This window comes from Sesamum indicum, linkage group LG4 (assembly GCF_026168435.1).
Source record: "Sesamum indicum cultivar Baizhima isolate 11 linkage group LG4, ASM2616843v1, whole genome shotgun sequence".
Lineage (NCBI taxonomy): Eukaryota > Viridiplantae > Streptophyta > Magnoliopsida > Lamiales > Pedaliaceae > Sesamum > Sesamum indicum.
Genome location: NC_142660.1, coordinates 15,020,855 through 15,091,651, shown reverse-complemented (window position 1 = coordinate 15,091,651; position 70,797 = coordinate 15,020,855). Strand labels below are relative to the sequence as shown.

The 70,797-nt window shown below is 31.7% G+C and overlaps 8 protein-coding genes, 1 long non-coding RNA gene and 1 other non-coding gene across 21 annotated transcripts in view; 6 read left to right on the top strand and 4 right to left on the bottom strand.

The window, feature by feature from the left end:
- Window positions 1–2,173, bottom strand: part of LOC105160826 (alpha-soluble NSF attachment protein 2) — a 4,686-nt gene extending 2,513 nt beyond the window's left edge. Inside the window, exons 1-5 of one of the 2 annotated variants that reach the window (XM_088879296.1) lie at window positions 1,909–2,173; window positions 1,348–1,397; window positions 1,165–1,237; window positions 642–721; window positions 235–386 (exon numbers count right to left, since the gene is read on the bottom strand). In XM_088879296.1, coding sequence (XP_088735422.1) covers window positions 235–386; window positions 642–721; window positions 1,165–1,237; window positions 1,348–1,397; window positions 1,909–2,053 — 500 coding nt within the window. In that variant the 5' untranslated portion in view covers window positions 2,054–2,173. The remainder of the gene's footprint in view (window positions 1–234; window positions 387–641; window positions 722–1,164; window positions 1,238–1,347; window positions 1,398–1,908) is intronic. The other variant, XM_011078324.3, reaches the window with a different exon arrangement.
- Window positions 2,174–4,889: 2,716 nt separating this feature from the next.
- Window positions 4,890–9,093, top strand: LOC105160825 (amino acid transporter AVT6C). 8 transcript variants are annotated; one of them, XM_020693318.2, is made up of 7 exons: window positions 4,890–5,159; window positions 5,496–5,546; window positions 6,070–6,460; window positions 6,889–7,041; window positions 7,581–7,784; window positions 8,074–8,539; window positions 8,632–9,093. In XM_020693318.2, the coding sequence occupies exons 3-7, from the start codon at window positions 6,076–6,078 to the stop codon at window positions 8,753–8,755; spliced, it is 1,332 nt and encodes a 443-aa protein (XP_020548977.1). In that variant the 5' UTR covers window positions 4,890–5,159; window positions 5,496–5,546; window positions 6,070–6,075; the 3' UTR covers window positions 8,756–9,093. The 8 variants fall into 8 exon arrangements, with proteins under 8 accessions (XP_020548977.1, XP_011076622.1, XP_011076621.1 ...); XM_011078320.3 differs by having other exon boundaries at window positions 6,067–6,460; XM_011078319.3 differs by having other exon boundaries at window positions 5,648–6,460.
- Window positions 9,094–12,993: 3,900 nt separating this feature from the next.
- LOC105160823 (amino acid transporter AVT6C) lies at window positions 12,994–15,301 on the top strand. Its single transcript, XM_088880149.1, has 5 exons — window positions 12,994–13,431; window positions 13,556–13,699; window positions 14,073–14,276; window positions 14,486–14,951; window positions 15,070–15,301. Exons 1-5 carry the CDS (start codon window positions 13,050–13,052, stop codon window positions 15,188–15,190), a joined length of 1,317 nt encoding a protein of 438 aa, XP_088736275.1. The 5' UTR covers window positions 12,994–13,049; the 3' UTR covers window positions 15,191–15,301.
- A 2,107-nt stretch (window positions 15,302–17,408) lies between these two features.
- LOC105160822 (putative pentatricopeptide repeat-containing protein At3g47840) lies at window positions 17,409–24,667 on the top strand. Of its 3 annotated transcripts, XM_020693560.2 has the most exons (5): window positions 17,409–17,585; window positions 19,410–19,615; window positions 19,845–22,431; window positions 23,931–23,998; window positions 24,102–24,667. In XM_020693560.2, the coding sequence occupies exons 2-3, from the start codon at window positions 19,526–19,528 to the stop codon at window positions 22,068–22,070; spliced, it is 2,316 nt and encodes a 771-aa protein (XP_020549219.1). In that variant the 5' UTR covers window positions 17,409–17,585; window positions 19,410–19,525; the 3' UTR covers window positions 22,071–22,431; window positions 23,931–23,998; window positions 24,102–24,667. The 3 variants fall into 3 exon arrangements, with proteins under 3 accessions (XP_020549219.1, XP_011076617.1, XP_088736182.1); XM_011078315.3 differs by lacking the exon at window positions 23,931–23,998; XM_088880056.1 differs by lacking the exons at window positions 23,931–23,998; window positions 24,102–24,667 and adding an exon at window positions 23,117–23,522.
- A 10,420-nt stretch (window positions 24,668–35,087) lies between these two features.
- On the top strand, window positions 35,088–36,864 carry LOC105160821 (transcription factor bHLH61). Its single transcript, XM_011078314.3, has 4 exons — window positions 35,088–35,335; window positions 35,833–35,958; window positions 36,095–36,268; window positions 36,381–36,864. Exons 1-4 carry the CDS (start codon window positions 35,255–35,257, stop codon window positions 36,468–36,470), a joined length of 471 nt encoding a protein of 156 aa, XP_011076616.1. The 5' UTR covers window positions 35,088–35,254; the 3' UTR covers window positions 36,471–36,864.
- A 2,715-nt stretch (window positions 36,865–39,579) lies between these two features.
- On the bottom strand, window positions 39,580–41,371 carry LOC105160820 (BTB/POZ domain-containing protein At3g56230). The gene is made up of 3 exons (XM_011078313.3): window positions 41,044–41,371; window positions 40,797–40,973; window positions 39,580–40,211 (listed from the first exon to the last, which is right to left on the bottom strand). Exons 1-3 carry the CDS (start codon window positions 41,209–41,211, stop codon window positions 39,753–39,755), a joined length of 804 nt encoding a protein of 267 aa, XP_011076615.1. The 5' UTR covers window positions 41,212–41,371; the 3' UTR covers window positions 39,580–39,752.
- Window positions 41,372–43,388: 2,017 nt separating this feature from the next.
- LOC105160819 (uncharacterized) lies at window positions 43,389–44,261 on the bottom strand. The gene is made up of 3 exons (XR_016065271.1): window positions 44,118–44,261; window positions 43,763–43,853; window positions 43,389–43,667 (listed from the first exon to the last, which is right to left on the bottom strand). It is a non-coding gene; the product is annotated as an uncharacterized LOC105160819 (long non-coding RNA).
- Window positions 44,262–50,324: 6,063 nt separating this feature from the next.
- LOC105160818 (Major facilitator superfamily protein) lies at window positions 50,325–57,373 on the bottom strand. 2 transcript variants are annotated; one of them, XM_011078312.3, is made up of 4 exons: window positions 57,116–57,373; window positions 56,663–56,880; window positions 55,126–55,682; window positions 50,325–51,363 (listed from the first exon to the last, which is right to left on the bottom strand). In XM_011078312.3, exons 1-4 carry the CDS (start codon window positions 57,216–57,218, stop codon window positions 50,472–50,474), a joined length of 1,770 nt encoding a protein of 589 aa, XP_011076614.1. In that variant the 5' UTR covers window positions 57,219–57,373; the 3' UTR covers window positions 50,325–50,471. The 2 variants fall into 2 exon arrangements, with proteins under 2 accessions (XP_011076614.1, XP_088735993.1); XM_088879867.1 differs by lacking the exon at window positions 57,116–57,373 and having other exon boundaries at window positions 56,659–56,799.
- A 3,566-nt stretch (window positions 57,374–60,939) lies between these two features.
- TRNAL-CAA (transfer RNA leucine (anticodon CAA)) lies at window positions 60,940–61,020 on the top strand. The gene has a single exon. It is a non-coding gene; the product is annotated as a tRNA-Leu (tRNA).
- A 6,001-nt stretch (window positions 61,021–67,021) lies between these two features.
- On the top strand, window positions 67,022–69,141 carry LOC105160817 (peroxidase P7). The gene is made up of 4 exons (XM_011078311.3): window positions 67,022–67,279; window positions 68,014–68,205; window positions 68,303–68,468; window positions 68,587–69,141. The coding sequence occupies exons 1-4, from the start codon at window positions 67,064–67,066 to the stop codon at window positions 68,976–68,978; spliced, it is 966 nt and encodes a 321-aa protein (XP_011076613.1). The 5' UTR covers window positions 67,022–67,063; the 3' UTR covers window positions 68,979–69,141.
- The last annotated feature ends 1,656 nt before the right edge of the window (window positions 69,142–70,797 follow it).

Here is a 70,797-nt window from a genome sequence, read left to right as displayed (position 1 = left end):
TGATACCATTGATTAGAAGTCATGCCTAAACTAGATGAAATCGTAAGACATTATGATAGCCAATCATGGAAATCACATCGCTATTAACGAGAAATGGACAGAAATACCAAAGTCCTAAAAGTATTGAATGGGGCATAAAAAATAAAAGAATTTGAAGAAACTAAAGATTCTCTTATGAAAATATCAAACAGTACGATATTGGGCACAATCATGTCGAGAGCAGACAAACTTAACTGTTCCAATTGAGCGGCAAATTGTGCAATTTTCTGCTTGCACTGATTTGCAGATGTTGTTACTTCTTCACTTTGGAAGAGATCAGCAGCTTTCTCATAATAAGCAATAGCCTGTTCCAAGTTTTGTTCTTGCTCACACAGCTCAGCTATTTCCTGCAAAGTAACAATCTCAAATTACTGTCCTTCAATTTACCTATCAAATTAGTACTATTACTCTTCAAAAACCCAGATTACACCATCATGATGATTAATATAGTCAAAAACATTATTCACAGAATACGTGTTTCATAAGGCAGACCAATTAAGTATTTGTTGTATCATCTAATAATATGGAATAGAACCCAGTTGCTAAGATGAAAGTTTCATGACTAGAGGCTACATTCCTCAATTATAGTTTAATGTTTTTACCTTGTAATATCTGGCGGACATATTAAACCTTCCAATATCCAAAAACATATTTACAGATTGCTCCAGGCATGATATAGACTCTGCAAAGCATCCAATGGGAGTTAATAGCAGGTTGTTCCTATATTAGATTTGAAAAGAACAATACAAGACACAGATAATTATAAGATTAAAGAAACAGAAACGACAAAAAACTATAAGATAGAGCAAATTAGAAATGGGATTGACCAAGTGTGAAATTTTTTTTTCACATGTTATACATAGAAATATAAAAAGCTCAAATGGAACCAAGATCTGGAGGACAACAAAATAAGAAAAAAACTACCAAGCTAAAAGGTAGGTCACTGCACCACAATAATCAAGCTGCTTTTTGTTTAACTCACAAATACAAAGTAACATGCAACCTTTTTATCAGAATTTTTACTGTTAATACACAAAATTCTCTCCATTACAAACATATATATAAATGCCAACCATAAAGACACCCAGGACTAGAAATACAGAGCTACACCAGAAATAATCGCACCTTTTGTGTTAGTCTTTTTGTAGCAGTGAGCGGCATCAGCGTAAGCATTAGCAGCTTCATGCTTGCTATCTAACTGCAAAACACAAAAATGTAGAAGCATAGGACTCCAAGAACCTGTAGGCAAGAGGTTGATGGAAAAAGGATGCAGTCTAGCACAAGCCAAATGCTCAAGCAAAGACTCACCTTTAGGTGACACTCAGCCAACTTAACATACACCGCTCCAGCCTGGTCCCCTGATAAAACCATTATTCAAGTTTTAGACCACCCACAACCAACATTATTATCTGAATAATTCCTCAGAAATAAGTATTTGTAAATTCTGGTTCTTTCTCCACATGATAAGGTCTTCAATAAATATCAACTATCCAAAGTTAATGCAATTCAGCTGCATATGACAATGCGCATTTGCTAAAAAGTAGCAGATGAAAGAATGGACTTCTTATTCTATACTAGTCAAAAGCTCCACACTTGCAAAATACGATGCAAAAGTCATCAATTTCAGCCATCTCAAACAAAATCCACAATGCAAGCTTAGGCCAAAAACCACGTCGGGTACAAATTGACGCCAAACATTAACACCAATTTGTTATCCATGAAGCTAATGATAGACAACAACCATTACAAATTTCCATTAATCAGTCCTCCAAGATCACACCAAACAAAACACACGCAAAAATCACAGAATCAATTACCAACAACGGAAGAACGAAAAAGAATCACACACAATCAACCTACAATCCTTACATGATTTGGCTAGTTTGTATGAATTGGCGGCTTTATCGAACAAATCCGCTGCGTCTTCGTATTTGGAACCGAATAAGCCCCATCCGGAGAGCTTCTTCTCGGCCTTCTTCTCGAAGTCATCCGCCCTCGCTAAATGATCGCCCATTGTCTCTTCTTCTTCACGCAATGCAATGCAATGCAATGCGGTGGTCTATCTCGCTGCTCTTCCAATGAAGGAAGGAAAGATTGAGAGAAAAATCAAAGGAAGACTTGGAATTGTATTTGCTATTTGCCATAAAGACAAAGGTGTTCATGATACAAAGAGTGAAGCCCAACATTTTGGGCTTCAGTATATTAGTAATTGGGTTTAAAAGGGCCTTAAACCTTTTGGGCTCTCAAGATCCATTCATTTAGGTAAGAAGAAAACTTAAAAATATAATATATATATATATATATATATATTTTATTGGGATAATTACACTCCACTCCCCTAAAATTTGGTGTAATTACATGTAAATCCTCTGTGATTTGAGAAAATACATCTAGCACCCTTGAGATTTGCTTCCATCTAACAAATAAGTCCCTTCGTTAATCAAAATTCACCAGATCTGCTGATATTAACAAAAAAAATCTATATTTACCATCGATTGACTTATTACTGATTTATTGTAGGTCAAATAAATCTTTTTATGACTAAATTACCTTCATACGTCTTCACGTGTTAATGTATGTAAGAAGATTTATTTTCACCGTTATAAGGGTAGTTTGATCGGAAGAAATTTATTTGACTTGCAATAAGTTAGTAATAAGTCAATTGAAGTTAAATAACATTTTTCATTCACTTTTTTCCATTAATATCAACAAATTCAGTGAATTTTGACTAATAAATGGACTTACTTGTTAGACGGTAGTAAACCACAGGATGCCAGATGTAATTTTACAAACTATAGGGGGTCTATGTGTAATTATATTGAATTTCAGGGAAGGAGAGTGTATAATACTTTTTTTATAATATGTGATTCAGTATATCATTAGTATACTTAAATTTAAAAATTGATTCAATGCACAAATAGTTTAAATCAATACATAAATTAAAAAATAATGATAATAATAAACTACTATAAAAGTAGGCATACCGCATACATATACTCGATTACATTCGTGGGATTCGAACTCACAACCTGAGCTTTTCGAGAAGCAATGTCTAATTGTAAAAAACATAAAAGTTATTCACCTATACAATTTTTTTACGAATAGTTTATAAGATCTTAAATTAAGATATTTTGAATCTTATAATTTTTTTAAATAAAGTTAACTTTACCCATTTTTTTATGATTTTTCAGTCATTATTATAATATAAAAAAATTATTATGCCAAACACTCTAATAATCTATACTATTATAAAATAAGAGGTTTTGTCCTACCAAATTTATCCTTAGTTCATTTATTCCTTTGAAAAAAAATTGGCCAGTACAATAATTTTAATATTTTTTAACAATCTTATAATGATAATTTATTTTTTTTCTCAATCCACTACTCCACGTTCCACTCACCTCACTCCACGTTTTTCTTGTCACAAATTTCTTTTTATCTCATTCGCTCACAAATTTCTTTTTTCTTTTTTATCTCACACCATAATTTTTTTTTAAATGCTCATGAAAACCTGGTGTGACAATGAATAGTCTTATAAATTATGTCATCTTATTTATCCGACTAACACGCATTTTACTCCTTATCTTTTGTTGAAAAAACTAAAATCCCCCTTTGTTTTCGACGTAAGCTAAAAATTCCGCTGTGTTTTGTAAATTTCAACACTCATTCCGTTAGTGATTAGCGGAAGGTGCAATACACGTACTCTTTGTGCGTTTGATGATTTTTTTAATGTTTTTTTATATAAAAAACCCTCATGGTATTTATATATTTCATATGTATGCCTTTTTTATTTATTTTGAGTGATGTTGTTGTATTTTCATCTATTAAAAAATATTTTTTAATTATATTTACTTAAAAATATAAAAGCCATTAAATAAATTTTTAAACTTTTATAATTTGAATTCTATATTAAATTAAATTAATTTTTATAATTGTTAGAAGTGAAATTTAAAAATTATAATTGTTAAATTTAAAATTATTTTTAATTAATTAAAAATATATTTTTAATTATTATAATATTTTTAATTAGCTAAATATATTTAATTAATATAACTAAAATTAATTAAAAAATTTTAAAAAAACTGAGGCGATGGCGATGGTCGTTGCAGGGCGATAGCGGCGGCGGCGCCCAGACCACAAGGTCTGAGCATTCGCCATGGTTGCCCAGACCATTGAGGTTTGGGTGTCACCCACAAAAGGGCGACTACGTTGCCATCTTTGTTGTTCTGGGCTACACTCGTCGACCGAGCAGAGGCAGGGGAGGGGGAAACTGGCGGGGGGTGCACAAGGGGCTAGGGGGAGGCTACGAGGGTGGGGGTGGCAGTGATTGGGGGGTAGCCAACTGGGTGGGTTGGGGGATTAATTTTGCTTCTTTTTTTTAAAAAAATAATTTATTTTAGTAATATATATTTTTAATCAATAAAATATCAATCTTTTATTTTTTTTATAAATTCAAGATCCATTTGTTAAAATCAATTGATTAGATCTGACGATTTTGGAATAATTAATACAAATTCAATAGTTATTACAATAAAAAATAATATGTATTAATTAAGAGTATAATGGTTATTTTTGTGAAAAATTAATGTCGTTATTTAGATTTAACGAAAATGGACAATTGAGCTAAATTTAATAAAATAAAAAACAAATTTTTTATCTATTTTTAAAATAGAAGAATTTTTTAACGAACTTTTCAAACATAGAGTTGTATAAATTTTAACCTCCACAACACCTTTATTCTTAAAATAAGATTAAATATTTTTAAACTTCAAAATATTTATAAGATATAAAAACTTACAAAATACTTCAAAAACAAGTCTAACCAAACACCCTGTGACTTGGTGTTAGCCATCAACATTGAATAGTGGGAAATGGAAAAGCATATGTCAATCTTGGACCAATCTCATATTATGGTTTATTACTTCATCTGCAATCCCAAGATAGGACAGAAAATACCAAATACTATGTTTAGAGGTACTGCTGTTTTGTCAGCCGCCCAGAAATTAAGAAAAAGTGAAGGCACCGCAGGAGTCAGATCTGACCAAATCTTGGATTCACAGTGAAGGGTCCAACCACAACGATTTCAGTCTGAAATCGGTCCAAAGCAAGTAAATATAAAGGTAAACGGTGATTCCCAAATATAAAATGAGCAGTTAAATTTCTATATTATTTGATTTTAGCCCGAAAAAATTTCCAAGAAAATGAGGAAGATGTATGAATAAGAAAAAGATGAGACTTTGAAAAGGAAAGACTTCTTCGTGGGAAACGTGGATTCATAAATTCTTGAGGTTTCGTAATCTTTGTTTGGTTGATGGGTTGTCATATCTCCTGGAAGGTAAAGTTTTCTGGCAATGGAGGGTTCTTTTTTCTTTTCTTTTTGTGGAAAGTTAAATTAATTAAATATGTTTGAATTAACTGCGACAACTGAATTTACCGCCTGTCCTTTTTCTTTACAGAACCCTCAAAATTTAGGAAATTTTGATTGGGGGGAGTTACGTTGGGAGAAGGTAAGAAAATCCCTGAATTTTATCCGTGTCTGTGGGTTTGCATTTGATGAGCTTGAATAAAAGCCTCTGAGACGAAGGTTTCCATGCAATTCTTGATGCAGAAGCTGAGCCATTCATTTTTCTTTCAAGGATGGAAGTGTTGTTGCAACTAATTCTAGAAACCCTCATTTTTTTTGCATTCAAAGCTACAATGGAGATAAAATGCTGTTAATGACCTGTTTTCGGTGATGGGATTCGGATCTTGACAAGGGATTGGACCGTCGTCTGGGCGGTATTAGTTAGACCCAGCCAAGTGTGTATATCATTTCAGGATAACATAGTCTATGTCAGATAGTCCGTATAATCCAAAGTTCACCACGTCATAAGTTCTCCACCACTTATTATCAAATTATTGAATGCATCATGTGGGCTGCAGTGTAATTCATGTCAGAACTATTGTCATTTTGCATATAAGTAGAGTATGTTCTAAGGGGGATCACACCAGAGGATTGGCAAGTTTAGCAAAGTGTTTTTCTTGCAGCAGCAGACCATGAAATTGGAAAACCAAGATTTTGGGAGCCATGCTCCTTTGCTCCCAGAAGTCCGGTCGAGTAATGATAAAAGACGGTATGAGGGCGCGTCGATTTCGGGGGCAATATTCAACATCTCAACCGGGATGGTGGGAGCTGGGATTATGTCGATCCCAGCAACCTTCAAGGTGCTAGGCGTGATTCCTAGCTTTGTAGTCATCTTAATTATTGCTTATTTGGTGGAAGTCACGGTGGAGTTCCTGTTGAAGTACACACATTCCGTTGAGTTGAATACTTACGGAAAATTGATGGCGGAATCGTTTGGGAAGTTTGGATCCATTGCCCTTCAAGTTTGTGTTATGATCACCAATCTTGGTGCTCTGATCATCTATTTGATTATAATTGGTGAGTTGTTTCAGATTGGGATATGTATGAAGTAATGTGTCGGTGTATTTACCGTGTCTCTGATTTTGCCTGATTGAAGGAAGTTTTTCATTTATGACTGCTGCCCTTAATCTTTGGTAGTATGTATGTGTTGAGGCTGTCATTGTATGTCCTAACATGCTTGAAATGTGTCTGAATCAAATAATTTGTATCATTATATTGTTCCTAATGTTCTTAAGATGACTTAGCTTTGATGAAGGAAAAAATGCTTTTCCTAATCGAGTTCAGGACAATGTGACAGGGATACAAAATTTGCAACGTCGTCTTGACCTCGGATTTGTATATTTCAGAATTCAGATCTAAACCATGGAAGGACTACTTTAGATCAAATGAGGCAAAAAGAGTTCTCTTTTTGATATGATCACGTTCTGATGAGTTGAATTTTACAGGAGATGTTCTCTCGGGAAATACATCGGAAGAAACAGTGCATTTGGGTATTCTGCAAGAATGGTTTGGCATCCACTGGTGGAACTCACGTGCATGCTCGCTCCTTTTCGTTGTGCTCTTTGTCTTGCTTCCTTTACTTCTTTTACGGCGAATAGGTTAGTCATTACAGTTTTTAAGGAATATATACTCTGAACACTTGCTCTTGTATACACTTCTATTAAAACAGATATTGAGGTTTTAGCAACCATCTATGCTGTGATTACATGTTAAGGAAACTAAAGAAAGTTAGTGATACTATACGCCCCATACAAGTTGGTTACATTCAATAATATATAACTTAAAAATCCTCTCCAGCTTCTAAGGAATACGTCCAACTGTGACTACTGATTAAATATGCTGCCTATACTCTGCAACATTGTTATGCTCCTCTGTTGACGAGTTCATCTCTGATACTTTTATGATTATTCTAAGATGATTTTGCCAACATCGAAACACGAGTCCTTGATTTCATATACCCTTGCAACAAAGGAAATTGTTGATATTAAACACCTGGCAAATGTATTGATGGCACACTAAATATTTGCACAGTGATTTGTAGATGCCGCTTGTTGTGAGTAATAAAGCAGAATTTGTTTGGAATTGACAGCTAATCATACAAGAATGATGAATAATTTTAACAGCTTGTGACTTGCAGATTCATTGAGGCATGCCTCGGCGTTGTCTGTGCTGCTAGCTGGTTTTTTTGTTGCCATATGCACAGCAATGGCTATTCATGCCATGTGGATCGGGAAAACACAAAGACCGAGACTCGTTCCAGACTTTGCAAATGGTGTCTCTGCCCTTGACCTCTTTACTACTATTCCAGTGTTTGCGACTGCTTTTGGATGCCATGTAAATGGTGAGAATGTGAATACGATGAATTTATTATAAATGCTTTGAGAAAGAACCAAACTAACGCAAAAATGAACTCAACATCAACACTTTCGAAAAACTTGGCTGTGCCTGAATATATATCTGTAGATCATTGTAACCTTTATGGATCTCTCATCTGTGTGAAAACATAGTAAAAGAGGAAGATAAAGGATAACCATTCACGAAATTTATTGTGAATTCCTGTGTCCTGATTGTCCACAATTAATCAAGAAATGCATAGGAATATCTGATTGACAATGGCAATGTGCTTACAGTTCATCCAGTCAGAGCAGAGCTTGGCCGACCTTCTGATATGAGCTCAGCAGTTCGAATCTCACTGGTATTATGTGTAGCAATATACCTTGCCGTTGGCTTCTTTGGCTACCTTCTCTTTGGGGACTCTATCATGGCCGATATGCTTGTCAACTTTGACACAACTTCGGATTCTCTTATCACTACAATTCTCAACGACACTGTGAGATTGAGCTACGCGATTCACCTCATGCTGGTGTTTCCCGTTATGAACTACTCATTAAGGGTCAACGTTGATGAATTGTTTTTCTCGAAAAGGCCTCTTTTGGATGCAGAAAAGTTCAGATTTTATTGTCTTACGGGTGTTTTACTTATATTCATATATTTGGCAGCAATAGCCATTCCAAATATATGGTACTTCTTTCAATTTATGGGAACGACGACTGTCATGTGCCTCATGTTCATATTCCCCAGCTCAATCATTCTTAGGTATGGGCATCGTCATGATCCATATACTATTTTTCCAGCGATTATCATAGGTATAGTTGTCTGATTGTAAATTCTTGAAAACTTGTTTGTAGGGATGTCCGGTGCATATCCACTAGTCGGGACAAGGTGTTGGCGTGGTTGGTGATCTTGCTGGCAGTCGGGACGAGTTTCATCGCCATTTTCTCAAACTTGTCTGATTACTTTGGCTGGAAATAACATAAGAAAGCCAATTTTTTCAAGAGTGTTTGCCCGGCCTGTCTCGTCCCGACGAGTTCAACAGCCATTTTCTCAGCCTGTCCAACGGATTATACTTAAAATACATGAAATATTTCTTGGGGGCAATTTTCACCAAAACTCACTGCAGTTCTTGCAAGTCAAAGTTATTAGATAGTTGGTTACATATTTTAAGGATATTAGCATGGGAATGTTGGTCGAACATGTTCTTCTGTATTAAATTTACATTGTTGAACCAACTCAAGGAGGTGGACAATCTACATATGTTGCTTGTAATAGAAAGGGCACAACCTCTGCTCTCTGCTTCAATTTCTTTGTTCTATTGCTGTCATTTTCTCTTTTTACTTTTATTTATGTTGCAACGATGCTTTAACATTTTCAAACTTACTTTTTTTAATCAATTTGGAACCTAAATTTTTAAGTGGTTGAATTTAATATTTTACAATTTTCCACCCACATTCACCCTAGCAAAGTAAGAAACGAGTGGATTGCATTGTCACCCGACAACAATCTTATCCAACTCAGGAGTCCGAGTCATCACATAAGTCCCCTCCACGTGTGACTCGCTCATTCGTGCTGTCTTTTTCCTCACCCAATTTTTCAACTCCTCCTTCGCTTTCTCGACAACGACGTCGTTCCATTCAATGAACTTGGCAGTTTTACTTCGTATTCATATTACTGAAGTGGCTCAATTTTTAAATAAATTATAAGGTAATTTGCTAAAATTTATCATAATTATAAATATTTTTTATTATTTAAAAAATTATAAATATTTTTTCCAATAGACTCTCATGAAAATATATTTGTTAGACGATTGTTAGTTCTAGGGGGTATTTATAATTTTTGAAACAATAATGAGATATTTATAATTAATATAAATTTCAGGAGAGTCCCATTGTAATTTATCATAAATTGTAAATTGTCAAAAATCTTGTACTGTGTTTGGATGGGTGAATTTAAGTTTGATGAAAGAATTGGAACAAAATATTCAAATAACTCCATATGAACAGAATTTTAAATCCATCGATATATTACAAAATATAGTTTCAAATCAAAGTAGAATAATTTGAACACTTTATAACATAGAGTTATCCGAACGAGTCCAAACAATTTACGACTAAGAATTTGGTGTTTTAACTTTACGTAACGATGTCAATTACACTTTTAGATCTTTGTATCAAATACCCCAAAAAAGTGTTTTAGCATATTTAAATTACTATAGCTTTATTTTGTTTTATAGGGGTAGTTTGCAAATAATTTTTGATTTGATGTTCCATCCACCAGTAAATCAAATCATACTGATTTAAGATGTTTGAGTGATTTTATGAACTTTTTTAAATAAATTATAAAATATTTGTGAGCTTATAAAATATTAAAAACTTATAAACTATATAGTAAAATTTTAAGAGCACGAGTTTATAAAATAAAAAATTAAGATGCCATGTATGAACTTATAAATTCTTTTGAAAATTAGTAAGGAATTCCAGACAAAAGTTTTAAGATTTTATCAATCCTCCAACTTTAATATATTAGTTATAAAATTGTGATTCCTAATATTTTATAAACTTCATAATTTAATTTTATTTAAATATTTTAAAATTTTATTTAAAATAAAATTAAATATTTTATAAAATATATGAATTTAAAGGAGGTTTTTAAATAAATACTAATTAAACTTTAGAATATGTGACGTGGAGTCCAGACCTCTTCGCTGGTCCATCCAAAAGTTGCAAGTCCTTTCCGTATGGGATTTCTAATTCTTGAATTCCACGACAAGGCAAGTCTTAGGTAAAATGCTACCACTTTTGCTTAAAAATTTGTGTTTCCCAAGGATTTAAGGCGTATATTTTGGCCATCACGATTCATGATTATTATTAGATTGAACTCCTTATGACTCAAAATATGTGGTCTAGTTTCACTTAATATGAAATTTTGAATAACTAAAAAAATAAATTGTTATATAATTTCATATTAATCTCTTCCGTCGTGAGTTAACGATATTAATGTTCATAAAAAAATCTGTCCAAAGAAGTTCAAATAATTCAAAAGAAAGAAAAAAATTGCTAGAACCCAAAAAAGGACTCGAAGCGCCCCCAAAAGGCCTGGTTCGGGTAAGGGACCAGAGTTTTCACAAGAAGTCCAATTCGGGTAGAGCCCCTAGCAATTCCAGCTCGAGCTGCCACTAAGAAATAAATTGGCCAAAAGAAGCTCAAACGATCCAAATATGAGAGTGTCTCACAGGCCTATAAGTAAGCTTAGAGATTTGGAATCTCCCAACCAAATTCAAAGTCTATCATATAGCATCCACGGATGGCCCACTTAAGTGCCATCTATGTAGGATCTTTGAGAGCACCACCCACAGAATTAGATAAGAACTAGCCACTTCAGTGAAGATACGTGGAGGCCATAGTCGAAAGTAACCTCTAGACCCTGAAAACTTGGAGTCTAGTTGGAGGAAAAGCATTTCCTCAACAACCTCGTTGAAAATTCGAGAAGACATTCTTATCCTTGAAAGATGACGTCATTCGCGGTAGACTCCAACCACCAAGGATCGTGGGTCTTCAACCACCAAGAGATAACCTTCTATCGAATTTGGGGGATCCTCCAATCACTGGGAGATGACCTTCCAATGAATCCATGGGGATTTATCTTTATTGAACCACTTTGAGATAATGCTTCATAAAATTCGAGAGAATCCTTCATAAATTCATGCAGATTCAATTTTATCCAATTAATTGAGGGTTGTCTATAATTGAGGGCTTCCCCATTGGAAAAAAAATCTACTTTAATTGAAAAGGACCATTTTAATTTTGTATTTAAAGTTTTACAGATTGAACTAGGATTCATTCTCTCCCTTATACACAAAAAACAAGAAATAACACTTTCAGTTTCACTTATTTATTTTCTTACATTTTATTTTATTACTTTCTACTTCAAGTAGAACCGAGCCGCATTTTTTGTTTGTATCACATATCATATCATTATTTTATTGGATACTGCGGCCTAATGATAGATCCTTTGGTTCGAATACGTGCTAGATCTAAATTAATCATATATTTGTCATTTTGATTGGTTTAGTCCCCCCAAAACCTTATAAAAGAATTCTTCTTATTGGTAAAGGTTGAACATTGCCATACTAATATGCAGGTTGGATATGTTATCAAGATATTTGGTGGGACTAAATATATGTTCTAAACTCTTATCTATGTTTATGCAATCCTTGACTTATCGATACTAATTATATAACTAATTGGTAACTACTATGACCAATAACTACTGTTAGATTATTCTAATGCTCATACTTTGATGAAACTCGAACCATGACCTTAACTTTATCAACTAAATGAAGCCTCGTCAAAATTATATTTTTTAGTAAACCAAATATATCGAGTTCGCTGAGTTCTGAGTTGGTCAGGTCCGATCTTATATTAAAAAATTTCTTGACAAATCGGATCTTAAATTCTGACAAACTCGGCATGCTGTCATCCCTGAGGAGGTGTACAATTTGTTATCAACCCTACCTCCTCGATCTTTTTTTCACCAAAATCAAGATTATTACTAATTGATAAGATCATCTGAAAACCCCTCCCCCCACACACAAAAAAAAAAAGTTTATTTCAACAAATAACATATTACTGAGGAATGCTTGAAGAAAGATATGATTAGTAATAAATTTAGGTCACTGGGATCATTTTATTGAAAAAACATCACCTATAGTGCATATGTGATATTTAAGGTAATATGAAATAATTTTTTTACATGTTCACTGTATGTAATGTTTTTTCCTCGAAAAACTAATAAAAAGTCGATTACATATAGCAAAGCCTAAATTTAGAGAATTAAAATAAAAAGCTGACAAAAGAAAATTAAATGACAAAATACAAAATAGAGTATAATTTTGATGTCAAAATGTAATTTAACTGTAAATTAATTATAAAGCTGATGGAACCATCATGAATGAATCCTACTAAGCTGAAACATGTCTGCTGTAACACATTGAGACCCAATCACATGATTCACATTTCCCTCATTTCCGTCCCCATACATCTCAAACTTCTTTACGACTGATCCCCCCTCCATATGCCTCCAACCTGTCCCAACCTGAAATTCCTAAAATGCCCTTCATTCCATCTCCTTAATTTAGCTCCCTAACCTCCTCCAAAAATGGCAACCCCGTCATTTGACGCCTTTCAATAATTGCATGACCACTATATGTTTCATTCAACCAAGAATCCAAAGACAAACGCGCACACAATTTCAACTTCATCCCCCCGGCATGGCTCCGGCGAGAAGCGCCACCGGAGCTGAGGCTCCTCTCCTCCCCCACCGCGGTGGCGAAACCGAAGCCGATGTGAAACCGGCGTCGGTGCCGGGGGCCGTGTTCAACGTGTCGACGAGCATAATCGGCGCCGGGATCATGTCCATTCCGGCGACTCTTAAGGTCCTGGGAGTTGTCCCAGCTTTTCTAATGATTGTTCTGATAGCAGTGGTGGTGGATATATCGGTTGAGTTCATGCTGCGGTTCACGTACTCCGGCGAGTCGAGGACGTACGCCGGACTAATGAGGGAGTCGTTTGGACGATGGGGATCCGTTGCTGTGCAGATATGTGTGATGATCACGAATCTCGGTTGCCTCATCATGTACCTGATTATAATCGGTGAGCAGTTGATGGTTTCTGTTTTCTGACATTTGGGGACTCATGTCACATGTTGTTTGCCACTTGTCGTAGATTTAACGTTGACAATCAGAAATTGAGGGTGATTGTTGTTTGTCTGTGTCAGGGGATGTGCTTTCTGGGACAGGGGAAGAACACTTGGGTGTTTTGCAAGAATGGTTTGGTGTTCATTGGTGGAATTTGCGTGCTGTTGCGCTCCTCTTCATTGTCGTTTTCGTCATGCTTCCCCTGGTCTTGTTTCGTCGTGTAGGTATGTTTCAACTCCTTCATTTTATGTTATACCTTATGCCCGAACTTAGACATAAGATTTATGTGGTTCTGTCAAATTCAGACATAAAATTCGCCTGCGAAAAGCAGAGAAGTTCACTATATTGTAAACTTAGACAATGGTCAATGCCCTTATGCCAAGTATTGTCTGTTCTTGCTGAAACAACATGGTTTGCCATAGTAATAGAAGAGAATTTTGGAGTTTATATACTAGTAGTAAATGCTCATTATTAGTTCTGAACAAAGTATGTGACCAAACATATGCAGAATTGTAGTATTTAGACCAATCCCCTGTTTAACAGAGAAGAGGGAGATTTGTGATTTAGATAAGTTAATTGTTTTTGTTGATTTTGCAGAGTCATTATGGTTCAGTTCAGCAGTATCAGTACTCCTAGCAATTGTGTTTGTTGGTATATGCTCAGTGATGGCTATAAGTGCCCTCATAGAGGGGCAAACTAAGACACCAAGAATCCTACCGGAACTGGACGGTGGCGTCTCCTTCTTCAATCTCTTCACGGCTATTCCTGTCATTGTCACGGCCTTCACGTTCCACTTCAATGGTAAGAAACAACAACCTCAATCATGTCGCCTGTACTGAAGATTTTGTACATTTTGGTGCAAGCCTCGTAGTTTGGTCTTAAAAAAACACGTCATATAGCTTGAGGTTTATATGTTGCTCAAGTCCTTCTGATTCCATCCGGTGTTGATTGGCAGCTCACTCAAACCAGTACTTGATTTTGTCTTAACGCATTGTCAATGTTTTGTGCAGTTCATGCAATTGGAGTTGAGCTAGGAAAACCTTCCGCAATGATCTCTGCCGTGAGAATAGCTCTAGTACTCTGTGCTGCTATCTACTTTGCTATTGGCATATTCGGTTACCTTCTATTTGGGGATTCAACAATGGATGACATCCTCGTGAACTTCGACCAGAGTTCAGGATCGAGGATAAGCTCGTTCCTCAACGACATAGTTCGTCTGAGCTACGCTCTCCATCTGATGCTGGTGTTTCCGCTCTTGAACTTCTCCCTGAGGACTAACATCGACGAGTTCCTCTTCTCCAAGAAGCCTCTCCTGGCAGTCGACACGAAAAGATTCGTCATCCTCACCCTTGTTTTGCTTGTTCTGGCCTATGTTTTAGCCATAGCCATTCCAAGTATTTGGTACTTGTTCCAGTTCATGGGCTCGACTTCCGCCGTCTGCCTCGCCTTCATTTTTCCTGGCTCCGTCGTATTAAGGTACTCATCTCGCTCCACCACCTTATCTAAAAGTTTAAAAAGAATCCTGTAATATTAATATTCGCTCATAGAAGCAACCATAACGACGCCCGTCTAATCCTTCTCTTTCACATGACAGAGATATTCATGGTATTTCTACCGCAAGGGACAAGATCATAGCAGCAGTGATGATAACTCTTGCAGTCATCACAAGCACCATAGCCATTTCCACCAATATATATAAGATGGTTGCCAAATAGCCCTCTTTTTTTCTCTTGTTCAGTGTTTGTACATGTGTGCGCATGGATTTGTTGTAGTCTTTGTTGTGTAGTATATTGAGTGACCTCATCGAATCACGGAAAATTCTTACACATATTCCTAAAGTAATTAATATATTATTACAATGTTTAATACACAACACACAATAATACTTTTAATCAATAATTTCAAAACAAACATCTGCCATCTATAAGATTTAAATTTACGACCTCTTAATTTTGAGTCCTTAACCTCACTATTCAGACAAACGATCATTGGTATATTATTGTGCATATTAAACGTGTGAAAGTATTTCAAAATATGAATTACCTAAAATACCTTTTACTATATATTCCACATTTCTAGCCATCTGATTAATTATTTATTTTATCTTTATTTTTTTCCATTTAGTTAAGGAAATGTAATGAAAAATTAAATTGCATACGTATATCGAGTGTGTTTTAATTACTGATATATATGAGGCCCTTTGAGTGGTTGATTTGTTTAAAATGTGGATTGACTGAAATGTTCTAAAACATCTTTATTTCACAAAGAAACGCCTTTTTTGTCAATTAGTTCTGGCAATAATTTATATTCATGTTTATTTAAAAATATTTCATTGCATTAGCTTTTATCATTCATTCGTTCATTTTATTTTACTATTCCTTTTTTTATTAAATAAATATAATAAAAATTTATATTATCTACACGAATCGAATATGTTTCCGTTGGTAGTATACGAAAAAAAGTTTAGATTACTAATAAAAGATAGTTGGAAATTAGATTAGATTTTTTAGAAACTACAAACTCAATATTAAAACGCAACCTCCAAAGTGCGATTTTAATGACGATCAAGTCGATGATCCTTGGCAAGCAAAACTCAGAATCGCATATATTATTTGGGTAACTTTTTTTACGCAAAACTCATACAACCAAGATGGTAACCGCGATTTTCTATCACAGTTTGATGTCACACCAATATTTGATTAGTATGTGATTTTTTAGATTAAAAAATATAATTAAATTATATTATAATTTGAAAATAGAACTTATATAATGCACACGACCGTGTGTGACGTCAGTATGTTATTTATGTGTGTGATAGCAGATTTTTATCAAATACGGACACCCCTAACTACTCTCAAGATGTAATGACATCTTCGTAACTTTTATTTTTTATTAACTTATTAGAAATATTTATATATAATAAAATAAAACATCGGGACTATCCGAGTAAATATCATATAAGTACATATTTGGATATCCTCTTTCACTTTTATTTTGACACGTAAAAAAAATATTTTTATTCTATATAAATTTAGATAAATATATGATTAGTTAGGGGTGCAAGATGAGTCGAGTTGGTTCGCATTCAAACTCGACTCGAGCCTGCTCGAGCTTGAACTATATTCTTTGAGCTCGCGAGCTCACAACTTTTTTTATATTTTTGTATTTTTTATTTATAAATATTATTTAAGTACACATTTAATATTATAGCAAATTTATATTCAAAATTCACCATATATTAAAATTATTTGTCAACATATCACTTATTTTATTTTATATAATAATAAAATAATGTTTTTTATTTATATTGTTTAAAAACAAGCTTAAGAAACAATTTAATAAGTTTTGATACTTTTTATAAATAAATATTTAAAATTCATCATAAATTAGAGTTATTAGTTAATATCACATATTTTAGTTTTGGAAGATATTAAATATGGTATTTTTGTTGATATTATCTAAACACCAATCTTAATCAATAATTTAATAATTTTTATAATTTTTCCAATAAGTATTTAATATAATGAATATGAATTTTATCGTTATAATTTAAATATCCACTACAACAAAATATATTTATTTCTAAATTCATCATATATTAGAATTGTTAGTCAATATATCATACATTAAATGATACTAAAATATGGTATTTGATTTGTATCATTTAAAAATAAGCTTAATCAATAATTTAGTATGTTTTGATAATTTTTACGTAAAGAAATATTTAATATAATATATATGAATCTTAGTGTTATATTTAATATCCACTGCAACAAAGTACATGTGTTATTAGTTTTTTCTTAATCCTATATTTATTTAATGTATATAAATAAATATATTAGTTATCTCTATATTTATTAAATAAATAAATCAATTAAGTAACTCATTAAAATTAAAATTAGAAGTAAAAAAGAAAAGCTAAAAAGGTAGTAAATATGCAATGTGAGAAATTGAGAATTGCCTATTCACTATTGAGAAGTGAAAACTCTCTCTCTCTCTCTCTCGTGCGCGCGCGAAGTGAAGAAAAAATTGCAGAACTTCATAACTAGCTTCACGTCCACGAATCCATCGGCATATGGCACACATTCGCTCCAACTCCGCCATTAACAGGTGATTTTGTTTTTTGGTAAATTTCTTTTACAGTTTGTAAAAGAAATTTTCTGAGCAAGTTTTGCTTTCAAATGTTTGATGAAATGCCAGATTGAATTTTATTGACTTTGTTGGGTTGTGCTTGGACTTTGGCTGGATTTTTGCTATCATTCTTGTGAGTATCTACGTTTTTACACAATCCTTTGATTAGAGATGATCTTTTGCTCTTTCCTTTCTGATTATAGAACCCAATGGATCCTTCTAAGCCTCTTCCACTCGTTCGCGTGGAGCTCGAGCATATTTTTTGGAGCTTGCCGAGCTCGAGCTCAGAGTTTTGGCTGAGCTTGGCTCGTTTGCACCCCTAGCCATAACTGAATAGGTGAATAAGCGGGTTGATTAATAAAACTCCATCATAGGAGGGAGGATGGTTGATGAAAATGAATGCGTCTTTGTTTAACTAATTTAAATGATATGTCTAATTAAAAACACAAATTTAATGGGAAATTGTGAAATACATTGAAAATAGAACCACAAATTATATAAATAAGTATATAGACCTTTTGAATCCCTCCCATCCATTCAATAGAAATATTTAATCAAGAAGGATGTCAAGGAGTAAATATGATGAATGAGATTGAGCTACTGAAAGAAAGAAAGAAACTCAAATAGAAACAGAAACTTGGTAATAACTAATTTTTAAACATGATACATTAGCAACAATATATGAAAGGGAAGGAAGAAAAGGACATAACTATCTGATCATTTAGAAGTAAAGTGTCTATATTATAAAAGAGACTGGATAACATGGTCATACAAAATATTTCAGCAAAATTTAGTACTGAGATTGCTGGGGAAACAATGCCATTCAATTGCATGAAGACATTTGGAATCGAAGCTTGGTACTTGAGATGGTTTTGACAGGTATTATGGATTTATGGCAATAGTTTATCCCGATTTAGGAATTTCATTGTGTTAATTTTCTTGAATTAAAGCTGACGTTTGACTCGTTTCAAATATCTTTTGTGTTCAATAAGTTTTAATCATCCTCCTAATTTGTGTGGCTGAAGTGGGCAACAGATATTATCTTTTCTTTAAGATCTTAACAATCATAGTTTGGGGGCGGATGAAACTCCACTCCGTTACATATTCTTTCAATATTGTCTTTATTACAGACTTGAATCAGAATAAGAAAACTGCCCTCAAGTTTTGGAAACAGTAACAATAAAATGTTCAATTTTTTGAAACATATTTGATCCATTTAGAAAATAAGAAACAGACTTGTCTAAAATTTCTTTCTCTATCCATCAATCTCTTGATTCTCTTCTGGATCCATATGTTGGGTATAGAAAACTCAATTTGCCGAAGAAAACAATTCCTGCAAAAGATAGAAACTGAAGAGAATAGAGAGTTTGCAGCCTTCTGAGGTCTTTACCTGATTCTATCATCAACCACATCTTCTGTCAAGGCAATAGATAATTTCCTGCATGATTACATTGAAAGCATGATAAGGATTCAATCAAAGATCGACGTACTGCCCAGTTTGCATCATTAGTATAGATCATTAAATCTCTTCTAAGTCGGGAAAACCAGGAGAAGCTGAGGATTGCTTTGTCTCATACATTTGAATTTCCAAAGTCCTGGTTGCTCAAAATCTTTCTTTTATGGGTTTGAGTCGTTTGACATTTTTTATTCTTTGGAGATAGACGTTGATAGGATTTGTTGAGAAAATTTAGATGCAGATACTCTATATATATGAACTGAATTTAAGGAGATTGATGCTTAATTCGGGGTGAGGTTATTGAATGTGCGAGAAAAGATTACTCAAATACTTCAAAAATGACACAGGTTGCTGCCGTTCTTTAACTGAGATAAATCAAGTGTTTGCTGAAAGCTTCCTGTGAAGGCTCTAATGAAGTGACACTGAAGCGATGATGGTGTAGCAATTCTCTGCTGGGTAGGTCATGGCCATAAATTTTCCTTCTAAACTTCAGCTTCTGGGGTCTGTTCATGATCGTGAGTTATTCAAGCCCAAGGTTTCAAATAGAAAAGAAGTAAGCCGTGTTTCATTATTCTTAAACTTGTGAAAGTTATGCATCTACTATGTTATAGAGTGATGCAAATTGTGAAATTGTAAAGTACCTGCTGGGTTTTAGTTGCTTGTTGAACTCTTCTAACTCCTGGTTTCATTTTGAATGCATAAGAGAATCTGAGATTAACTGTTTGAAATTATTGGTGGAACAAATCAGTCAATTCAATGACTATTTGCACAATTTTCATCAGGCTAAAAAATCATCAGCAGCGATTGCTTTTCAGTCCATCAATGAAAGAACTAGAGTTGTTGGAAGCAAATTATTTGAGTTTGGTGCAAATTATGAGTATTCTCAAAAGGCTCAGGTGCAGAAACTGGTTGATCAGCTCCATTCTTGTGCTGAGAAGGGGTTACTGACAGAAACAAGAGAAATCCATGGCTATCTGTTGAAGTCAGATTTTCATGATGATAACTTGTTGAAGTTACTCAATCATGTAATTTATGCATATTTGAAATGCTCAGATTTTGAGTCTGCTAATTTAGTGTTTGACTATTTGCCGAGGAAAAATGTATTCTCTTGGAGTGTCATGATTACTGGATTTAATCAGCAAGCGTCTTTCAGAGATGGGTTAAAATATTTTTGCAAGATGACGACTCATGGAATATTACCTGATGGATTTACATATTCTGCCATCCTGCAATCATGTATTGGTATGGGTTCTGTTGATTTAGGGGATGTGGTGCATGGCCAGATAATGGTTAGAGGCTTCGGTTCTCATGTGGTTGTTGGCACTGCACTTCTTAACATGTATGCAAAATTGGGTAAGGTTGAGGAGGCTTATAGAGTTTTCAATTCTATGGCTGTAATTAATGATGTCTCTTGGAATGCAATGATATCAGGACTTACTGCCAACGGTCTGCACTTGGAGGCTTTTGACCATTTTATGCAGATGAAGGAGCAAGGTTTTGTTCCCAATATGTATACTCTAGTTAGTGTTCTGAAGGCAGTTGCGATGCTAGGCCATGTTGATAAAGGAAAGAGGGTTCATGAATGTGTATCAGAATTGGGAATGCAGGAAAACATTCTTGTTGGGACTGCTCTAATAGATATGTACTCGAGATGTGGTCATTTATTGGAGGCAAGGTCTGTTTTTGATATGAACTTTGCTGAATGTGGAGTAAATGGACCATGGAATGCAATGATAACTGGTTACGCACTGTGCAATTGTAGTCAACAAGCTTTGGAATTGTATGTCAAAATGTGTCAAAATAACATAATACCTGATCTTTACACTTACTGTAGTGTATTTGATGTGATTGCTAGTTTGAAGTGCTTATGGTTAGTGAAGGAAGTGCATGGCAGAGTTTTGAAGTCTGGGCCTGATTTAATGAATCTAAGTGTTGAAAATGCCATTGCTGATGCATACTCCAAATGTGGGTCTCTTGAAGAAGTTCAGAAGATCCTCGACAGGATGAAATGCAGAGACATTGTCTCCTGGACAACATTAGTTACATGTTATTCTCAGTGTTCTAGATGGGAGGAAGCACTTCTTGTTTTTTCTCAGATGAGGGAAGAAGGGTTCACACCTAATGACTTTACTCTTGCCAGTGTCCTTACTGCATGTGCTAATCTTTGTTATCTTGAATATGGTCGTCAAATCCATGGCCTTCTGTGCAAATTAGGCTTTGAAACTGTAAGATACATTGAAAGTGCTCTGATTGATATGTATGCTAAGGGAGGCAGTATAAAAGACGCAGATGAGGTTTACAATCGGATATCTAATCCTGATGTTGTCTCAATGACTGCTATATTGTCAGGTCACGCCTATCATGGTTCTGTTGCTGATGCACTTTGGCACTTCAAAAGAATGGAACAGATGCATATTAAACCAAATTCTGTTACCTTACTATGTGTTCTATCTGCGTGCAGCCATGCTGGTCTCGTCGAGGAAGGCCTTCAGTACTTTTGGTCAATGGAGAAATCCTATGGTTTGGTGCCAGAAATGGAGCACTATGCCTCTGTTGTTGATCTCCTAGGTCGTGTGGGGCGCCTCAATGAAGCATTTGAGTTTATAATGAAAATGCCTATTGAACCAGATGAGATGGTATGGCAGACCTTATTGGCTGCATGCAGGATTCATGGCAATATTGAGTTTGGTGAAATAGCGGCCAAGAAGATTCTCTCTCTTTGTCCGGAATATTCTTCTACATATGTGCTGTTATCTAACACATACATGGAAACAGGTAGTTATAAAGACGGGCTTGACCTGCGGAAAGTGATGAAAGAGCAAGGTGTTAGAAAGGAGCCAGGATACAGTTGGATATCTGTAAAAGGTAAAGTCCATAGATTTTATGCTGGAGATACTAATCACCCTCAAAAGGATGCTATCTATGCCAAGTTGGAAGAGCTTAGAAGAAAAGTGAAGGATTTGGGTTATGTTCCAGACCTGAAATATGCATTGCAAGGTGAAGATTGAAAATGAGGGTTTTCGGAACATGGGATAACTAGCTTGTATCTTAATATTTGATGCACTTAGAAAAGCAAGGATAGATGCATTATGAGCTGAATGTCATTCTAAAGGCATCAATTTCTCCTGAGGGTTTATAAATACCCCTAGGCGACGGGAAGGCTTTTGAAATGCCATAGTTGATCTATCCCACATTCAACACTATTGTTATGATTGAGAAAAACCAATTCATGTAGCTCCGTGGATCTGAAGTTTAATGAAAGATTAGAATGGATTCCATGAGCTTGAACAACAAATGAGTTGATATTACTGGGTAAAAGTTTGTCCGTGGAGGTCTGTAGAGCAAATTTCCAATGAAAGTAAACAACAGGTAAAAAAACATTTGAAGTTACTATTTGATATGAATATCTTCTGAGGACTTATTCTTAATATCTTACAAGTTGGTCGATGCTGTATGAATGGGGGTTCACTTAATATAGTAACAGTTTTTTGTAATTGTTATCATTTCTGTATTGCCTTTGTTTCCTGTACGCTCCTAGAGTCCTAGTCTGTAAGATCTTTTAGTGGTTGCACCGACTTATGTGGTTGTGCTTACTTGATTGCAATCAAGTCTTCCCTGCACTTGAAGGAGTAAAAGATGCAGCCGAATTCACTGATCTAGGATATAACGTTGAGCTTCTTAGAGCATAATATAAGAGCATATAACTTGTTGCATTTACTGACCTCTGAGATATTAAGTATCTTTCATGTGGTGAGCTTGTGTTGGCTATTGTCCATTTACTCATATAGTGTTTTAATTGATGCTTCTGACATTTTATGTATCATCATGATGACTAATTTTGTATTTGGGAGTATTGAATATTAGGTTGATTGGATTACAACTTTAAAACACTTTATCCAACTTTAAAGACTTGGATAAAGGTACATTTAGTTCTGCAAATACCATGTCGCTGTCTTGTTCTGTAGTACTGAGTAGTTTAGAGAAAATCTGATTACAGTGTGCACTCCAACCAGGGGAAGGCTTCAAAGCTATGTTTGTATTCTTTTCCCTGTAGGACCCTCGTGATTAAAGTTGCTACAGAAATACTGCTAAAGAAATTTTTTCTGGAGGTTGATTTCCAGTAAGTACGTGATGGTGGTGACTCTTTTTAGAGAGCTAGGAGGATATGATGAATTGGTGATGACCATCCAACAATGAAATTGAGCTTGGTTATATATTTTTCTGGATTTCTTCTAGTGGTAGTTTATGAACAGTGGCACTCGTGCAGTTTGTTTTTCATGCTCTGTACCAAGACATATATACTTGGATGCATGAGCGGCCTCATCTAATGATTCACCTCATTATCATTTCTCACCTTCATTTCTTAGATTGGATTCTAAAGAATTGCAAAGTTCTGCTGACATTTGTGTATTTTTCTGTACCTTCTAAATTTAATTGAAAGAAATCACATCAGAAAACAACCTGAAAGCTCTTGTTGAGTTGGCCTTGGTGGGCACCAAGTTTTTGTGTGGTTCAATTGTTTTAGCTTGTCGTTCTATGCATGTGAAGATAGGTGAAAAAGGACACCGATATATTGTAATACTCCGTGCTTATCTTTATCTTGTGTTTCAATTCCAGAAAGGATTTAGTTTTGGACACAAATAAGACTGACCCCGTGACCTGAACAACCCCCACTCCCCCATCCTTGCTTAATTCAAGTTTGCAGTTATTCGAATGGAAAGATTTGATGTCTCTTCCAAATAAAGCCAGATGTATTGCTGTTTGGAAAATTATGTCTGTGATTCTAAGTTGATCTATTAGCAATGCCAAAACATTCTATCCCATTGAATGTGAAATAACTAGTGGCTATGAAAAATTTGAAATTTCAGCAAAACGTTTCAAGAAGTATGTGCTTATTGGTCCAATGATGGAGACTGATATTTGTCCAATATTCCAGGTGCAATAGCTGCAGCGTTAAGCTTATATTCTTGGTGGTAATATGAGAGTAGTGATCTATTTTCATAATCATATTGACCTGATTGAAAATTTCAATTTTTCAGGAAACCTTATGGTCCGATGCAAAAATTAGGATCCTGTCACGGGGAAAGTTGGCCTAAATACTTGGAGGATATTGGCAAATTGTGGTATTTACTGAGGAACCTGTATCCTTTAGCATCTAAATGAAAGCATTGATGTATGTGGCTGAAGTTTGGAGTGATGTTCAAATCTGCCAATACATGATATCAGAGCTGAAATTTCAAGTAAAATGGTAGAGACAAAAATACATAGCTGTCATAGTTGCCTGATTCTTTGCACGCACGGGTAGGCTTCTCCACGAATAGCATGCTTTTAGAGGAATGATTTTGTAGGCTTGTATGCTAGAAATTTCACGTGCCATTGAAAACTGAAAGGGACCTCTCTCCTTCATTGGTTTGCAGAAGAACCCTCGTCTCTTGATGAAAGTGACCTGAAATTCTCTCTTTTACATTATTAAATATGTTGTTGAATTACAGTCTTGATGGCGGCAGAATTTGTTATCATCTTGTCAATTCTCAGCTATTTCCTCTGAACACCAAATTACCTAGTATAATACTGTGTGATTGATTGAATTTGAATTTGAATTTGAGACGAAGAAGTTTGTGGGATGATATTAGTTGGGGGGGCTGAAAATGTGTCCAACTGGATTTTTGTCTTAGCTGTTAAATCATATATCTTCACTATGCAAAGATACAGTGAGTGTGTTCTCCGTGGCCATCTGCAATATAAACATTATTTTCTTTCAACTTTATGGTTTTAAGTTCATTTTGTTTTGATTTGTAACATTTGCATGTGAATGTACTTTCCCGAAGTGCGAGTCACGTGATCAATTAACTTGCCATCCAATATACCATCACCACTTGTTTACAACAACATTTTGTAAGTTCAATGAGACTTTAATAGATACAGTGCTCTGAATATTCTGATGCATGTCTCAGCAAACTATTTACATTAAGGTAAATTAGGATGGTTATTTTTAGATTTGTCATAATTGTAAATATTTATTTTTGTTATTTGAAAAAATTATAAATACTTGTTAAAAATAAGATCTTAATAAATATTTCTTATAATGATATGTTATGAGTGAGTATTTGTTAGACTACGTTAGTCTCAAGAGGATATTTGGTAATTTTTTTTAATAATAAAAAGGTATTTATAATTATAATAAAACTCAAAAAAACCCTTTTGTAATTTACTCTTTCAAATTATAAAAAATGAGGGAGCAAGCCCCCTCTCTTAATTAATTGAATGATTTCTAGTCATTGGAAAAAAGAAATTAGGGTTAATTACGGGAATTTTAGACGAGAATTTTTTTTTTTTGGGTAGGTTAATTGCATAAATACAAAAAAAAGGTACGACAATAGCCCTAAGAAATTATTACATGAATTCCAGGCAATTACGTTGAATTTTATTATAGGGTTAATTACAAGAATTAATTATACCTTCCTTCTAAATTATAAAAATCTTCTCCAAATTCTTTTTACTATTCTCTCCAATTTAGAGGCTGTTTGGCTGAACTTATTTAACAAATTTTATAAGTTTGTAAATTTTAGAAAATATTTTAAATTAATAAAATGTTATATTTTATTTTTAAAACAGGTTTGGATAAAATAAGGTATATTAGTAACGACATTTTGTAGTTAAATTGAAAGAGTTTGTTAAAATTTAAAAAATAAATATGAATTTTTTTTACCTTTTTCAAAAGAACTTATAAGTTTATACCTTATTATATTTGGAACTTGCAATCTCTTTTATACAAATCCAAATAATTCATAATATTTTATGAGACATTTCAAAAAATTATAAATTCAGTCTAATACCTTTTTAATTTGAATCGTTAATAGAGGTCATCGTCAATTTAGAGGTAAAAATATAACTAGAAAACGGGCTTATTTATACTCTGTTATTATTGAAGAACACCCTTTTGATGTTTCCCTTTTCTAGTCTATTAATTTTTTTTTTAGGTAAATGTAATTGTCATTTAATAAATAGTACAATCGTACAGTACAATAATGCCTATTAATTTTTTTTCATTTATCAAATTTTTTTTATCAAAATTTATTTCTCTCTCCAAACCTTTTTTTCTCTCTCTCATTAACTTCCACGTTATTTTATTCTCTCATCCCCCCCCCCCCCCATGTTTAAAATTTTCACTTATCCCTTTCATCCGAGCTTCCACATTCTATTTTTTCAACCCTTTTTTCAGTAATCCATATTTATATTAATATAAGAAAAGGCCCTCCACAATTATAAATCACAATTAACAATATCGGTGCATCAATTTTTTGTGAATTCAAAATTGGACTTAAACTGATAAGAGTTATTCAATTTTTCAAAATTTTACAGTAATTGATAATTTTTTTTAATATAATGTATTGAGTTTTATATTTTATTCATATTTATAATATATTTTAAATATGAAAGATCATTTATTATATATGCAAGCAGTGAAAATTAAAATAATAACTATTTTTTTAATTAATTGTGCTCACACACCCCAGTAAACGTAATGTGGAAGAGTCCAGAATCGAATTTTGCTGACAGAAAGACCATAATTATTCGAAGTGAAATATTCTGGCATAGGAGTGTATGGGTCACAAAATTGCAAAATTAGTCCAACATTATGAAATTGTTTCAAATTTGAACCCGTATTCCGTTAAGAGCTGCAAAAAGAGGCCAAAACATTGAAAAAAAAAGCCCCCTCAACTCACAAACGTTAAAACTAATGACTGAATATTTTTTTCATTCATGTGCACGTGACTTTCATGTGGGTTTTCTCAAATTAATAATATAACAGATAAATTACACGTACATTCATTGATGTTATCTACATACCCTTTATTTTTTGCGTACACCTCTTCAAACTGTAATTGCGATTAACATCGACACTCTCTAAGGGGTAAAAATTTACATCAACGCACCCCATGAGGTAAATAACATCAAAACTCAATCTTAAAGGTGTTCGTGTAATTAGACCTAATATCAAAAAGCATTAACGTAATTTGCCCTTATAAAATTATTACCGGTAACATCTTATAAGTTCCAAAATCTTATTATATCCAAAACTTTCAAGAACTTATAATTAAGTTTATAAATCTTAAAAGTGTTGGGTAAAATAAGATAACATTGCTTATAAGATGTTAGCAACGAGGAGTTTGTAATTAGTTTCAAGAAACTACATGAGCTTAAGGGTTTAAAAATTCAGTGAACTCCCTATTTCTTCCTTCCTTTTTTTTTAAAGAAAAATAACTTATAAGCTTCTAATATTTTAATTTTTGTGTAATCGATTTTTTTTTCAATTTTATAAACGTATTTCTTGAAAAAAAATTCACCAAACATTTTATAGCTTCTTATAAACTCCCATAATATCTTATAAGATATTTTAAAAAATTTACAAGCTCACCTAAATATTCTCAAATAAGTTTTCAAAATATTTTATAAAATAATGAGGTAATTATAAAATCTTTAAAAATATAAACATAGCATAAACAAGTGTAATTATGTTTATAATATCACTAGTAGGGCCTGTCTAGATTGATTTTGGACAAAATAAATAGGATTAGTTTGCTGTTGAAATCTCCTAGATATTTGTCATGGGAATAAAGTAGGTAAGCAAAAAGTTGTCTTTCTCCAACAATTTCGTAAACTCCAGGAAAATTCTTTCCCAAATTAATAACATAACAAGTATGATATATTTGTTATTTGATTAATTAATTTTCTTAAATTATGTGTAAATCACATCACACGTATATTGCATTTATCATAGAATTGATTCAAATTCAGCGAAACCCAATTAAAATTACAATTTGTATAAACTCCTTTATCAAAGTAGCTCGGAGATCCTCCAACACAAGTTGGGTCGAAAATCCAAAACAAGGTCGTTGGAAGTAAATTTGTGTGGTTGGTATCGTTAATAAATGAGATACAACTAATTTCTCTCATCTGTAAGCCTACAAATTGATCATTATTAAAACCGCATGGAGAAGGCCCCTAAGCAAGTATGTTGTAATAAGAGAAGTAATTAATAAAGAAGGTCGTAAGAACATAAAGGTAGTAAAAAAGAGTTATACTTATTGTATATGGAGGGTGGCTATTTATAAATTTTTCCTTATTATGGAATTTTATTTGAACTACAGACACAAAAAGTATCCATACTTAGGATGAGACATGCATAGAAGCTGGAATGTAAAGATCTTGGATTAATAAAATAGATCAAGAATTTGTCTGAAAATCATCAATATTGTGGGAGGTCGTAATGCGACCTTCATCAAATATATCCCACATCATATATTTAAATATATATATATAGAGAGAGAGAGAGAGACATATTAAAAATGAATAGTAATTGAGAAGTAATAGTTACTCAAAATTATTTTACCTAATTATAAGTAATAATTAAAATCCCAAATAATGAATAGAGGGCATGCATTATACAGAAGGCAAGAGACAAGTTCGAGGTAAGTGTGTGTATATGTGAATGTATGGAGTGAGTTGTTTTGTTGTAATGATGAAGGGCACATGTGAATAAGTGGGTACGTGATTTGTCCTTGAGGCATCGAGACAATGTTGTAAGCCAGAACCACTATATATATATATATATATATATATGCATATATATATATGAATACTGATAACATCTCGTGATATAATCACTGGGCATAGGATATCATAAAAATATGTTGTCACTGACTGAGGTTTATTTGATGGGCATTTGGAGCCAAAATAGTTCCTGCTTTCTGCCACTTCTCTTCACACAGATTTTTCTTACCCTTCACAACTTGCTCAAAGATATTTTTACCATTTCTTAGGACCAAAAAATAAAATAAAATAAAATATTTTAATTTCCTTGAATTAATTCTCTTAATTTCTATTATTTCTAATGTGTAGACATGTTTCGGATAATACTTAAAAACAAGAAATGATACGCCTATCGTGTTCGTTCTTGTACATCATATATAGTCTTTTTATTGCGATCTTGTAATAACATAAACATGTAATATTCTTATATATTATTCTATTTTGTACATCATGACCTGAATTCTTATTTTCCAGACACATGCATGTATCCTGAATTACAAAAAAAAAAAAAAAAAAAAAAGAAATAGATTGAATAAATTATGAGACTCAAAAACAGTTTGATCTATAATTCATTCTTGTCATAATGCACATATTGGTGGATAGACGACGAAACTCGATTCCTTATTATCGTCCTAATGAAATGACTTTTTGTTAAAGATTATTTTCTTACACTCGAAAAAATCAAGATTATCTGTTCTGAAACGACATTTAGTTAAAATTGTTTTTTTACTCTTATAAAATATCGAGCGCGTTTCTGGCGTCAGTAATAATACTTGAAAAGTAATGGAATTGACATGACTCATGAGAACTGTTGTTGGAATTTTTGAATTAATTTTCAGTCAAAAGAAAAATGATAAGAATGTGTAGGACAAGGTGATTGTTGTCCCTTTTGCTTGAATGATTGTCCCTTTTCATCAACCTGCAGGATGATGAGAATTCCTACCACCATTATCATCATCTTTTCTCTGCACTGCATAAATATCCTGCTCTGTACTTCACATATATACATTTCTTATTACCAATATTTTGGGATATTTTCACTCCCAATTAACTGCTATTTTTGGCATAAATGCATTTTTGGTCCTGTAACTTAAGTTATTTGATGTTTTGTTCTTATTTTTAGATAGTATTTGGTCTTATATTTTTTTTAATTTTTGCGATTTCAATCCTTTTAAAGTTTGAGTTACTGTTTCTATTGGCTCATCTTTTTTCAGCGTTTTGGTCGTTTAATTTTCTAGTGTAGCATTTTGGTCTTGAATCTTTTTAGTTTCTGACATTTCAGTTTTTTTTTTGCTAGAGTTTACCCCTCTCGCCGGCGGAGCTGAATTCCAATAAAAAAAAAAGATTGAAATAAAACTATAAAATGCAGGACAAAAAATGCTACCTTGAAAAGTTAAAGGACAAAAATATCAAATAACCTAAATTACAAGACTAAAAATATATTAAATATGGAGATTGAAAAAAACATAATAATGAAGTGTATAGAGATTGAATATAAACCCTAATTCTTGTTGGCATGATTCTTGCCCTATATATGTAAGTTCATCACATAATAAGGAAAAAATGCAATTTTAATTTTATATCTTTAAAGACGACACTTTTGATTCTCTTCGATTTTTGAATTTGTAATTGAAGGATTATAATCGAAAAAACTTAGCAAATTGCCGGAAATTGTGAAATTCTTTGAAAATTAACACATGTTACGCGACTCATTTAATTTCGGAATTTTTCGTTTTTCGGCCGATTTTGCTGAGTGACAAATTACATTTTTTCCCTTATGTCCCTCATGCCATGTTAGCTAAAGTGGCTAGAAAAATTGAAAAGCCCAACTTAACTAAGATAAGTGTAAGGCATGTGAAAATTTCTAAATAATTTAACTTTTTCGATGAGATTTGGGCTAAATATATCATTTTTTAATTACGTTCAATCTTGAATTGCAATTTTCAAATCGAATAAGACTGAAAATATTACTACCCGATAGTTAATGGACCTAATTTGCATTTTTCCCTAGATAATAAACACGACCAATAGTTAGTGGACCTAATTTGTATTTTTTTGAGATAATAAACATGATTAAAAATAAAAATAACTTTTTAGTACTATTTTTCTTATATTAATCCCAAGTGATACATTTGTAGTTAATTTCTCACATGATATTATTAATACTTTATTTATGTTCATCCCCCTATTGGAATTTATTTCTTAGATGCATGCATGATTCGGGTTGTCGTTACATGTACTTGATATTGATGGAAATTGCCATGTTTATAAAATGTTTAATTAATTACATAAAACCGACTCGACGTATCTGAATATCATTAAAAAATAATTAAATAATTCCATTTCAACTTTCATTAATTAATCTAGTACTATGAAATAAAAATATAACAAAAATTCATATGATCTTATACATATATAGGAACATAATTGAGCATCGTTACAAAGGGTGAAACAATCAAAATAATCGCATTTCAAATTAGCATACCACAAAATATTGTCGTTTTATTAGAGCATTGGATCAAAATTATTATCGTTCAAAACCCGTCTCAATATTTATAAGGTTTAATTTTGATATTTTGGCGTTTCTTTTGGTCTAGAGTAGAAAAATAATCTTTTAACTTTTTGACGTTTAGTGATTTTGGTCCTTCTGTTGCTGGATTTTGCAAGAGTCGGAATAAATCATGTCCCACTCACGATTTTGGTATTGTTATCCTTTATCCTTCTAGAGGTTGCAAAATAGTTTTATAACATGTTGATATTTCGCAATTTTGGTTCTTCCGATACCGAATTTTGCAAAAGTTGTTGGAATAAATCATGTTTCATGTTATTTTTTCATTCATGTTTGCAAAAGTGAATCAATCAGAACAAAAATCCCAATTTAAATGAACACGTAAGGCACACCTGATATATTCCGGCGACTTTTGTAAAGTCCGACGTCGAAAGGATTAAAATTATAAAATATAAAATAATTACAGATCTCTTTTACAATCCTCAAAAGAAAAAATATTAAAGTGCCAAATTACAAGATAAAAAATATATTTAAATTTATTTATAATTAATAGCAATATATCATATATATGAAATTTGGGAAATTGTGGGTTGGATGATGAAATAGGGGTGGCACGTGTAGAAAGAGAGAGTGGAGAGAAGACAAAGGTGACGGCTGTTTTTGAGAGGGAGCTCCAAATTCCCCGTGAGGAGGCTTTGGACCTATCCATAATTCCCAAATAAACAACATCCATTTTTTGATGCACTTTTTTCGATAATTTTCTTACATACATACATACATACAAACAAATACATATATATATATATATATATATATATATGCTTCCTGCATGCAGCCATAATAATTCATGTGTTTCACTCTCTCCCAATCCAACCCATGATCACGAGCTCATCATTCCTCTCTCCCTTCCTCAATTACTCACTTTCACTCTTACATATGTACATATATATATATATATATATGATTTTACCAATCTATCCAACACCCTATATATATATTTATTTATTTTATTTTATTCTTGTCCCGCAATTACATTGCTAGTTTTAATATTACAAGAAAATCGCTCAATAATTATGAAAGAAATTAATGCTAAAATCAGTGAATTAACAATGAGAATTTTACTTACTAATTAACTCGATGCTAATTTTTTTTTTATTGTAATTGAATTATTTTCCTGTAATGTAATGATACCATGGATATTGAGTTTATTAATTGTAATAACATAAAGCAAACATGGCTCCTGGCCCTTCTCCCGGACAAAAAAAATACTTATGCGTTAATTAATTAGATTACTAATTCAATACAAAATTTTAAAATGAAAGTCCAAATAAATATAGTTTTGTGTATATATGTATGTGACATTATATTTCTGTAAAGAATAATGGTTAAATGTCGGTAAAATCACATCATTACTTAATTAATTAAAAAGATATGAAAAAAAGTTCGTTTTAGGAAATAAACATTAATTTTTCTAGGACACCAATTCAAGAAAATGGAATCAAAATCAATACATTTAGGACATGACATATAATCATGTAAGAAGTCCACATGATATTACTATATATATATATTTAATGTACTGTTGGAGCCTATAAGAATAATTAACTTGAATGATAATTTTAACAGGATTTGATATAAATAACTATTTCACTCTTGTGCTAGTTTCGGTTGCATGCTTCGTGGCTGTTGTCATTTTCTTAAAGCTGTAATTAAATTATTATAATATTTTAATAAGTTAGTAGTATTTTAATTCAACTACTATATTAATATAATTAAAATAACGAAATAAATTACAATAAATTCATATACAGTGAGATGATTTAAATATTCAGAAATTCGATAGGACTTAACCCCATGATATCAAATTTATTCATGGGATCTTAGCTTTACTGTTGTGAGTTTCTAATACTAATTGATGATAATTAATTAGCTGGAATTCAATTGGAAATGACACGTATCCGACATTGATTTGTCTCATTAAAAATTGGTGCAGGAAACAATCTTAGAAGATGCCTGATTATCACTTGAGTGCTCAATTAATTATCATCTTTTGCTTGGAGAGGGACCCTTTTGTTCTTACTAATAAGTAGAGAACTTTAGAATTTATTGCAGAAATATATACTCATATTAATCTCGTACTATAGCCCTATATATAAATATGGAGAGAGATAAATAGACATATATATAGGACATTACGGCAAAATATTTTTTTAATCCTATAAAATAAAGGTAGAATTTTTTTTTTATACTAGAATTATGACAGGTGACGCTTTTAATTTCGCAAGATTCAAAATCACGCTTTTCTAGTTTAAAAAAAATATGATTTTGAGGCTTTTTAGTCCCAAACAACGCATTTTTAGTTTCAAAATCACAAGGCACATGACTTTATAAGACTAAAAATGCGTGATTATGAGTTTTATGAGACTAAAAGCGACATCTTACATAATTATGGTACCAAAACAAATTCTGCCCTTATTTTAGAGAAATATTTTACCCAGAATATTACAAGCAAAAATGGAAATTAAAATGTATATATGTACATATTTAGTTAATAGTGGACCAACATTTAATTAAATATTAATCAATCATTTTTAGGTAAGTTTCTTGGGAAATAAAAGTGAAATATTCAAATTTCAGGAATAATTAATGAATCCAATTATTTAACTTTTAGTAATCTATGATAGTGTGTTGTTTCTTTGTCTCATTTGCACGCATTTATTAATTTAAATTATTGATGTATTTAACCAGTCTTTAAATTTGAATATATTGAATAATATAAAGAACCGTATATTATAAATATATGTCCGATTATTGTATTGCTTCCGTACAATTCTTTTATATAGCTCGATCGATCCTTTTCCTCGCTCCTTGTAAAAACAAGATGCTAATTGCTACATATGTACATTATTGTGGAAAATTCTTACTCAAAATTAAATTTAATCGAACCAAATCAATTACAAAATAAGTGTAATACACTTGGCATGTGATTGGGCATTTTTTCTGAACTATACACCAGTTATATGGTAAGTGCAATGGGCTTACCATATAATTGATTTAGGTTCGATCAAACTTAACATGAATAAAAAAATTTCCATTATTATTGATTAATTGTCCAATCACCATTATTTTCTTGTTACCCTAATTAAGTATACATTCTGATCAAATGAATTCATTTAATTCATCAACAACATTCTTTTTAAAAAAAAATTAAATTGATAGTTCTAAATCAACGACAGAATATTATTACAAACCCTTTATAAATTGAATTAAGCTCATCTCTGTGCGTGATCTAAAATCCGTTCTCTTCTCACAAAAGTGACAGTAGATTTCTCAAATACATACATCGGTATCACATGTGTACAAATTGGACCAATGCAAGTACACAAAATCATCAGTGTATAAGTGTTGCAGCTGGTGGCCGGGAAAACATTTTCCTTAAACACGAAACAACGAAAATAATACCACATCAGCATAACTCGTATTTTTTTTCTTCAATAAAACAGTTAATTATCAATAATCAATATATTAATCATAATTATCAATATCTAATAAATATTTATATTTAATTAAAAAATTACTATTACAGTATATCAATACTCACACATTAATGAGACTAGAACCCATACACTATAAGTCATAGGGCCTGAACTTCTCCAACTAAACTAGACCTAGTTTTCAACACGATTTAATTGTATTATATTAAACATTATCTATAAATGCTTCTAATATAAAGAAAAGTAATTAATAATCAAGTGGGATTTTCTCATATATATATATAGGGCAATATGGTAGTTTCACATTGCATTATTCATATATAATTTGATTTTTTTTTTATTTTTGGTTTTGAGTTTTTGAGAGAGAGAGTCATGTGGGAAGCAAACAAAAGATGACATTGATTTGAGAGGGCATCCACCTCTTTAAAGGGCTCCAAGCAGCCTTGAGCACTTGCAGAGAGTGATATATAGAGACAGAGAGAAAGGCAAAAACTTAAGAGAAAGAAATCAATTATAGAGAAAAGCTGAAAGCTGTAAGGTGTGAAGGAGTGGACGACGTACTAATTAATCAGCAGCAGGTACTAGGTAGGTAGCAATGGTTTCCAGGGAGCACAAGAGAGAAGCACTTCTTCATGATAAGCTGCAACTTCTTCGCTCAATCACCCACTCTCATGCAGTAATTACCCTCCCAAACACCCTCTCCCTCTTTCATTTTTTCTCTTGCTATAGGGTACAGCTAATTGATTTTTCAAAGTTTTAATTTACTTATATTTTCGGTGTTCATTAATATTTTGAATTTCTAGTTTAATTTTCAGCTTTTTGTTTTTTTTTTTTTTAATTTGTTATGATTCATTTCCAAAATCAATAATATGGAGCATTATTTTATCAGCTGATATATATACATATATAAGATTAACATATTAGTTGTTTTAGAAACTCTGATTATGTATTATACTTATGTCGATAAACTGACAGAATACATCGATTTGTTAATTCTAATTTTTGATTTTTCGACAAGAGAATATATATATATATATATACACACACACAAATACAAAATTAAAATCCATCGATCATATTTCTGTAATAATTTATTCCAAATAGTAATTTCAAGAAAACATGTTCGCGTTCTAACCTTTTTTTTTTTTTTTTTGGGGCGCTATATTTGGGCAGATGAATGAACCGTCGATCGTATTAGACGCGTCGAACTACATAAAAGAGTTGAAGCAGAAAGTAGAGAGGCTGAGTGAAGAAATAGCAACTGCTGAAAGTTCAATCCATCAGAATAATCTGCGGCCTGTAATATACTCTAATTATTAATATATAAACCTTATTATATATTCTCACAAATATATATATAGCAAATTAATAATTAAATTAATTAAAAGTGGATGTGAATTGTCAGTAATGCCACTACTGTCTGATTGTTTCGCAGCGTGTGACAGTAGAAACCCTAGAAAAGGGTTTCTTAGTAAATGTACATTCAGGCAAAAGTTGCCCTGGATTGCTGGTTTCCATATTGGCAACGTTTGAGGAGCTGGGACTGAATGTGCTGGAAGCTAGGGTTTCTTGTGCTGACACCTTCGATTTACAAGCACTTGGAGGAGAAGTATGAAACCCCCCCTTTTTTTTTTAATTTTTTTCGTCGATCTCTAATTAATTAATGATATGTTTTCGCATTAATTTTATTTGAACCGATGATATATATAAGTTCTTGACAGAACGAAGAAGATGAAGAAACGATCAACGCCCACACGGTGAAACGAGCGATTTGGAATACTATCAAGAATTGGAGTGAGAGCATTGAGTAAGAATCATGCAAGCCAACGCCGAGTTTCCTACTATATATATCTATTTTCTTTTAGTTTTCTGGTGCGCATTAGAGTGAAATTTGCACCGGATTTTCGTTCAATTACGGCTACATTGGGAAGTTGGTCAGTCTTGGGAATTAATCGGAGGGCTGGAGCCGGGGTCTTTAAAATCTTTATAAATAGGGTGATCAAAGATCACTTATAATTTTGATGGAAATTAATTCCAATTTCCAGCAGAGAATTAATTGAGAAGATGAGTGTGATTAAAGTTGTTGTCATGTAACATGGGGAAAATCCTAAGAATTTGGTCTGTAGTAATTAAGGTATTATTATTGTATTAATTCCACTACTTGTTTATAGTATAATACTGTAATAACACTTTTTTTTAACATCATATCGATTCAATCACTACACCAATATTTACTAATAACAATAAACAACAAATAATAACTTTTGACTCAATCAATACATCAATGTAAAGTAAGACAAATATCCATATACTATGAAAAGGGCTCGAATGCATAATTTCGAACTTGTTAATTTATAGAATCTCAACTTTAACTTCAACTATTACACTAAGACATTATTGGTAGTATTGTAATAACACTTAGCCACGAAGAAGTGTGGTTTAATTACCTGTCAAACTTTGTCTGATGCGCGAGACATTAATTAATTAGCGGAAATATTGTGTGTGGTGGTCAAAAACTAACTTGTGATTACCCTAAAAACTCCAAGAAAGTGGGAATTTCCATGCATCATATCCATAATTGTGGTACCTTCAAGGGGAAGTTACAGTACTGTTCCAACGTTTGCTTTTTCATGGTTTGGGTGTGTGACTACAGAGCTTTATTTATTATTGCAGCTAGCACTGTATGTGTGTGTCATGTGTTTTCTACGATAAGGTTAATGAAGCAGCTAGTAACACTCTGATATTCTTGTTTTATGTCTAAGACATTTGGAGCTAATTATTATAAGATGTTGAATTTTGAAGAGAAAGAGCTTGTGACATTCAAAAAAGATATATTGCAATTTTAGTCCTGTAAATATACAGAGTGAGAATTTTTATCCTGTTGAAATTAATGTTGACAATTTAGTGTTACAATAAAAAAAAAAAAAGTTAATTACACTTAAATTCCTTTTAAAAATATGAAATTATACTTTTCCCTAAAGAAATTTTAAAATTACACTTATACTCCCTTCGAAAATCCATTGTTTATACTTAACCTCCTTTCGTTAGGGTTTAGATGAAAAATGCTGATGTTAACAAAAAAATTACATAATTTTCTAATTTTACCTTTCATTTAACGTTTTCATGTAATAATTTTGTACTTAAAAAGAGAAAAAATATAAGGATGTCAACTTCACTCCAAATATATATATCATATTTATCCATTTATAAGTACAAAAATATAAATTTAAAAATATTAAATGAGGGATAAAATTAAATATTTATGTAATTTTTTTTACTGATTTTAATATTTTTCACTCAAATACTAATGAAATGGGATTAGGTATATATGTACGAGAATTTTGGGAGTGTAAATGTAATTTCAAAAAAGTATTTCATTAGTACGTGCTCTTTCTTTCTGGTCTTGAAACAATCACTTATTGCATTTCTCTTCCAATCCTAGGTTGGAACCCTTTTGGTCAATCAAAATCCTAAGACATAGCCTTTCTGAATTATATACTTTGTGTAAGAGTTTACCTTGCATAGAACCTAACAATAGGCCATAGTACTCTCTCTAGCATTGCTTACACAACTCGTGTCGGACTCCCTTATTCTGGACAGAGGAATAAATAGAGTACAAATGTTTAATTTTACTGAATTTTTACTGTATAAATGATAATACTTTTAAGGATAAATTGCATTGCTACTCTTTGAAATTAAAATAAAATACATACACATTTTATATTTTTTGTAAAATTATAGCCAACCAAAGGTGTTGGTTTAATATTTTTCAGGAACTCTGTGTAAGCTTTGCCTCTAACTAAGGGCTGTAGTTGTATAGTATAATAGGAGAGTCGAGAAGGCCTCCTAAAAGAAGAAGGGAAAGAAGTAGATAAACATTCAAAGCAGAAGATTTTTTTTTCAAAAAAGTTGGAATCTTCTCATGTTTAAGAAACTATAATAATATACCAAACTAAGTGTTTAAATATAACAAATGATATAGCAAACAAAATAATCAAATAATCGCAAGATCAAGAACCCACATTACCAAACAATTGACGACTGTTTGGATAAAGAAAAAAACAAAAACCACTACCCAATGTTTGCAAATCGCAACCAACACTCAGATTACAATTGAGAATAGGGTAGAAGGGGCCTTAATCAGATCAGTTCATCGATTAGGCCTGGATTTTAAAATACATATAATTGGAGCCCATTTAAAAATTTGAAATCATCTCAAAATTATGCATGAAGAATAATGAACAGTCTTGGTCCAGGCTTTTCAAGCCGTCCTGAGCCGACTCAATTCATTATCCACCTGCAATCAACAACATATAAAACATCAAGTTCCTACGTGTGCCCCAGGGGTATTTTGAAAATGAAGAAAACAACTGAATTAGTAGGAAAATAACATAAACTGATACTTACCATCTGCAGCAAACACTTCCTTCACTTGGCCTTTTTGTCAGAATAAAAGCCAACCATTGGATCAACTTCATCCCAGTCGTTCGCTTTAAAGTGGTCCTCACTGGAGTTCGGTGAAACGATGTCGTGTGAGTAAGTTGCTGAACTCAATCTGTTCAAAAGAAACGACCGCGTTCTGCTTCAATTCCCTATTAGTTGTGCACTCAGTCCAAAGGTTGAATTGCTTCATTTCTTCCCTTTTGAGCTAACAAACAAAAGCCAAAGTTGAAATCCTTCACCTCAAAGATCAAGATCAATCAGAATATTGCTTTTAAATTTGATAATGATCTTCCCAAGTAGCATGTGATTCTTGAAAAAAAACACGTGCTGGGCACATGTTTTTTCTTGACAGTATTTGCAAACTCCGACTACTGACTGATTAATAAATCGTGAAAAATTAAAAAATTATGCGACCTATATACTATCCTAGAAAATAAATGATTTTAATACCAAAATGCAAAAGATACGAAACGAGAATTGCATTTTTAAGCCTTAATTATAATAATTTTATCCACAAATTACTGGGAAAGCAGAGCTCTATATATACACCTTCCGGGATTTCTGCCTTTCAGACAGACACTTGAGTGAAAAAAATCAAATGATAAAACACGACATTGACACCTATATATACACTTTAATTTCTCCGAAACTCAAACACCAGGCCTTCTGTTCCTTATATCCATGAAAGACGCCCTTGTAATCTGCACAGTTAAATGAGGATTCTTGAGCGCAAAGGCGTCGAATCGAGCAGAGAAAACGATGTCTTCCATGTTCCTGACAATGAAGTTCAAGGCTGTCTCCTTGAGAGATTGGTTGGAACAAGTGTCTGATATTTCTAAGACATCCAGCGCGTTGGAGGAGTTCAAGGATCCAAGCATATGATGCTCGCAAAACTTCTGTAGGAATGGTATCTCGTACTTGTCCGCAGCGATCGACAATGAATAAACGTGTTTTTCCACCTTTTCTTTCGGAAGGCTTCCGCTGTACAGGAACTCCAGTAGAGATTCCAGTTCTTCGTGGTTCAATTCTGCAAGTGTTATTGTCTGATTCGGCGGAGCTTTGCATTCGTCCGAATCCAGGATGTTTCTGAAAATGCCTGATCTTGCTGCCTGTACATTAATTCAAATAATAACAATATATATATAAATATAGGTAAATTACAGTTGCCTCGTTGAAATTCACCAAAACTACAAATACACATAAAAAATAATTAATAGCTCTTCCGGTGAGGTCAAAATTAATATTTTACCTTGTTTTTTCTTTTTTTAAAAAAAAGGAAATTGTCTAAATTAATATAGAAGAATTTGTGGGTGGATAGAATAAATAATCCACAAACATATTAGTCCATAGAAATATTCTAGAAAATATTAAAAAATATATAAGACTATTATTTATAATCCAAAAGGATATTTTGGTCAATTTACCATAAAAATTAAGTGAAAACCTAATAGGGACGAATAGGAAGGGCTCATTGCTAGATATACGTTAAAAACAAATTGAGGGTATTTGTAATTTTTCAAACAATGAAAGGTGTTTGTAATTGTGTCGAACTTAATGAGGGGTAAGTGCAATTTATCAGTATAAATGATATCTATTATTCTCTGACTATATATATATATATATGTATAGATGATAAAAAATAAATAAAATGTTTGATAAAGGGGTTGGATTGGATGGTGAATTTGTTACCGTACCAATAAAGCTCTATGTGCAGGAATAGATGGGTGATTATTTCCAGGCTTGAGTTGAATATCAGTGTGAATATGATCCCTGAATGCAGCTGCAAATCCACTTAGATAAATTATCTTCTCATTTAGCTCCTCCTCCATTTCCTTCATCTCTTTTACCCATTTCAATGCATTTGCAAATCCCTGCATGCAAAAATGTTAATTCCATCATCATATATAAAACTCAAAAGGGCTGCACACCTTCAATACGTACCTTAGAAACAGGATTGTTAGTGGTTGGTTTCTCAGAGGCCTTATTCTCATTCTCCAGTTTGTTTGTCAAAGTGATTATGGTTCTGGCTCCTTCGTAGCACGCTCCGCATATCGTGTTTCTTGGCGGCCTCAGAATGTACGGCATCGCGCTGCAAATAGAACAGTCCATCGATCGATCTTGCACCTAGAAAGAACTGATCAACCCTCTCTCTCTCTCTTGATAATAATATTGATCAATTCTCAGTGTTTTGTTTAATATGAATTAGTGGTTCTTTGTTGGAAAGAAGAGGGCACTATGTATATATAATTGCTTTCATTATGTGCAAGAGAATATATTGATTAAAAAAGAATTATCTTAGGAGACTTAGTGTGATTGCTTTAAGTAGGGTCGTGTTCTTGCATCCTCATCAGGGGTGTGATGAAATGACCAAACTAGTGCTCACATGAATGTTTATTAATGTACTACAGTGCTAGGATCAAATTAAAGTAGGGAAGTTGGGAGGGGCAAATCGGTCATTCAACTTGAGTTTATGGTTGGCTGGCTGGCTGTGTCTTGAGTAGGTTTGAAGAAGGTGATGTATATAAACAATTGGAAACGTTATAATTAGAAGAAGGAATATAAGTTAGGAAGTAGAAAAAGACTTTCCAACGTTGCAACAGCAAAAATGTGGTAAGCACGTCTTACAAACCACTCAAACTATTGCAACTTATGCCCAACCTGCCCAACTATTAACATATATATATATATATATATATATATATATATATAAGCTAAGTTGCTGTTTGACCCAACGAGATATCTAAACTTTCTGATATTTGCTATGATTACAAATTACATTCTTATTGTCTAAAAAATTATAAATATCCCATTTTTAACGGTTGTACAACAAATACCTCCCTACTAAGGACTATCACGTGAGGGTATTTGTTAGACAATTATTAATTTTAGGAGAGTATTTGTAATTATAGTAAATTTCAGAAAGTATATTACAATTTACCCTTGATTATTTAAAATAGTTAATTTTACTATTGATTGATTATACTGTTTGGATTCACAATTTTTCATAATTAATTATGTGAATCATAGGTTGTGTGTAGGTATATTTCAAAACTGGACTCATTCTTATGCTAAGAGTAAGCAATAAATTGAAAAACTATAAGTTATAAAATGTTACAAATTAATCAAGAAAATTATTTTCATCAAAAGAAAGCTATGCGTAAGACCATATGTAGTTGTAGGAGAACAATAGGTTTGACGAGGATTTTCATTATAATTAACAAAAGGAACTAAAAAATATATATTTAAATGAACATAATAATAAATACATATGTAAGAAATGATTATGGGGGATTGATTAAACGACATGCTTAACATAATACTACAATTAATCATTATAGTTTGTCGTTCCTGTGTGCATATAATGAATAAATTTTTTATATACTTTAGAATATATTATAAATAAAAATAAAATATATAAATCAAAATATTATATTTAAAATTAAAAAAATAGAGAGAAAAATGAAAAAGCTGGCCCAATTTGGTTACTAGGCTTCATGTTTATTGGGCCGAGAGCCTTCTTGGATTCTCCTAAAATGTCAAGGCTATCTTACACAATATCAAAATTTTAAAAAAATAATACTTTTGGTTAATCAAAATTTTGGATTAGTAAATAATTTTATATATGAAAATAAGATTTCTAGTATTCCTAAACTTGATAATGTTATCCAAATATTGATCTATTACCTTTAATCTCTATCCAAATTCAGATAAGTAATTGTGTATCTTTATCTAAATAATTTATTTTTTTAAAAGAAATATTAGTTAATAATATGATTTGAAATTTATTTTAATTTCTAAAAATACTATTTATTATTAATTATTTTCACATTAAAACTTAGTTATTTATCGTTAACTATTCATTTTCTATTATCATAAAATATAAATTATCTAAACTTTTTTATTTATTAACTTTTTTGAAAACATAATTCTCCGGTACCTGTCCACAAAAAAAATTTAACATTTAATGATAACTAATTATTATAATTATAAATAAATTATCATAATAAATATTTGTTGACTACGTTCACACAAAGATTATTAACCGTGATATTTACAAGAGTAACTAAAATATTTATCATGATGAAAAGCCATTATAAAAATATTCACTATAACTCATAACTATGGCAAAGTTATTTTTCATAATGAATAATCTAAATTTTTGTATTAAATTTTATTAATTATAATTAATAATAATTATTCATTACAATTTTTAATCCATAGTCAATAATAAATTTTCATTTAGTCCGTAGTCAATAATAAATTTTCTTCGGGTACTGGACAAGAAGTACTAAATAAGAATATAACATTAATACTTTCGTCAACATCCATAGAAAATACATATGTACATATGCTTCAGCTGCTATGCTACTACAACAGTAGGGATCAACTCCTAAATTACTAGGAAATAGAGAAACACAGGCCTCCTCCTTCCCTACTCCTCAGAATGGAAGTGGCTACATAAATCGCGTTTTCATTTTGTTGCTTTTTCTTCAGCACGCTTCTCATAATAATGGTAGGCAGCCGCACCCGAGAGCACCGCCAGTGTCAAGGCTTGTGCATGCATCCTATTAATCACGTGCAATAATATTAATTTCAATAATTAATACTAAATAATTATATTTAATATTAAATAATTAAAGAAATTAAAACTAAAATTAACCTGGCATGAATCAGCCTGAGGCTTGGCTTGAGAGGAGTTCTTGCACGTGAATAAGCCAGTGATGTACCCATTGCTCCAGCCCATAATGTGCCTGTTTTTTTAAATATAATACATAGATTATGATATATTTAAAACGTAAAAGATTATTTATTATATATATGTAAGGACCGAGTATCACAACGGCTAATTAGTATATTAATTGATTTAAAAAGATAAAAATTTACACAAACACCTATGAGTACAACAAACCAAACCTCTGAAAATCTGCTTGTGATTCGTAAATCGTTTATATATTTTAACCTAACCTTATGAAATCTTAAAAAAAAAAAAAAAAGGAGGGGGGTAGAGTACTAACCAATGGTGGTGAGCTTGTGTTGAGAAATCCATGATTGAACAGCCTCCATCTTCTTCCTGCTGATGTCTTAAGTTGGAATGGAAATGTGAGCGTGGGGGAGAACAAGTGAGGAATGGCAGGGTATATATAGATGAAAGTGGAGGGCGTTTTTGGCAAATACGCATTGAGAGAGCCCCTTGGTTTTCATCTCTCTCTAGTGTAAAACCTGTGGCCACATTGTTTCTGTTGGTTGCTTTTTCGAGCCTCTGATTCTTATTTGACGATTTTAACCTTTTCAGGGTGTTGGTGTGGGAGCCATTGGTTTTGATACGAAAACCCTGGGCAATGGGCATCTTCTCAAACTGTACAAGTTCTCGGGATTTCAAACGGTAGCTGCTGATCTTGGGATAAGACTTTTCTTTTCTTTTTTTTTTTATTTAAAAAGAGAAGGAAAAAAATTCTTATTTTTCCTCTGAATTTGGGAATAATTTTACTGAATTTTCTTGAAAATATATAACTAATTAATTCAGTGTATCCAACTCCATTTTGATTAATCTATAATTTTACATAATTGAAAAGCACACTTATGATGTATTTAATTATTATTTTATTCTTTTTCTTAATTTCCTCATCTCTTTTTTTAATATATAGTTTTTTATTTTTTAAACTCTTATGATCAAATTTAAAGTCGTGAATTTGAATTTTATCGAACATATAAATACTTATTTAACTTTATGTAAGTTTATTGTAATTTATTTTATAATTATTAATTATATTGACAAAGTATTTAATTTATAAAAAAATTAATATAATTATATAATTAACAGTCTTATTAGGGGGAGGAGACAGTAGTATAAAGTTAATAGTAGAAAGATAAGAGGATTTCCAAATTTCCACTATAAAATTAGGCGTATGAATGGCATGGCACAGGACCAAGGAATCTAACACGTGAAATAGTGAGAAGGGGACCGACATATATATAGAAGCCGGTGGATTAGTCCATTGAACACTACTATAAAACATAATTACACTCTCATTTTTTAGGATTTAGTTTTATTGTACATCAATTTTAATTAGTTTTTTCTTACATTAGTTTAATATATAATTTTAATTATTATTAAATTTAAATACTTCCTTTCTGGTATTGAGAAAGAAGTATGTATGCATGTAATAAAAAAATTATATCAGTTTAACATTTAATTGTTTTTATTAATTTAAAATATTTCTTTGATCAAGTATTGAAGAAATTAACAATGGTAGATGCATTGTGATTGAATAGATTAATCTATTTGGTTGTTTGAATCAGAAAAATATTATCTATATATCTATTGAGTTAATAAACTTTGATGTAAAAAATAATTTTTTCATATATATATATATATATATATATTTCGATAGATATGAGATGCTTCTAAATTGCTAATAACATTATATAATTAATTATAAAAATACTGTTGTAATACAATTGAATTCAACATTTTCAATAATATCTGAATAAGTAATTTAAAACAAAAATATTCATAAATGGCAAATTTGTCATAAAAGTAATTTCATTCCAACTGGATCCTAGGTACTAATATTTGAAATTTGTTATGAACCAGTCCGATCCCAAATGGGCCTGACTCGGCCAGCTAGCAGCTTTTATTGGCGAATTTGATCTTGGGCCGGGCTGGGCCATATTGAACTCACGTCACAATTTTGTATCTTATTATGCTTCATTCAGTCAATCAAATGGGCCTAATAAAATGGGAAAATCGGAGTCCTGATGTTTCATACCTAAATGTAAATGATACTTTCCGTTGGTGGATTTATATGTAGCTACAGCCCACCTCCAGCCAATAGATTCATATATTCGTTCAATAATAAGCTATTTTTACTTTCAATCTCGAGTTTTTCAGAAATATTAGAGATGTGTTCTCGTTATTTTTTACTTTTCGATTGCTTCTGCTCCATGAAAATGACCCAATTAAATTGCAATTTTAGTATTGTTACTTAAGGAATCTGACATTTTTATCCTACACAAATTAATTTACAGGACTAAATTGCGATAAGTTAATTTAAGCTAAAAATTATAAATTGCTCTACCAACTTCTGCAACTTATTTATAAAAATTTAAAATATTGAGTTGGTTTTACAAGCACTCTGCAATTTCAACTTCTGTTCATTTCTTACTTTTATTTTGCCGATTTTTAATATATAATTTATTCCCCACCACAAAAACAAGTACAGTAAAACCTCTATAAATTAATAACCTTGGGACCATGAAATTTTATTAATTTAGAGAGATATTAATTTATCGATAAATTAATATTTTATTAATTAAAAGAGAGACTTTTTAAATTCAGCAAATTTAGTACATATGTATTGAAAATAAATGAATTCATATATGTTTCATTGATTATATTCATGCGAGAATTAACTATTATATTCATAGACACATGTATCAATTCATTGGAATTACTTAAATATACATGTTTACATTAATTCGTTGCACTTAAATAACTATTATAACCAATTAAATATATTCATGCATGATGAATGAAACATATACTACATAAATCTCAATATGATAATAAAATAATTCATAACACCCAACCATGTCTTCTCATCTAAAAGACATCGCAAAATCATCCATGAATGATCAAATGCGTAAAGCATTACAGATTTCATATTTTAGTAAATTATCATAATATTTATAATTGTAATATTTATGAATTATTAATTTAGAATTTTAATGGGACCTAATATTTATAAAGAAATTTTCCGAAAAATTATTATTTTATTATCTTATCGAATTTGATGATTTTTTACAAAGACCCAAGTACAGACCGGAGGATTTTATTATTTTAAAGAATTTATTAATTTATAAAGTATTAATTTATAAAGGTTTTACTGTATGTTACCAACCTCCCTTAAATTAGGTTGATCCCAGTGGTGATAGTTTGTCTATGGGCAGACAGGATGTGATTGGTGAATAACATGATCTACTGCTATTACACTCCCAGTTGAAGTTGAACAGACAAAAAAGAAGTGGTTCATGTTAAAACTGTTAATGGGTCTACTCTCAGCCACTGGCTGTATTTTTGAAGTCTGCATGATTAGTATGTCGGAGATTCCAATATACATATTCATGTCAATCCCACTGCTTTTGCATTATCCCTATGGGTATCTTTTGTCTCCTTGATGTCGATCTTCACCTCTCATATAAATAAATTTATCACGTAATAAATATAATCTCAATTTTAGTATTCATATAATTAAATTTTTTTATATTACATTCCATAAATAAAAAATAATCTCAAATTTAGTACTCATGTACATTTTCATTCAATAATTAATGAAAAACGTACGAAAAATGTATGTGAAACTATTGATACCCTGTTAATTATTAGATGATAAACACATGTGAGAACTAAAAATAAAAAGAATTATAACTTATAAAATGTAATGTAGGAGAATTATAATAAATTGAATTAAAAGAAAAACAAACCTAATATATAAGACTAAAAAGACACATAATAAATAGAACTAAATAAAAAATGACCCTAAACATACGAGACAAAAAATACGATTTTCACTGGTGAGTGACATTTTGTCTTGTGCATATCCAAACCCGCACTCACACCACCGTCCATCTCTCCCAAACAAAAAATATCCATCTTCCACTAGTTGACCCAATACAATATGGATTGTGGTCCTTTTTGCCCCACCCATTTTTTGAAGCTCCATACCCACCAAATCATGCATTCTTGACCATTAATGACCCAACATACCTATTTCCACCCTTCTTTATCAACAAAAGTTTCCCCAAAGACCACTAACATATATAATATTCTAGTTTTTAATTAATTTGGTGCACAATTCTGTCTCACCAACTTATTATATATATTCCCTTGTTTTTTTTTCTAACCCACTATTTATAATCAATATGCTTGCTTTGTAGATTTTTCAACAAATTTGAAGGTCGACAGACCATTGAAAAATTCTCATCTTGATTAAGTTTGACTCGAATAGAATCAAATATATATATAATAAGTATAATTATAATTTCCATGTGATTAATCATTTTTTATAAACTATATATTAGTTCAGAACTGATCAGACTTGATTCAGATTAAAATTTTCATGAATTTTTTGTAACCAATCCAAATTAATGGTATTTTTTTATATTAACTCGATTGGAGGTCAATAAAGTTGAACCCATTTGATAAAAACAATTTCATCCGCAGAATCTTGCAGCTCGATCATGGGACAAATGAATTATAGTTCAGTGTGTTCTAACCAATCAACTCTTAAATAGGTGGTATACGAACATATCCTGTGTCCTCTGTGGGAATCTCGTAGAGAAAGGGGATGATGAGGGCACCAAATTTCTTGTGGTTGGGCTTCAGTCAATTGAGAGATTGTATATAGAACTCGCTTTTAACTCCACCTTGAGAAAAATTATATTTTACATCTCATAAATTATTATTTTTATAATTTTTATTTAATTATTTTTCAACTCGTCATATTGCATGTCATGACTTTAAAAGGTTTACAATTCTATTAAGAATGAATGCTATACCAATTGTTAAGGATTGAACCCTAACAATCACAAGAATAAAGAACACAATAATTTAGAGAGCATTACCTAACAGATTCCATTAAGTCTTGAAACTAGGGAATTATATAAGATTGTTTTCATCATAAATTGGAAAAAATGCAACTTTAGTTTTGTAACTTAGTGGGTTGTATTTTTTTTATTCTGCACGAATTAATCCTTGCAATTTAGTCCTGAACTTTAAAATTTTTACAATTTTTGTCTTGTAATTTAGGGGAGTGGGCATTTTTGCTCCTAATGAATTGATTTAAAGGATTAAATCGTAATTTAATTGGATCATGTGCAAGTTAATGTAATTTTCATACCGAATTATCAAAAATTAACTAAAATGATCAATATTTAAAGTTACAAGACTAAATTGTAAATTCAATTCGTGCAGGACCAAAGATGTCATTTCCGTTAAGTTATAAGACTAAAATTATAGTTTTTCCTCAACGGAACTAAAGCTTGGGAGTGAAATTACAATTTTTTTTGAAGTTATGAGATACATTATATATGGTGAATTAAAAAATAATGAAACTAAAAATACAAAGCGACTAACTTGTTGGAGATAAAAATGCAATTTTTTTTGCTTTCATTTCTTCATGAAAGGGAACTCGACGAAACCTAGGCTTGACCTAAATATTCTACGAGTTCACACACCATTAATGTAGTTCAATAATGTTACTGCTCACTGCCCTCTCTGCCATACAATGTATATATATATAGTTCCTACCATCAACTTGTGTGGGCTGACAGTTTTTAGTCCAACGTTGTTGTATTAATGCGTCGTCTCTTCTTATCCCATCATCACTCTGTGAGGATTCAATGATGTAAGTATATGGAGTATTCCAAAAAAATATGTAAGTGTCGCGTGAGTTGTAAGCATGTTGGTGGGTTCACCTTTATGGTCTCGCAGCTTTAATGCGCCTTTGCGTTAGCACGCGTTTTTGGGTATCAAGACTAAGGTTGCAAGAGATAAACGTGAGTCAAAAATTTGCTCCGTAAACGTGTTTCTCATTTTTAGTTGAGAGGATGAATCAAGGTAATTGAAGATATAAAAGAAAGTTATGTATAGAGAATGTTGAATGAGGAGTAAATTAGAAGTTTATGTATTTTTAGTTCTTTTTATTGAGTTCAATATTTTACGTTTAGATATTCACGGAAGGATACAATTGTAAACGATAAATTTTCAAATGGAACGTGTAAGCGTAATTTTTTTAAAATTATTTGTGAAAAAATACAATTTCATATTTTTAAAAAAAGTCTCAGTACGTATAATTAAACCTAAAAGAAAACTAGGATTATCCCGACTATCTTTAAAGAAGTAGTTCGGTTGGTTTGGAATATTTTTGAAGGAAAGAAAAGTAACATATTGATATACAACAGATGAATTCATATGATGTATAATTTGCAAGATGAAATATTATAAGTAATGGTCAAAGGTGCAAATTAGTGTAATATTTTTTATGGGTATTTTTGTGTAAATTTTTCCTTCGAACAGGGAGTGTAGTTGTAATTATAATTATAGTCTCAAAGTGTAGCTGTAATATTGTAAAAGACAGGGGATATTTGTGTATTTTGGCCTAACATCAAACTGTATCAATGTAATTTACCCTTTTTTTTTTCTTTTTATTGGAGTCAATTACTTACAATTTTAATAATTTCTTAATTGACATAAAAAGTTATATCATCATATGAAAAGTTAATAGGCATTTTTGCCTATACAAAAATTTAAAAATTACATACATTTAATTTATAATTATTATATAAAGATGATCTAAATGCTAATTAGATCAAACTTGCAAGCTCAAAGGGGACAAGTCCAAGGCTTTGCCCTCCATTTGAACACATGATCCCTCTTTGATCTCATCTGATGATTCTACTTTATACACATACTTCTTAGCCGCCAACACAAAAGCTCCCATGTTAAGAGTTGACAGTATCAGAAGGAAACCATAATAGTAGTCCAGATGTGAATTATTCACATTTTTTCCTATCCAACTCTTCCCCCCATTCCTCCCAGTCATCTTATCGACCACCGTCACAAGAAAGCTGTTCAAGAAGTTCCCCACACCGATCCCGCTAGTGAAAAACGTCGTCCCGAGGCTCTGCATCTCCTCTGGTGACTGATCGTAGAAGAACTCCAGCAGGCCGATGGCGTTGAACACATCGGCAACGCCTAGAAGCACGTATTGAGGCAGAAGATTGAAGATGCTCATCGGGACTATTTCTTCCGGGCTCTTGATCTGGTGCACTTTGATGACATGCATTCTCTTGACTTCAACTGCGTACGCGATTGCAATGGCTAGTATTTGGATAAAGAACCCGATTCCGAGCCGTTGCAGCAAGGTGATTCCTCTAGGGTTGCCGGTTTTCTTGTGCATGAAGGGGACGAAGTAGCGGTCGTAGAGAGGGACGGCTACCAGCATGGAGAGTGTGATGAAGCTGCTTAGCGAGGCTGCCGGGATTTGGAAGTTTGAGCCGAAGTGGCGGTCGAGGGTGATGCCCTGTTTGACGAATAGAGTGTTGATTTGAGCCCAGATGGTGCTGGGAATGAGGGTTACTAGCCATATCATGGCCATGCCGAGGACTAGTTTTGTCCCTTCCACTTGAGTAATTGTGCATGGTTTCCTTGAGGGACTGACACTACCGGTTTCTTGCTTGATTGCTGCCTTGTCCAAGAACCTGGAAAATTTTGGGATTAGTTGGTTATAATGTGAATGATGATGGATGTTCTTGTGCACAAACTTTACATTACAAGAAAATAGTTTAATAGTAAAGAAAAAAATTGATGTTAATATCTGTGTTGTGTTGAGTTAATTAGCAAGTAAAATTCGTTAGCAATTAAATGTAAATTTCTTGTATCAAATAATAATGCAGATTAGTAATGACAATTTTACATGCCAATTAGCTAGACACTAATTATATTTCGATACTATTAAACCATTTTCTTGTAGTGTTAATAATAATGAACCGACTGAATATTTTCTTTCAAATCATATTATATTTTCTATTTCATTTAATGTATACACATGCATGTATAAAATCTTTCCTAAATAAAATAAATTACATACTCCTAATTTAAATGCATTTTTAGTCCTGTAATTACAGATATTCAACACTTTAGTCCTGTACTTTCTTAGGGTTGTAAAATGGTTCTAATGCACCTTCTCTAATTTTGTAATTTTAGGATAAATTTGATCTGAGTTATAATGTTATTTTTCGGCCAATTTTGTTCTAAAACCGTAAAATTAAAAGAAGTGATGAATGACTACTTTACAAGTCTAACAAGTCACTGAAGTAACATGCTAAATAAATATAAATACAAAATTGAAAATGCAATTAGACCATCTACATACACGTGACGTATATATATCTATTCATGTTGAAAATAAGAAAGGTGGTTTTTTATATTAAAAGAGCAAGAGATTAATATAGTAAGGAAGTACTATAGAAACTCTCCATTAATACCGCAAACAAACCTAAAATAATATAAACAGTTATAAAGTAATATCATTGTCGATCCAGCCAAACGCACCCTATTCAATAATAACACGAGGATGTGCTCCCAAAACTTTGGGATGTCTTAATAAGACGAAATGCAAATGTTATTTTCGTACCCCTTTGGAGTGCCCATAGATTGGGGTTGTGTAGATTGACCCCATTTCTTCCAGCCATTTTGTTCAGAGTTTGGACCATTAATTCTACATATTAATTATTGAAGAAATTATTCGCAATAATTAATGTTGTGTGGTTGCAACCAACTCCCAACACAATGGGATAAGCCCTGTCCTAGGCTACCAATTGTTGTACTAGAATTGCTGACTATGATTTTATTACAATATTACAATTTTAATTCTGTAATTATATAAGGTGGCAGTTTTAATTTTCTGAAATTCAATTTGATAAATAAATCCTACAATTATATTTAAAAAAAAATGGCATATTACAGGCAAAATCCACCAAAAATTGCAAATATTTTTGCCCCTCGCAGTTCCCGACAATTTTTGTTGTTAATATGCCAATTTTTTTAAATTGCATGGCTTAACTGCCAAATTCAATATCGACAGGATTACAATGGGCAAATTTCTTTTAGTCCCATATAACAAGGGTATAATTTGTTTTAGTACCACAACTATGGCAGGTGTAGCTTTTAGTCCCATAAAACTTACAATCACGTATTTTTAGTTCTAAAAAGTCATATACGTTGTGTTTTGGGACTAAAAATGCGTGGTGATTTTTTTTAGGACTAATAAGACATGATTTTGAGTTTTACGGGACTTAAATCATCACCTGCCATTGTTGTGGTACAAAAAAAAATTGTCCTTATTTTATAGAATAAAAAAAATATTTTGTCAGAACAAAAATTATCACTCGTTTATAGTCATAGGATCAAAATTGTATTTTTTAAAAAATTATAATCCAATGATCATAATGGACAAAAATAGAGTTAAAAGAGTTAGTGAGTAGATATTTTGTTAGTGTATTGATAAGGTTTGTGTGTTGAAATAGTGAGTGAAAATGGTCCTTGATTGTAGTAGGAGCAACTTACACATGCACTTTATGCAAAAGTTAAGGAGGAACATGGCAGCAATGGATTGGTGAAGGGGGCAGCACTTTTGGCATAGGCTAGGGAGTAACCTACTTTGTCATAATTATACTTGCAATAGATTGGTCCAACCTTCCAATCAATGAGTTCAAGGACAGTCCATCCTCTTATGATACTTCTACTAACTAGAGTGTCATGACTTCAGATTCCTTGTCCAAATTCATTTACGTGTCTTTACCGTCAAGAATATTAAAAGAAAATTTTCACAATGTATGAGATTATTAATAAAAAAAGGTTTAATTAATGAGAGAAAAAAATATATTGATTCTAAAATACAGAATGAAAATTGCAATTTTCTCTCCAAATTCAAATGGTCATTTTTTTTCTTTAACTAGTTGAATTATTTCTTGGATAAATTGCAACTATTTTTCATAAAATCTGATATAATTACGAATACTTTTTCGATATTATAAAATCGCAAATATCCCCTTAAATATAAAATGATTATGTAGCGCCTAGATGGGTGTACATTGCCATTTTACCAGTGATGATTAAAAAAAATAGAACGTTTAATAAAATATAAAAAAAACTTTAGGCTGGATAAAATAAATAATCCAAAGAGTATATTAATCTATAAAAATATTTTATAAAATTTTAAAAATATATAAGATTGTGAATCATAATCCAGAAAGGCATTTTGGTTAGCTAAAAAAAATAGATTAAAGGCTAACAGAATGAGCTCGTTGGACTAATGTTAAAATGACAAGGGGGCGTATTTATAACTTTTTGAACAACAAGAAAATATTTATAACTATGTCAAATTTAAAAAAATATTATTTTTTTGTTGTACATTAAAAACCATATATTCGAATGTGAAGGACAAATCAAAATTCCCAATTCTGTTTCAACAATTTACCAAAATGTGAGTCTACATTTTCTCGGACAAAAATTGTGCATCTCCTCAATCAGCCACAATTTTGTGTCTAGGGATGGTGGTCAGGGTTAAACCCGGACCTGCCCCGGACGATCTTGTGTGAGGCTAATTTTGAAATTATAAATGAAATTTTTGATGCGATGCGAGTTTTAATTTTTTAATATGAATAAAAAGTTTGAATCCGTCTCAAATAAATATTACATATTTATAAAATTATTATGTATGGTCTGTTGTATATATGATATATTACCTGCACATTATTCATATATAAAGTTCATTACATCAAAATAATAATATATTACTTTTAATGTAACAAATATGCTTGTAATTTTTAATGTTTCAAACAATAAAGTTAGTACTTTGCTAAAGCTATTATTTTTTCATATTTATAAATTATAATAATATTTTTTAAGAAAAATAATACTTTAAAAAAATATATTTTTTAATATTTTTAAAATTATAAAGCAGGTTTTGAGGAATTCAATGCACCAGGTTCGACCAAACCTTACATGACATAAAAAAATTGAGAAAAATATTCTCAAATTTAATTGAACACACTTCAAACCTGATCTATTGACATCCCGACCTATCTTATGCCATAAGACAAGCATGTCTTAACTAGATAACTCATGCCTTAGTTTTGGTGGACTAATTCTGCATCATTCAATCCAAATGAGCCTCCCTCCCCAAATCTTTCACAGGAAAATTGCAATTTTATCATGTAATTTAAAATGTGATATTTTGGTCCTGCATAAATTAATTTTTGTAGTTTAGTCTTATAACTTTAATATTTTAATAATTTTGTCTTTTTAGTTGGAAAATTGTACTCCCACCAAGTTATAGGACTAAAATTGTAAATTCACATCGTTCACATGCATTATGCACCAAAACAGCATATAGTAAATTTCACGACACGAACACAAAGAGAATTCTTGAAAAGAAATCATATGTAGAATTAACTAACCTGAACACCGGAGTGTGGAGGACTCGACGTTTTCTTGTAGTGATGTAATATTGCTGGTCCAACTCATGAAGCTCGGACGGATGGCTGGGCAGCATAAGCTTCGCATTGGCAAAGGCCGTAACGATGACCCTGAAAAGGTCACCGGCAGGATGCCTAGTCCTCCTCACCTTGTGCCGGTACAATGGGGTGCCGACGTAGAAAATGATAATCGACAGTATAAGGCCAACAGTTGGGATTCCATACCCCAATCCCCATCCCAAGTTCTCTTGGATGTAAACAAGGCCAAGTGTGGCGAATAGTGCACCGGTGAAGGCACTGAACATCCACCAATTGAAGAAAGAGGCCTTGAGCTTCTTCTCATGGGGATTTAGGTCATCAAATTGGTCTGCACCAAATGTGGAAATGTTGGGCTTTGTCCCGCCAGCCCCTATGGCTATTATGTACAGAGATGTGTAGAAAAATGCAATCTGTGTGGAGGTGGCCTTGCTGCATACTCCATTTTCGCAACTGGGCTTCAAGAATTTGATCGATACCGCCATCGTCAATAGGACCATTCCCTATTTGATAGAAACGGTGATCACATGATTACATATCTATTAATAAACTGATAGATACATCAATTCTATAATAAACTCGTATTATAATAAATTTATATTAAGTGGGACAAAGTTTCATGAAAAATTAATTTTCTTTAGTGGATTTTTGCAACTGCAGAAAAAGAGAATATTACCCGAAAGACATAACTAATGATGTGAAAAATGTTACTAATTATATGTATTCAATTGGAATAACTTAAATTTTCCATGATTTTAATAGCAACAACATTTAACTAAATGTTTCCACTAGCCATAATTCGTGAAAAAAAAAAAAAGAATTGTGCATGACACTATAAACAATTAGTTACGTGTGCATAGAAATAATAGATATAATTAATAGTCACTATGTTTCGTTTAGTAATTCGTCACTATATGTGTCACTAATTTTTTCTAATAATAATTTGCTGCATACTTTTATATTATAATAAGATCAAAACTATCGTGACTCAAAATAATTTATTTTAAAGAAATAAATAAAAAAATTTTATTATATGGTCAAATAAATAATATTAAAAATAAATGTGAGATGGAGAAAATATGAAAACAACATATATTTGAGTCCCCAACCAATTAAAACATCAGCCTCCTCACTCCACTTGATTGTTGTGTATTTATTTGTAGCAGATGATAGCCCATGAAATGCAAATCAACGTGTGGTGAATGTCATTACAGGTCACTAGCAAAGCCACTACCCTTGGGCCCCACAACCAAAAAATCCCATTCATCTATTGGCCTATCGGAGTAGGTACACACCATTCTTGACCAACCAAATGTTCTAGCAAATTATGGTGCACGTAGGTGCAAAATACAAAAAGTTAATTCATCATCAATTTTAAAATTAAATCCCACAAAAGAATAAAATTTCAAAGAAAATAAAAATCTTAAATTTACCCGAGAGTGAAAAGAAAGAAAAAATAGTTCTTCATGTATGACTTACTTACTATGATATATATCAAGGAAGAAATCGTAAAGGTCCAGAATCGACCCAAGTAAGAGTCAGCAATATAGGCACCGAGAATTGGAGTGATCCACACTGATCCTGACCAGTTGTTAACGTTTCTTACAGACGAAACGGTATCTTCATGCAATTGGGTTGTCAAATACACCACCAAATTTGAAGCTATTCCGTAAAAAGCCATTCTTTCAAAAGCTTCATATCCTGCAGAAGAAATACCGAATATGAAACGGTCTTTTAAATGAAAATTCCTGAACTAACCAAAACAGACTTGTCTGGCATTAACAACGCATTAATCAACAAGCATCAATATAAACTCAACAAGAACGCATCGGCCTTCATTTGTTTTTGAAAATAAATTCTAATTTTTCTTACTTTGATGGTTTGTGTTGATCGATTAAGATGAAATTAGTAAGAAAGAAGAGATGGAGAAGCATACCAACGAGAAAAGCACAAGCTCTCCATTTGCCGGTCTTGACAGCAAGCACGGGCTGGCCTTGGAGGTCGACGGTGCCGTCCAGTGTGTAGCCTTTAGCCTCCATCTCAAAGTGCTATAAAGATGCTTGGAAAGTGAAGTAAAACTCTCTCTCTTTATATATAGAAAGGGAGAAGCAAATCCTCATCAAAAGGACATGAGGAAGCTTTCCGGGGGTTGGGACATGAAGGCAATCTCTCGGGAATGGGAAAGTGTAGGTTGCAAAGTGGGCTATAAGTAGGCAGTGCACGAGTGCTGGCTGGGTTGCTCTTGGCTAACCGGAACAGCCGGTAGCCCCCCCAGATTCCTTCAAGCTGAATTGTGGAGTGGAGAAAAGACTGGTGTTTATGATTACAAAATAACCTATTTGGGAAATTTAGGAAAAGGACAACTTATTTTTGGCATTTACCTAATCTTTATTATGTATTTATTTATTTTATATATTTTTATTTTATATTGATGAATTTGTTTGTAATTCTTTCGAATAAAGGTAGAAAGACTAAAAATGAGAAAAGACGTGAGTTGAGGTGCTTTTAAATTATTAATGCTAAAAAAGACAAAGAAAAGTTTTAACTTTAAAATCAATTATTTAATTATTTAGACCTTTTTTGGGGGGTTTAATATATATACCAAATATTCCTGAATTTTGGTTTTTTGCTATTTTTTCTAATTTTTCCTATAGTTTGTTAATTTTTAAAAGTAAATTTTCTCAAATAGGCTAATGTGTGGTAAACTGTCAAGTCAAATTAGGTTTTAATTTGAATAATTAAGTACACAAGTTGAAGACGGATCGAATTCTGTATAAAATTATGTTGTGGCTAGTTAATAAAAGGAAATGGTCGATTCTGATTCGATTTTTTTTTTGTTTTTTAACAAAATTGATATACAAAACTTATTAAATTTAGTCTAGTCATCACAATGTTTCTTCTTTTTGCACCAAGTTGTTGATTTAAACAAAATGAATTAGTGAGATTCTGAGATAATTGTTGATAATATCCAATATATATACATATATATATATATATATGAGGGTTGTTATTCACACTACTCTATTGATTTCTTGAGCTAAAATGTTTAATTAATATTATCTAGTTTTGATTGCTTTTACCGTGCAATATCAAATAACTTAGTTAATTTCTTGAAAATATTCTAATAGCATTAAACATATAAAAAAAAATTAATCTTACAGTTTGAATATCCTTACAAAATTGTCCAAATTAATGTAGTAAATAATTAGTATAGTCAAAATGGATTGGAAGGGGGAAAAAATTAAAGTACATTTATGTTTAAGTCTACATCTGAATTAATGGATTTGAAATTAAGAATTTAAAATCTCTGGTCATAATTTTTTTGGATTTTGTATGGATAATTATATATTACAAATAATTTTAAATAATTCAACTCTCAATTTGAACTGTATTACAAATAATTTTAAATAATTCAACTCTCAATCTCTGTTCATTAGCAAAAATTGGTTAGAATTGTGTTACTAACATTGTTACTAAAAATAATAAGTGACATAAGTATAACGATGATGAATGACCTAGTGATAATATTTTGTTGGACAAATTTTTTTTGGCTAAAATTTAGCTGATTGATAAGCCGTGTTTACATAGTAATTTTAAAGGGTTTTTGTAGATAAAAAATTTAAAATTGTAGCGAGCATAACATTAGCATAGGCGTGGATTATCATAAGCGTGATTTTGTCTAACATATTATTTCACAATCACAGTGGATAGACATGGCCACTTATGTTTCTCACAGTAAAAACGCGTGACATAAGCCATGCTCGTGGCTCATTTGTGTATGGCAGTGTTATGACATGATCCACTATCCAACTTAGTTAATTTCCGATAACCGCCACATAAAAATTCATACAACGCACTTTTCTTTATGGAACACATGCATGAAAAACATTGATTTTTTGTCGGAGTTTTCTTTGTAAAACGTGATTAAAGACCCCCCCTAAAATCCTGCAGTCATAAGAATACACACCATCGATTTGGTTGTATCAAGTTACAAAATAATCCAACATCAATTTTCCTACAATCTTCCAATTTTCATTATATGGTCGGAGCTGAAAATCCTAAAATCTTTCACTTTCGTACTCAATAATCTAACATGTACAAAATGATTAATACATATATATTAGATATAAATTTTGTTGGATTATAAAATTGACGTTTATATTGATTTACGATTCTACCATCGTATTTTCTACAATCTATTTATTATGCTTATATAATTATCTATAATGGCACTCGCTAATAATTATATTATAAAAAGATTAAATTGTTACATTGTTTAATATATATATTTTTTTTACAATAAGTTCAAGAATCATCAAAGTCATGTCTTGTCACTGATATTATATTTTATTATGGCACAAAATATGTGAAATATTGTATACATACAAATATATATTCATTGGATTGTCATGTGCCCATTATAGAATACATTACCCCAAATAGAAGCGGGCATCATAGTGTAAGAGAAGCTTCTGACAGAGTTTCTGGTTGATATAATTTGAGTGATCTGAGTGGCCAGTGGGCAGTGGCTAGCTACTTAATTAATGCTGCAACTTTGTAAATCCTCCTCCAATTGGACAGTCCACACATCATTATCACAATCTACAGTTCCCAGCAAATTCGACATCATCATTAGTTTTTTTGCCAGAATTTATTCCTCGACTAATACAAGTTTGCCGTCTGGAATTTTGAAAATCATTCGAACATTGAAAACTTTTAACTAGCATTACTTAGACTGTTACAAGAAATTGTGGTCCAGTTGAATTTCACGAGACCTGAAGTACGGTTTCTTAATTTTAATTACAGTATCAAATGCGGGGAAGGAGGTTTGAAATTGACTAAACTAATAATCTGAATTCAGGCTGGAATAATTAAAACAATTCAAATGAGAGGAATAAATTCAGTTAGGTTATAACTATAGGAATATATTTAACTAATATAGAGATTTATTTATTGAATAAAAATAAATGTTAAAAATATTATATTTTTCATACCATATAAAATTCATGTTATTACACATAATTTTAAAAGAGGATGATGTAATTATTTTATCATTAAATTCCAGTAGAAATAAATCAAGTGACATAATATTTTAAGAAAAAAGCAATCAAGTCAAAAGAACATTAATTAAATATTTAGAATTCGTTCAGTTCAAATGAAAGAAAAGCAGTGGGGGAATGCAAAAGAAAAGGGGAGGAAAAAAATAACGGTTTGAAATTATTTCTCTTTATTTTATATTAGACAATAAACAAGTCAATATTATACGCAAATAGTTTTAGTACATAAAAAATCTTATTAGTAAAAATATTCATCAAGCAAGAACAAAATTATTTTTTATTAATCAAAATAAGTATTATTGTGCATTTATTCTAAACTATATTGTTTAAATAAAATGAAAATTATACCAATGATTAATGACGTAGTAGTTTTTTTTCGATTTAATTATCTTTTTTAAAAATTATATACCGGTATTATGAGTGGGAAGGCAAAAAGAGATGGCATGAAATTATATATGAGTTATAGAATAAAAAAAAAAACATATTTTGCGCTTATACTTTTAATTTTTTGCTCAATTTTGGACGGCAACGAAATTGGAATCTAAAGAGGTATTATACATATCCAATTTTATTTCTCTCCAAGGTTTAAGTTTCACGGAATTTTGAAATAATCTAAATTTTAGCAATTTTATATGGTTTTATTAAAGTAAATTTACTTGTATTTATATAGCCTAGTATCTTGTATAAATAGGAACACACAAAAGTCAGGATGGCCGAGTGGTCTAAGGCGCCAGACTCAAGTTCTGGTCCTCGTGAGAGGGCGTGGGTTCAAATCCCTCTGACATTTTCGTTTTGTTTTTCTTTTTTTTTTTTTAAATCAGAACCAGAAAATGAAGATTTATTTATTTATATTAACTTATTACATAACTTTGCATGGAACCGATCCATGTTGGATTCATCTTTTGTGTATTTTTTTATCTTGAATTTTCAGCTATCTCTTGTCCTCCTTTTTTTTAATTTTTAATTGATAAAATGTTGAAAATAGAACTAAATCATAAACGAAAACTATAGTATTTGATTAATTATTATCCTTATGTTGTTATATTGAAAGTAAATTTTAAGACTTTATAATAACTGTCAATAAATAACAAGAATATTTCAAATCAAAGTAATAGTTGAATAACAAAATACCTACTTACTAAATAATTCAACATATTCTTAGAAATACAAATTATTTTAACCACACCCGCAAAATTTATAACTAACAAACGTTATGTGTCTGTATTTAATAATTATACTATGATTATTTTTTTCACCATGTCAATTAATTATGATTAAATATTATATTTTTTATGGTGAAAAAACAAAGATACAAATCTTGAAATATATCATTATTTTTTGTAGGAAAAAAGTGCATTTTTACCCCATGTGATATGATAAATGAGTAAAAAGACATTCTGTGAGAAAAAAATACCAAATTACCCCCTATTAGACCAAACGTTATAACATCTAACATTTTATTTATTTAAACACTTTAAGAGCTTATTTAAAAAAAAAACATATTTAAGCTCTTAAAATATTTTATAAAATGGAAAAACTTATAAGATGTTTCAAATAAATTTATAAAATGGAAAAACTTATAAGATGTTTCAAATAAATTTAGCCAAACATCCTTGAGATTAAAGTAGATAACAGTGCATAATTAATGACCACTTGTTTATGTGAAAATTAATTTAAATTACTTTTTCACCTGAGTTGACCATTACTCTAAAGGTAACATAAGGTTAAAACTGTCAATTACTCAAAAGGCAAGATAAGGTTAAAACTGTCAATTTAACATAAAGCGTTATTTATCTAAATTTTATCTTTTAAGAGGTTTTCCCTATTCTTGGAAGAGATGCAATACTTAATTATGCCAATATCTCAATAAATTAAAAATAATATGTTAATTTTGTATTATACTAATATTCGATAAAATATAAAAGTAAATTACAAGGGGTTCCTCTAAGGTTTGCCTTAATTACAAATACCACCTCTTTATTTAAAAAATTACAAATATATCTCTGAAATTTCAGTACCTTAACAAATACCTCCTATAATGAGCTGTCTGAAGGGGGTATTTGTTAGGGTATATATGTATAACTTTAAGAGAATATTTATAATTTTTCAAATAATAATGGGGTAGTTGTAATTGTAATAAACGTCAGAGAACCCCATCATAAAAATTACTTTTACCCTTCAAAATTAACTAGAAGATATGGATAGCATGATTTTTCTATGATCAATTCAGTGAATACATACAACCATAAAAATGTGTGGTCTTCTCCCAATTTCTTTTCCTCGAAATATCTCTTTGGGCCTCCAATATCTTTTTCCTCCATCGCTCTTCCTTCGTCATAAGCTATTTGCTATTGAATGATACCTTAGTTTCATAAAATGAAATTTTCAGGTAATTTTTTCTAAAACATGCTTAGCTTTTATAAAGTCTCCCAAAGAATTTCTGTATTTTCATTTGAAGATTATTTTTTAGAAAAATGGGTGTCGTACTATCGTAGTTTTAAGCTTCCATTTACTTTTCGCGAAGTCATACTAAATTTATTATAAAATCCTCCAATCCAAAGTCAATAGCCACAAAATAATGCATATGATTCGAGTTTTGGCAACACAATAATGCATATGACTTCAAGATGTTGGATTCGTTAGCATTTTCATCATTTTTTTTCTTTTCTTTTTGTTTTTTTAAGTGGTTCGATATTTTAATAAAATGAGAAATGCATTAATTCAACCATTAAACAACCTGATTAAAAAAATTAAACAAATTACTTTAACTCACATAAAATGAGATAAATACTCAAACGTCCGATTGAATTGGAATTCATGACCTTAAACTTGTTAATAAAACCTCAGTTTTAACCATTGGAGTAAAATATTTCCATCACAAAATCTATTAATGCAACCTCAATTAGAGACAATTAACTTTAATTAAGGCAAGAAAGAGTTTGCTAAGTTGTTGACATCTTGAAGGCATGTGATCTTATGTTTTCTGCTTGCGTTTTGTTGGAGCTGTATTGGTTGCATTTTGCTGTTATGGTGTGCGACTGTTTTGTCTGTACAACGGACATATTTGGTTGAGTAAAATAGATAGCAGTATTATATAGTCAGTTACCAGGATGGTGATGTTTTTTTATTATGATTTTTGTATATGTGGCTAAAATATTTGTTATAGTTCAGAGTTATTATAAATATTTTTGTCATGATGGATAAACTAAATTTTTACATAAATTTTCCTCTGACAATGTTAAATATAGCGGAACATGTAATATTTATTTTTTTTTGTGACAAATATTTAATTACTTCATTTTATTGCTTAACTCTAAATTCAAATATAATTTTCAATGTAAAGTATTGTAATTTATCTAATATGATATTGTAAATGAATAAATTATTTTTTTATGATAAGAAGTAGTAATTACCTCCATGTGCTTTTTGAAATGAAACAATTTATCTTTTTTATTTAAGAAGATAAATTACTTCATTTAAAAAAATACAAGGGGTTAAGTTGCTGCATTTTAAAAAATACAAGAAGATAAATTATTATTTTTTTTCATAGACGGTAATTTGCTCATTTGCAATATTACAGGGGGTTGCTTGTATTTTTCCCAACATATTCTCTTATATGTACTTTATTTTTTTTTTTTTTTGGTTTAATCAAATTCGATTATTTACATCAGTCAATACATTTAAATTCAAACATTGATTCAATAAATTGATATTTCTAAATCAACTATATAGGGCAAAATGCTTTTTTAGACCCATAAAATAAGGACATAATTTGATTTGGTACCACAACTATAGCAGGTGTTTTTAGTCCTATAAAACTCATAATCTCGCATTTTTAGTCCCAAAAAGTCGTGTGTGTTGTGTTTTTGGGACTAAAAGGGCATTATTTGGGACTAAAAAGGAGTGATTTTAAATTTTATGGGACTAAAAGTGTTACTTGCCAAAGTTGTGGTACCAAAAAAATTTCCACCCTTATTTTATAGGACCAAAAAATATTTTACCCCAACTATATATTACTGCACGCCATTTTCTTTGAGAATAAACAATGGTAGAATTGATCATAAAACATCAAAAATATTCAGCAGTTACATGTTCTTCCGACAAAGGAAAAGGAGCAGCAGAGGTTTTCTCGTACACTCGTTTTTAACTGAAAAAATGCCATATGTGGGTCTAAGTTCATCTCCAAAAATAATTCAGCAGAACTGGATGGTGATATGAAATTTAATTTATTGGTTTGCAGTTAACCAAATCCCAAGAAAATATTTGCTTTCTGCAACCTGTCCTCTTTACATTTCTTTCTTACGTTTTTCAATTTTTCAGTCAAATTGGGTCCCTATGTTGAAATTAGCCTTAGGTTGCCGCTCATATTTAAATACCATTATCTAAAAATTACGTTGTCCCCGCTTTAATCATCTCAATCCACGAAATGCTGTTATGATCCACATTTTCTAAGTTTCGGTCTAATTCTAACAACATTAATATTATGATAATCGTACAATATATCGTTTACATGTACTGTTCTGTCTTCTAACTTTATTTGTCTAATACAATGAATTTCGATCCATTTATTGTTTATGCAATTAAAATAAATTATATTAACATCCATTGAGGTTGTAATTATGATTAGTACAAGTCCATATCCCATTATATAATGCTGAAACTTTATACAAATACTCGATGTACATTGCACTAATACACTCTCAAGAATGTATATGTAATTTTATAAATATCATAACGTATTTGTGTAAGTGGATCTAGTTTTATTGGGTATAGATATAATTTATTCTTTTTATTACAATAGTGGGAGTAGATAAAAATTCGATTTAAATAAAAAATAAAAGAATTCAAACTTTTACTCCTTTCGTTTTTGCATGTATTTTATTTTGGTGTTAGTTTATGAATTGTACCGAATTACAATTTACAAAATTTTGATTTTTTATGAAGTAAAAAATTTGAATATTTTCCATGCCTACATAGCGCTTGATCTACTTAACTTTATAGTGCATAGTAAAATATAAAAAATCGATCATTTTTGCTGGTAGGAGAATAATTTGTGCATAATTAGTAGACAGAATAGTGCGCAAACCGTACACGTTTCACCGTACTAACTCGAATGTTGTTATTTTGATTTCTCTTTTTATTCTAATGTGACGTAAACAAAACTTGAACTATACATCAATTTGGATGCGTTGCAACTTGCAAATTATAAACACTGCATTGAACTATAAATTTGGGGGTAAATTATATTGAAACTTCCTGGGATTAATTAGGTCAAACTATACAAATATCCTCTATTTTTTTGTAAAATTGCAACAATACCTCCTAAGAGGTGGGACGTTTGTTTGAGTTTTGCCTCTAAATAAATCATGTAGTTGTAATTACAACTATAACCTCAATATCGTAGCTGTAATTTTACGAAAGATAGAAAATATTTGTATATTTTAATCTAATATCAAAAGATATCAATATAAGTTATCCTAATTTTGAACACATTGGGTCATACCCAAATCACAATCTTAAAAAGATAGTAATTAGTCATGTGTTAGGAATAGTATTCCCTCTTGTTTTTTGGATGTGGAAGAAAATATGAAGACAACCTAAGCTTAGTATTGCTTAGAGTTTAGTTAATGACAATAAGTCAAACTTTTGCACTCATGTCGAAAAAGTCTTGATGTCCCTTTATTCCTTTTCCCTTACATATATCTTCACCAAATCGTTATAATATTAGTTGGTTCTTTTTTAGTCGTCTTTTTGACAAATATAAAGTACGCAGATATATGTAGCTTTAGTTTTTACCAAACACAATCATGATTGGTTTGCAAATAAGCGTAAATCACGAAATTTCAGATGTTGATTAAATTGTTTATTTCTTGTCAATGGTAAAAAATTAATTAAATATACTGATAATTTAAATTAATGAATACATTTAAAATCCAAACAAAAAACACAAGAAGCTACTCTGTTTGAATTGATATAGAACTTTTTGGTTGTGAGGCTCAATCTTGCCAATCACGCAAGACCTCATTGGCTCAATTATTGATTCTTGGCATTAGCAATTCAGTCACGTATATGGACTAAAAATAGATTTCTGGTTATAGTTAAAAACATGAAGGATGCTGATTAACCACGGTATGCAACGACTATTAACAGTTGTTTCTACAAGCAAAACGAAAACATTTGTTATAACTAACAATTTATGGCAAATAGTTTTGTCATAAGTAAAACCATAGTGATGTTGATTAATCATGGTAAACATATCATATTTTGTAATTTTTTGGTATATTTAAAATTGTTTGATATTTTTTATTTGCCTTCACACTGAGATATATCTCACTTTTGTCCTATAATTATAGAACATTAGCGCCAAAATCAGTAGCACATGACTAAATTTGTCAAAAAATGACCAAATATAAGATGTTCATGATTTGTTAAAAAAATAACTAAAATGTATAAATAGAGTGAGTTATTAAATTAAAAGTGCTAACGATTTATAATACCGTACAAAAAATGTATGTTTGGCCTTCAAAAGTCGTGTACTGACCCTTCATTCGAACCCGAATATTGTAAATCCGCATGCACCTTTATTTTCACGCAAACATACTTAATTTCCAAAGAGGCAGAGTAACCATCAAAGCTCATCTAGAAAATTACGTGGTCAGTCCTTTCAGACATTGATTGCCATGCAATGGGAGTCTACGAGTTAGGTAACCTGCCCACGCCATTACCCGGAGTCGGAGAAACCACTGCACATCTTCTCTATATATACTTCAGTTTATTTCACCACCTTGTGCACAGCATAGTACTTCTTCTTCTCCTTAATTTTTCCAATGGCTTCATTTCCTTCTTGCAAAGCTGTCATAACTCTTGCAATTCTACTTGTGTTCCTAAGTAGCTCCTCAGCTCAACTCTCACCTGATTTTTACTCAAAATCTTGTCCGAATCTTTTTGCCACGGTGAAATCTGTCGTCCATTCCGCAGTTCAGAACGAGGCTCGGATGGGTGCCTCCCTCCTCCGCCTCTTCTTTCACGATTGCTTCGTCAACGTAAAATTTGATATTGTTTCCCTGATCATGAGTTGTAAATTTATACTATCATGTGTGTTTAAATTGTCGTTACAGCATTTTTTGGTACCCAATGTCCTGTATGTGCATGGGTATGGTAGAGCTGTCGCAAAATGAACGAGGCCATGCATGTATGATGTTTCTGCATAAATGGTTGTGATATTTCAAAATTCGAAAATATGAAATGCTGGTATAAAATTATCCTTGTAGCATAAATACTTGTGAAACATTATTTTTGAAACAGAATTGACCCATCATCATTTTGACTTGTAAGCGTCACCCACTGTATACCGGGCACAATTAACAATTATTTCATCAGTTTTAACTTGCCATCTTTTTGTTCTTTTTTCTGCTAAACCCCCGTCAACTTTGACGTGTTCAAGTACGGTTATTTTTTAAACTTTAGTGATCATTAGAAAATAATTTTGAATTTCGATTGGAATTTTTTTATTTTAAATTCCATTATATCTAATATTCTGATTAATATATATAAATTACATGTATAAAAAAAATTTAAATAAAAGAGAGTATATAATTTTTGAATATATAGTGTGTAAATATTAATTGGAATAAAAGATGCAACATGGTTTGAATAGATGATGTAATCTTTGTAAATATAACCTACATATAAATTACAACATAATTTGAAATAGAAAATTCGATCGACTTTTCTTAAATGCTTTTTGAAAAGTCGCTAATCTTAATTTTCTTCCCAGGGATGTGATGGATCAATCCTCCTTGACGACACATCTTCGTTCACTGGAGAGAAAGGGGCGGTTCCGAATCGGAACTCTGCTAGGGGATTTGATGTTGTCGACCAAATCAAGTCCGCAGTAGAGAAGGCGTGCCCTGGCGTGGTCTCCTGTGCTGATGTCTTAGCGATTGCTGCTCGGGACTCTGTTGTCATTGTAAGTTCTTATCATCATTTTCAGGAGATGCAATTTTCATTAACCCTGGTAATAAACTCAATATAAAAACACATGATTTCACCTTGACCAATTGCAGCTAGGGGGCCCTGATTGGAACGTGAAACTTGGACGACGAGACGCAAAAACAGCAAGCCGGGCTGCTGCAAACAACGGCATCCCTCCTCCAACCTCCAATCTCAATGCCCTGATTTCCAGATTCAACGCTCTCGGCCTTTCCACCAAGGACTTGGTTGCTCTCTCTGGTTTGTTCCTTCTACGATCAACAAAGAAATTACAATTTCAATTCAAGATAAACACCCATGCATGATCTTTTCCAAGAAATCCATCCAGGTTCCCTGACGGGTTTCTGTCAAAATCCAGGTTCTCACACCATCGGGCAAGCAAGATGCACCAGCTTCAGGGCCCGGATATACAACGAAAGCAACCTGGATACTTCACTGGCACAAACGAGGAAAGGCAACTGCCCAAGAGCCAGCGGCGTCGGGGACAACAACCTGGCGCCGTTGGATCTCCAGACCCCGACGAATTTCGACAACAACTATTTCAAGAACCTCGTCAGCCGACGAGGTCTCCTCCACTCAGACCAGCAATTGTTCATCGGCGGGGCGACTGATTCAATCGTCAGGACATACAGCAATGATCCCAACACCTTCAAGTCAGATTTCGCCGCAGCAATGCTCAAAATGGGTGACATTCGGCCCCTGACGGGATCGAACGGGGAAGTAAGGAAAAATTGCAGGAGGGTGAACTAGACGTAGGGGAGAAAGTTGAAAGGAGAGATGTTTCCTGAAATGCATCAACTTGTGTTTTCTTTTGCTTTGATGTCTTGTGTACTTTAGCGGGTGGGTGTGATCTGCGATCATATTACCTGACTGTGTTTGAAATTTTCAAATAAATCTTGTTTAACGATTTCAATGCTCTGTTTCCCTTTTCGTTGCAGAATACGCTGTCTGAAAGTTTTAAAAAAATATCAGGGTTAATTACATTACACCCCCAGACCTATGAAATATTTACATAAATCACCCCTGCTTGTTGTATAATTATAAAAACTACCTTTAACAGCCAAAAAGTATGGGTAGTTTGTGTAGTGGTGTTAACGTTTAGAGAATGTATCAGTATTTTTTTAATAAATAAGAATAATTTGTATAAATGATGATGACGTTTCTAGTAAGTGTATGTGTAACTGCCCAAAAGATAGAACTGATTTATATGAACAAACTATAAATAAGGAATATAAATATAATTATTCATAAATACTACACATAACGAATTCACAGTAGATATATGTTGATTCTCCACATGGTAAAATTTCATTGTGTTTTTTCTTAATAACAAAGATATCCAAAATTCAAGCCTAAATCTCTACAATTTGATTCTAAAGGGATTCTAGAAAATTAAAATTCATCATCTTAATTTTGTAACATTTCAATGTAGCATATAAATGTGTAAATCGATCAACTTTTCTTAAATTGCATATCAATCAAATGACAAGTGTATTGCAACCTACCATCATAAAGAGATAAAGTTTAAATCAAAAGAATTCTCAAATCTTAATATGTAATATGGCATAATTAACGCAACCTGCCATCATAAAGAGATAAGAACAGGAAATGATGAATTCATCAAATGTAAAAGTGGAATTATTAACTCGCCCTAAAAAAGACTACCTAATTTAATTATCACGAGCAAGGCACCGACAAACCCAAAAAATTCAATCACTTATAAAAACCAGAATCTATAAATAGGGCTCACAAAGAAATATAATTTGTCATGGTTAATTCTCGCGATTAGCAGTAAAAAATTTTATCACGTACTAATAAATACAGTGTGCAAAGGCTACTAGTTGTTCTTCTGTAGGCAAAGCAAACAATATTAGTTACAATTAATAATCATCATAAATATTTTGGTCATGAATAAATTTATAATAAATGTTGATTAATTATAGCCAAATTTTAAATTTTTGCATTGATTTTGTGTGATCGTGGCAAATGATATTGATTTGTTATTAATTTTAAGTCGTAGTCATTTATATTATAGAGTGATGTAGTCAAGCGTTCCATATTAATTGTAGACAAGAAGCTTGAGTGACTTAATTATATAAGTCGCATTGCCCCTCTTTCTTATGAGGCCGTAATAGAATATTATCGTATGGCTTCTTCCAACAAGACTGAAGTCAAAGCGTACAGTATCTCGCTTCAAGACTAACTAGACTAATACCTCCTCCTGTGTGAGATATTTTTATGGGAAACTCAGCAACTTCTTTCTGTGGAACCGATCAACTTACAAGGCACATAACTCAATTGGGACTTGGGGGGAGTTTTTGGAAGAAGAAAAGGGGTTCTAGCAACCAAGCTAGGAACTTACACTTTTTTTTCTCTCTCTCCTCCTTGTTTATTTTTGAGTAGAAACTAGGAACTCAGACTACAGGCAGAATTCTTAGCTGATTTTGTAGTGATTTTACACCTATTTGTCCCTCCATATATTTTGTATAATTAGGATGTACAGTGTGGGGTGAATTATATTTGACATCTTTTATTCGTACATCTATTAAGATTATAATTGTAATTATAA

Bases quoted from the DNA above. Each gene is read 5' to 3' on its own strand.
- LOC105160825 (XM_011078317.3), top strand. From the start codon at position 5,351: ATGGGTTGTCATATCTCCTGGAAG. The intron at 5,375-5,495 runs GTAAAGTTTTCT...TTTTCTTTACAG, and splicing joins GTTGTCATATCTCCTGGAAG to AACCCTCAAAATTTAGGAAA. The intron at 5,547-6,066 runs GTAAGAAAATCC...TTTTTCTTGCAG, and splicing joins GGGAGTTACGTTGGGAGAAG to CAGCAGACCATGAAATTGGA.
- LOC105160823 (XM_088880149.1), top strand. From the start codon at position 13,050: ATGGCTCCGGCGAGAAGCGCCACCGGAGCTGAGGCTCCTCTCCTCCCC. The intron at 13,432-13,555 runs GTGAGCAGTTGA...TGTCTGTGTCAG, and splicing joins CATGTACCTGATTATAATCG to GGGATGTGCTTTCTGGGACA. The intron at 13,700-14,072 runs GTATGTTTCAAC...TTGATTTTGCAG, and splicing joins GGTCTTGTTTCGTCGTGTAG to AGTCATTATGGTTCAGTTCA.
- LOC105160822 (XM_011078315.3), top strand. From the start codon at position 19,526: ATGGCCATAAATTTTCCTTCTAAACTTCAGCTTCTGGGGTCTGTTCAT. The intron at 19,616-19,844 runs GTAAGCCGTGTT...AATTTTCATCAG, and splicing joins AGGTTTCAAATAGAAAAGAA to GCTAAAAAATCATCAGCAGC.
- LOC105160821 (XM_011078314.3), top strand. From the start codon at position 35,255: ATGGTTTCCAGGGAGCACAAGAGAGAAGCACTTCTTCATGATAAGCTG. The intron at 35,959-36,094 runs GTAATATACTCT...ATTGTTTCGCAG, and splicing joins ATCAGAATAATCTGCGGCCT to CGTGTGACAGTAGAAACCCT. The intron at 36,269-36,380 runs GTATGAAACCCC...AGTTCTTGACAG, and splicing joins TACAAGCACTTGGAGGAGAA to AACGAAGAAGATGAAGAAAC.
- LOC105160820 (XM_011078313.3), bottom strand. From the start codon at position 41,211: ATGGACTGTTCTATTTGCAGCGCGATGCCGTACATTCTGAGGCCGCCA. The intron at 40,974-41,043 runs GTACGTATTGAA...TTTTGCATGCAG, and splicing joins CTAACAATCCTGTTTCTAAG to GGATTTGCAAATGCATTGAA. The intron at 40,212-40,796 runs GTACGGTAACAA...ATTAATGTACAG, and splicing joins CTGCACATAGAGCTTTATTG to GCAGCAAGATCAGGCATTTT.
- LOC105160818 (XM_011078312.3), bottom strand. From the start codon at position 57,218: ATGGAGGCTAAAGGCTACACACTGGACGGCACCGTCGACCTCCAAGGC. The intron at 56,881-57,115 runs GTATGCTTCTCC...TTTCTTCTGCAG, and splicing joins AGCTTGTGCTTTTCTCGTTG to GATATGAAGCTTTTGAAAGA. The intron at 51,364-55,125 runs GTTAGTTAATTC...AAAATTTTCCAG, and splicing joins CTCCACACTCCGGTGTTCAG to GTTCTTGGACAAGGCAGCAA.
- LOC105160817 (XM_011078311.3), top strand. From the start codon at position 67,064: ATGGCTTCATTTCCTTCTTGCAAAGCTGTCATAACTCTTGCAATTCTA. The intron at 67,280-68,013 runs GTAAAATTTGAT...TTTTCTTCCCAG, and splicing joins TTCACGATTGCTTCGTCAAC to GGATGTGATGGATCAATCCT. The intron at 68,206-68,302 runs GTAAGTTCTTAT...GACCAATTGCAG, and splicing joins CTCGGGACTCTGTTGTCATT to CTAGGGGGCCCTGATTGGAA.